Genomic DNA, 60,939 nt, shown 5'->3' with positions numbered 1-60,939 from the left:
AGGTATGTTGTATTGGTCCCAAATATGCTAGATATTCAAATATGGTCACCTTTGGTCTAAATTCTTAAACTGTTTTAGTTACAACCCTTGTTTTTCCCTAACTGGGACAATCAGTTGTCTTGTGTGTTCCTTAACAATTTCTGAGAACAATTTGGAGAGTAACGATCTCCAGGAATGTACTTTTTGAAAACTTTAAAGCCAAAAGTTTTACTAATCTCTGTGCCAAAATACCCCCAAAAAGTATGGACAATTATTGTTATTCTATAGTAGCTGACACTTGGAACCACCACCTGTCAGTCAGTAGTTTGTAGTACTTAGGGTGGAGGTGGAGGGGGGTATCTGACTAAACCTGAGAGGTGTTGCCAATTAGAAGCATTAACACAGTATGTCTTCTGGGAAACAATGTTCTTGATAGGGTTACAAGCAAATCACAAAACAAAGATGAAATGGAAAAATAGAGACTTAATTTACACATGAAGGCAACATATCCATGGATTTCCTCTCCTGACCAACACAGTAGGTACAAGGCACCTCTCAGTATGTGAAATGATCGTGTTTATGTCATGGTTTTAAATTGTTCTTTTCTAATTGACACAGGCCATCCATCATAGCATATGAGTAAGAGCATAAACTTCTAGAAATAATTAAAATCCATTGAATTCAATACTTCATACTCATGGTTTCGTGGGCAAGACTTTGTGTAATACCCTGGACACCTTGAAGCAGGAGTCATGAAAAAGCCAAAACATGAGAAATGATCTCAGAGCATGTGAATGACTTGTGAATGTTCATATGGCTACCCTGTTTTAATTAAATTTCAGGAATATCCAGAACCGTATGGCTGTTCAGGATGATAATCCGGACTACCTACGCGATAACCGAACTGGTTGTTTCAGTCGAATGGACCTAATACCCAATATTCCAGACAGCAACATATTTGCCTGCTGGGTAAGCAATCAGAAGGATGCAGGGGGGGGGGAGGGGGCGGGTATGCCCTTATTGTCATTGATATCACCCACAGTGGTTTCATGGATATTGTAACCATATAATTAACCTATCAATTTCATGAAACAAATTCTGTGGAAAGAAAAAACCAAGGTGAAAAGACGTTTGCAATTTATAACATCAAAGTCAAATAGATTTGTTGAAATCCAGGTCATATGCAATAGTGTGATGACTGGTTTATTTATTAAGTTGGCTAATAAGCAACTAGTAGCATGTACAGTAGTGTCATGGTATCACTTCCTTCAGTGGCTCCATGTGTAATTTGACTGATGAAGAATGCTGGCTGCTTGGTATCACAATCACTTGAAATGTTACCATATGCTTAATACATTGGAAAGAAATGTACATCTTAAACAGTATGAGTTAATGACACCCCCCCCCCTCCCAGAAAACAACCCTTCCTGAGTGACATATTTTGAGGATAGCTTTTTACAATTCAGGTTACTTTTCTATTAGGGTAGAGTACTGTAACTCTATAAAACAGTTTCAGTTATTTTCAATATGATCATTAGTTGACGTGAAATAAAGCACGTTCATCATTGTGAAAAAGAGTGGCGAGATATTACCAAATGTTTCATTTAAGAATTTGTACTGTTTTTAGAACTTGATTAGTTTAGTATAATTTTTTTTCATGAGTAGCACCTTAAAGCCATATGATCATGGATTAACCAACCATGAGGACATCCAGGACAAATTTTAATATTATCCCATCTCGCTCCCATAGATAATATTTCACATAGGCCTACCCACAGCAAGAACACCACTTAAATTCTCAACCTTTAGCCTTTTTACTTACAGTAACTGTTCATATCACGGTCATAGGCGTAGGGGGCGGGGGGGGGGGGGGCTGAGCCCCTCCCAACCAAAATTGTTGGAGAAAATTCAGGCAATATGCTGAGAATTTTTCGGGCACCTACTGAAAGAAGAAAAATTTGCAGTGTGTTTTTATTTTGTTGGTGTAAATTCGGGCAATATGCTGAGAATTTTTCGGGCACCTACTGAAAAAGAAAAATCTGCAGTGTGTTTTTCAATTTTTTTGGTGAAAATTCAGGCAATATGCTGAGAAATTTTCAGCACCTACTGAAAGAAGAATAATTTGTAATGTGTTTTTCAATGGTTATTATCCTTATTATTGTAACGACTTTCCCAATAATTATAACCAATATGGAAGGGTAATAACACGGAAAATATAAGCAAAATTTTTGCGTGCTCCGCGCGCGTACGTTTTAATGTGCATATCATATAGGCATTTATGGGTTATTTGCATGTGATGTAATAACCAATGAATGCTTATATGATATGCACATTAAGATGTTGCGCCTGCGGGGCGTGCGAAAAATTCTGCTTATATTTTACGGGCAAGTCGTTACAGCCCCCCAAATCAAAATGAGACTCCTACTCCTATGATCACTGTGTAGGTTTCTTTGTTGAGAGAGATATTGATTATGTTTTTAAACCCATATCCAATCGCCTTGCTCTGTTGACCATTTATAGAACTTATAATAACAAAGTCCACCCACTACATATTATTAATGCTTATGCCCCTACATCAATAATAACTTATAAGAATCCTGAAGAAACCGAACAATTTTACCAAAATTTTGAAGATCTACTAAATACTGTCAATAAAAAGAAGTAATTATATGTGGTGATTTCAATGCAAAAGTTGGCTCATCAAATCCTTTCTTTCCTAAACATATTGGAAAATACACCACTGGCAATATGAATACTAATGGTGAATTCTTAACAGACCTAATTGTGCGTAACAATCTATACTTATGTAATACATTCTACAAACACAAACTTGAGCATATCAACAACTATACAAGTAATTTTATACCTAATATTCACAGAAACCCTATCAGAAGCCAAATTGACTATATCATAGCCCCATTAAACTTCAAATTTATTAATATCGATGCTCGAGCCTATAATGGCCTTCATGTTAACACTGATCACAAAATCATTGTAAGTAGTTTCACCCTAAATAGCTCAACAAGAAGACAAATTTATCCAGTCAATAAGACTGTTGAAAGTAGTAATTCCTGCCATCTTAAATCAAACAAAATTGACTATAATCAATGTGTAAGTAAGACATTAAACGAAACCAATTTTCCCAATCACCTGCTACTTATTGGAATGCCCAAAACTTCAATCCACCCACAAAAAAAGTATGTTTTAATAATACTAAAATAGCAAGCTTATCCAAGAGACAAGAAGACCTTAGACTCCAAATTGACAACTGTAAAGATATTGATCAAAAGAGAGAATTAAAAACTAAAAGGAACAAAATAATTAAACAACAACATTTTCTAGTCAAAAATGCCCATGAACAAAAATTAATTGATGAAATTGAAAATTGTAAGGTTGACTCCCACCGTTTCTTTAAAGCAATAAGAAAAATACAAAAAAAAGAAAGAAAAGAGAGACACCATTGCAGTTAAAATTGGCGATAAACACATAGGAGATACTGACGCAAAAATTAAAGAAATCAGCAAACATTTTGAAAGGACTTTTAACTGCAATATCCCAGATCCCAAACCAAACGTGTTTCCAGAAAAACTAAACACGCCCTTGTTGAGATATAGATCACCTCATATGTATATAGGAATCTTCTTTTGGAGTTGCACCCTCACTGCTACTCATTTTACTTGTATGCACCCGTGTTCACACTTGGAATTACCCACAATTCCCTGAGAACAACAAACGGAGAAGGCTATAACAAGAGCTTTATTTGTACACTTATCGAGCGTCTATTTCCTTTATTATCATGACAATCGTCGATTATGACGGCGAATTATATCCAGAACTCAACAGGTTATGGGCCCAGCAGGTTCCAGAGGCTCGTATTCAATGGTAATCCGGACGATTATGAACTTTGGGAAACGAAATTCACTGCTTACCTCCGCACACTGAAGTTGAAATGTGTGTTAGTGACTGAGCCGCCTACCGAACCAGTCCAAGCGGTCGAAGAATATAACCGCAAGATTGAGGAAGTATACGCAGAACTAGTGCAATGCCTGGATGATAAAAGCCTAGGCCTCATAATTCGGAAGGCAGACAACGATGGTAAGAAGGCCTTCGGGATTCTCCGTGAGCATTATCAGGGTACCACGAAACCGAGAATCGTGAGTCTCTATATGCAGCTCATAAACATTCAAATGGCTAAGAATGAAAGTGTCACTAGCTATATCATCAGAGCTGAAAAGATCATTGGGGCTCTGGAACGGGCAAAAGAAGTCCCTGGCGAGAAGCTCCTGATATCAGTACTTCTCAAGGGTCTGCCGGCGAGGTATAAACAATTTTCAATCCATGTCACCCAGTCCAACGAGGACATTACTATCAGCAGATTTAAGGTGGCATTGAAGAATTTTGAGGAAACTGAGTGCTTTGAAGTAACGGACAGTGATAAAGAGGGGGATGCAATCCTCAAAATGACTAATCAGCGGACATGTTATGGTTGTGGGTCGACCGCTCATGTGGTAAAAGACTGTGATGAAGTAAACAAACAATGTAAATACCACAAAGGGGCCAAATATCTGGAAAATGACTGCAACCGGCACAAGATGGTCAAGGACAGAGTCAACGTTACTTCGGAAAAACACCCAGGTAACACTGACCACACATTCAATTTCTCAATCAGTGAGGGAAAGAAGGGCAACGGCCTGCTTGTCGATACGGGTGCCACTTCCCATGCATTGAACGTCGACACTTTCGTGAGTGTCGATCCAAATTTCGCACCAGGCAGCCACTGCATCGAACTGGCGGACAGGACAAAACTTTACGGGAGTGCCATCAAGAGGGGGGATGCGAAGGTCTCGCTGGTAAACAGTGACTGTAAAATCATGGAAGTCATCTTACAGAACGTGCTCTACTGTCCGAGCTATCCCAAGAGCATATTCTCTGTGAAGTCTGCGACAGCGAATGGAGTCGAGTTGACGTTCAACAAGGACCGGAGCTGGATGGAGAAAGACGGGATGGTCTTCAACATCGACAAAGAAGATGGGCTGTACTATCTTCAAGTAGGTGAGGAAACAGAACAAATGAACTTGTCCATAGATCATTGGCACAAAGTCATGGGACACTGTAACCACAAGGACATAATCAGACTCAAAGATGTTGTGATCGGAATGAATATTGAGACACAATCACAAGGGGAGGATGTATCATGCAATGTATGTGTTGAAGGGAAGTTTGTAAACACCCGAAACAGGGAGTCAGACAAGAGAGCAAATAGCCCATTGGAATTAGTACACACTGACTTGTGTGGGCCGATAAACCCCATTGCAAAAGATGGCTTCAAGTATGCCATGTCATTTACCGACGATTACTCAGGTTTGGTATTTGCTTATTTTCTCAGATCCAAGAGCGACTCCGTAACTGCCTTCAACCAGTTTCTGGCTGACTGTTCCCCAATTGGGCGGGTTAGGTGCCTCCGTTGTGATAACGGCGGAGAATTCACTGGCAAAGAATTCACGTCACTCCTGAGAGAAAAAGGTATCAAACAAGAATTTTCATCACCAGAATCACCTCATCAAAATGGTACTGCAGAAAGGTACTGGCACACACTTTTTGAGATGGCTAGGTGTCTCCTGCTGGAGGCTGACCTCCCCAAGCACTTATGGACCTATGCTGTCAAAACAGCAGCATACATCAGGAATCGGTGTTTCAACAGTAGGGTACAGAAAACGCCATATGAAGCATTCACAGGAATCAGACCAAATGTGGGAAACATGCATATCTTTGGATCACTTTGCTATGCATACACCCATGACACAAAGAAACTTGACCCGAAAGCCAAACAAGGTGTACTTGTTGGTTATGACACTAAAAGTCCAGCCTACCTAGTGTTCTACCCTGATGCTGATAAAGTACAGAGAGTAAGGCTCATTAAGATTGTCTCCAAACCAACCAGCAATCAGGAAACACAGACACCACAAGATCTTGTCAATGAAGATGAAGTTCTCATCCGGGAACGGGCTGCGGCCACAAATATAGGCCAGTCTGGCCACTCTGGTGGGGCAATTGAAGGAAGGTCAGAGGATCACTGCAATCCTCAGGTCAGAACCAAACTGAACTTGGAGAAGTAGAAGAAAACCAACAGACACCAGATGTTCAGAATGAAACTGATCAATCCAAAAGGTACCCTCAGAGGAAGAGGGCACCACCCAAATACCTAGAAGACTACAAAACTAACTGTGAAGGGGATGATTCATTGTTCAAAATTGGGAATTGTGATAAAGTCCCTACAACTTACACTGAAGCAATAGGTTCAGAGAGCTCTGTAGACTGGAAGACTGCCATGGACAATGAAATGAAGGCTCTGGAGGAAAATGACACCTTCAAATTTGTGAAATTACCAGATGGCAAAAGTGTAGTTGGAGGCAAATGGGTATACACTATCAAAGACTCTGCACAAGGCACCAAGTCCTTTAAAGCCAGGTATGTGGCAAAGGGATATAGCCAGATCGCGGGGGTTGATTATTTTGAGACATTCGCCCCCACCGTGAACATGACTTCTGTTCGCGCACTGATGCAATTAGCAGTTCAGCAAAACCTGACAGTATATCAGATGGATGTCAGTTCGGCCTATTTGAATGCTGATATTGACACAGAAATATTCGTGAGGCAGCCTGAAGGGTATGGGGTGATGTCTGAGGATGGTGAAGAGCTTGTTTGGAAGTTGCAAAAGTCTCTCTATGGTCTCAAACAGTCAGGCAGAAACTGGAATCAACTTCTTCATGAACATTTGACAAGTGAGGGATTCCAAAGAAACCCTGCTGATCATTGCTTGTACCACAGAGGGGTTGGGGATCAGGACATTTATGTCTTAGTTTGGGTCGATGACCTTGTCATTGAGGCCAGTAATGAAACTCTCATGAGTGAATTCAAGGACTGTATGAAAATTAAGTTCAAGATGAAGGACTTGTTGGAGATATCATATTTTCTGGGCATAAATTTCATACAAGGAGAGGGGGAAATTTCAATGGACCAGAGTAAGTACATCATGAAAATTTTGGACAAATTTTCCATGTCAGATTGTAAACCTAGATCCACACCCTGTGAAGTGAAAGTTGGAAATCACAGTGATCAAAATGAGAAGGTCGACCCCAAGAGGTACAGGGAAATTGTGGGTAGCCTGATATACCTAGCAAATTGTACTAGGTCTGATATTGCTTGGGTGGTGGGGAGACTTTCCCAGAATCTTGCAGACCCCCGGGTAGAAGATCTGGTGACAGCCAAACATGTGTTGAGATACTTGAAAGGCACAGTTGAATACAAGGTGAAGTACCGAAAGTCTCATCCAGAGTCAGTCAAACTGACTGCCTATAGTGATTCTGACTGGGGAAATTCAGCAGACAGGAAGAGTACCACAGGGTATTGTTTCTTCCTGAACGACGAGAGTGCCCCTATATCATGGAGGGCAAAGAGGCAAGCCACGGTTGCCCTCTCTACCTGCGAGGCAGAATATATGGCTTTGGGGGCAACTACCCAGGAAGCACTCTATCTTCTTCAGTTGTTGGGGGGGTATGTTTGGGGAAAAACTGCAGTGTGCATACATAAATGGGGACAACCAAGGGGCCATCGCTCTTTGCAAGAACCCAGTATTTTGTCAGAGGTCCAAACATGTAGATATCAAATATCACTTCATTAGGAGTGTGCTGAAGGAGGGCAAAATTGATCTGCAGTACTGTCCCACAGAACAAATGGTTGCTGATCTACTTACAAAACCAGCCACAAAAGCTAAGCTGCAGACATTCAAAAGGTTTATATTTGGAAGTTGAGATGTTTTTCATTATGAGGTGAAGAGGGGGTGTTGAGATATAGATCACCTCATATGTATATAGGAATCTTCTTTTGGAGTTGCACCCTCACTGCTACTCATTTTACTTGTATGCACCCGTGTTCACACTTGGAATTACCCACAATTCCCTGAGAACAACAAACGAGAAGGCTATAACAAGAGCTTTATTTGTACACTTATCGAGCGTCTATTTCCTTTATTATCGTGACAATCGTCGATTATGGCGGCGAATTATATCCAGAACTCAACAGCCCTTTGATGAAGATGAAATTTAACAAGCATAATAGGACCCCAGGGTGTGACAAGGTCACAGCCGAACATCTCAAGTATGCCCCATGTACCCACAAACACATAGCAAATATCTTTAATAGTATAGCCAAATCAGGAGATTTCCCAATTGAAATTAAACAATGAATCCTAACTCCTATCCAAAACCTGGAAAGACTAATGGTCCACCAGAAAACTTAAGACCAGTCATTTTATTATCAACACTAAGGAAAATTCTTGCAGTTTGTATGGCCAGGAGGTTTCGTCCGTCAATTGATGAGCATATCCTCCCCATTACCCAGACTGCCTACACTTCAGGACATTGCACAGCTGAACTCGTCTTCGCTGTTAAAGTGCCAGCAGAAAAAGCTATAACATTCGTAGGTTACACTATAAATCTATTGATGCTAGATATGAGCAAGGCGTTCGACACAATTCAAAGAGGATCCTTGCTTAATGACCTAGAAAAGATTCTTGACAACTACGAACTTCACCTGATATCACTGCTAATCAATAACGTCTCCTACACTGTCAAACTAGAGGGCAAACTCGGACTTTCTTTAAACACTAACATTGGTTCACCACAAGGAGACAGTGCAAGCGCACCATTTTACCCTTATTAACCAAAGAATTGGTATAACCAACGGTGCTTTCAACACACTGTCAAGTATTTTCAAGAGCAAAAAGCCGAAACATTAAGCTTAGGATTTTCAAGGTTTAATTAAAGAGTATTTTTTTGTACAATTGCTAACTGTGGGGCACAACGAAGGATCTTGATCGCAAAATTGACACTTTTCAAAGGAGACTACTTCGTAATATACTCAACATTAGATGGACCAGTAATAATTGGTTATCAAACGATGAGCTCTACAATGAAACCAACCAAACACCTTGTTCATCCATAGTCGCACATAGGAGATTGAGATTTTTCGGTCATGTAGCAAGACTCCAGGAGGATGCTCCAGCAAAGGTTGCTTGAAGAGAAGCACTGAGACATACTGCTAAACCAGTAGGAAGGCCTGTGACTACCTTGCTTGGAAAAATAAAGTCGCAATTTAAGGACGTTAACGTTAACAATTTCGAGGAAGCAATAAACCTTGCACAAGATCTTGATACGTGGCGAAGGTTAATCACTGAGCATGTCGGATAGACGAGACTCAACTTACTACTACTGCTACTAACTGCTGGGAGAGTCCCAAACACCTCAGGTCGATTTTCTTTCAGTAAGGGAACTGAGAGCATCATCACTGCATGACAGCCTTTGACAGGCAATCATTAAAGAATAATTGGAAAGTGAACTTCAACCTCTTTAGTACAAGCTGTCATTCATGCTATTGCCACTATCATTGTATATCTGGTATGCAATGTGAATTCCTTATGAGTTAGATACCACTACTTCAATCAGATAATCCGAGGCAGTTAACAATTTACAGCACCTAGTTATGTCTGCTATGAATCTGTGAACCTTTTCTTTTATCTTTCAGTCACTATTCAAGAATGAGCAATAATTTATAGTTTGCCACCCGCTGAAAACTTCACTTGTAAATAAGACATGTAAGTAGTTATGAATGTTCAATGAGTTCTTAGCTCACGCATTATTTGTGTGTGTGTGTGTGTGTTTCTTTTCTATTGAAGAGGGGTGGGAGTGGGACACATTCAGTAACCTTGTGCGTGGCAGAGTTGTACTTAACCGACAGCATCTATAGTGCAAACCTGCGGGGTGTTGGCTGTTGGACTTGGATTATGAAAAAACATCAAAATGGAAAAGGATAAGTTGTATGATTTTCATATATGTACCATCATTCTTACACTCATGACAATTACTAGTCGCAAACATCAGCATTATTGAAATTCGCCATATTTGAGGCAACAGCCTGCTTTGTGAAAGAAATCACGTCATGGTCGAACCGCCATCTAAAGGGGATATAGGCTCTAGTACCTGTACCAACCTTGTCCAACCTTTTGCAGAGGAGGGCCACAGAGGAGGGCCACAGGAGGCCACATGAGGAGGGCCACATGGAATGATTATGATGAAGGAGGGGCCGCATGAACCCTACGCTCGATTTTTTGCCCGAAGCCCAAGGCTACAAAATGTGAGCACTGCGCGCAGAGCGCACTGATTTATTTTCCTTCCTGATAAAACAGATGAATAAAGTTCAGCCGCCCCCTACCTCCGCTGAGAGAGTGTCACACAAACTGACCTGTATGCAGTTTTTTGGACCCAGAAGGTTCGAATGATTGATTATATAGCTTCAAATTACTATCAATAAATCTGCTCACTAAAATTTCGCACCGTAGAGCATCTCTGGCGGGCTGGACGCAACCCTGCGGCGGGCCGGACTGTGGCCCGCAGGCCGTAGGTTGGAAAACCCTGCTCTAGTACATGTCAACCAAAGTGAAAAAAGTTGTTTTCCATATATCTTAATTATTTTATCATATGAAATTGAATGCAGAAATTATGAACATTTGTTGATTTTCTTGTTTTGTAACTTAGTGAAATGTACAAAGTATATTGTATTGCTTCCTAACTATTTGTTTATTTTATTACATTTTATTCAATGAAGGCACCAATTCAATGCAAAGTGTATTACTTCCAATCCATTTAGCAACTTATGTATAAATGCCTTTTATTATTATTATAATTATGCATCGTCATCATTCTTATTGTTATTAATGTGGTTGTTGTTGTTGTTACTATTATTATCATTATCGTCATTGTCATCATTCTTATTTTTATTATTGTTGTTGTTGTTGTTACTATTATTATTTTTATTATCATTATCATCATCATCATTCTTCTTATTATTATTATTGCTGTTGTTACTATTATCATCATCACGATTATTATTAGTATGATCATTGTCATCTCCGTCATCATCATTATTATTATTATTCTTAAGTCTTCTGATGTGGGTGGAGTGCATAGGCAACTGGGATTTGTAATGACTCTTACAGTTCATTTCAATCAAGCTTCTTTCAAGCTCCTTATCACATTTTTTCTCTTACCCAATATATTCATACTTTGTATACCTCATGTATTTTTACATTTATACTATATTTTTGGTTTGAAATTAAAAGAAAAGAAAAGAGAAAAGTGTGAGTCATTGTATTCCAGTTGCTGTAGTTCTCTGGGGTATTATATCCAGAAACAAGCCTCTTTTTTATTCCTTGCCGAAGGCTGAAGAAATCAATGGGATGATGATTGTGTGGGTTTGTGTGGGTGCGTGTGTGTGTGTGAAACTTTCTTGTAAACACGATATCTCAATAATTGAAGCTTGTATTAAACTCATACTCTACATGTGGGTAACCCATATTGGGAAGTCTCCTATTGCTTTGGTGGAGGTCAACGGTCATTTGAGGACACTAGAGGTCAAACTAAAAACCATGTAAACTGCTTATAGGAAGGGATAACTTGGAGGGATTTCATACTTGGTATGTAGATGGCCCATATTTTGTAGAAGATCCCAATTATATTGGACGCGTTTCAAAGGTCATTTCAGGTGAATGTCTGAAAACCATTTAAAAAAATAAGTGAAATTTTGTTGATGTACAAACTAAGCACTTATATTGCCTTTGGCGAGAACAGAATCATGTGAAGTGGAATTTCATGCGTGTCAAATTTCCTTTGAGGTCAAGAGAGGTAGTTTTCTGAAAACCCATTCTACGGTACCCAACATCGACCTACTGTCACACATATATGTTTTTGCACTCTGATCATGTTGCACAACCCTATATCATTTCATTGTGCAGATCTCAGGCATCCGTACAAAACTGTCGATACGAAACCGGTGTACGTGCTGCATTCCGTGTTGCTGAGTTCCTATAGTTCTCTCAGTTCAGTGCATTTGTAGAAAGCACTAATATTTTGATATGCCAGTACGGTCCTACTAAAAGCCCCCAGAACACGTCAGCAAGATTTTAGCGTTTTGGCGACGAAAATTGATAAATTCATGCAAGCCACTGCCGGCACAGTTGGCAGATCTGTTGAGCTAAGATCGTATAGCTTTAACAGAAATAAGCGATACCCAAAGGAACTGATCGAGCAAGTCCAAAGGTTACAGGAGTCTGCACTACGTGCAATACGTTTGCTCTGTTCTTCTAGATATTGACGGGCGTGGATAATTTTCAGTTAACTTAAAGAGTGCATGAGAATTACACCTGTGACGGTCGGTGTGTATGTATGGGATGATGGTTATTAAAGAATATATAACTTTAAGGAAACTTGTACTTGGTAGGTTGATGATCAATATCAATAACAATACCCTATTGTTTTTGGTGAAGGTCGAAACTGATTTGAGGTCAAAACAGCCCAAACTGTGAATAACCTACAAACATGATATATCCAAAACTCTCAATTTGAAATCAAAGCCCTAACAAAATATCTACTATGGGCAAGGAATCACTAAGTCTTTGACTTTCTGGTTTCTTATTTGCTCATTACTAGGCTGATCATTGCCCTTTTGTAAATGATGTACTCATCCTTTAAGAAAAGTGAATCATAAAGAAAAATACCCAGTAGCACGGCTAATAAATGAGCAGTGATGTAAGATGTTTGATAGCTAATACTACCGGAACAAAGTTCACCAGGCTGATTCGAAATATAACAATAACAGAGAACAATCTGCGGAAGGAAGGAGTGCTTCCGCATCTACTCTCAATGAACCAGAAGTGTTGCATTTCTTAATATGCGATTATGAAGTACTTAATTAACCTGGTTTGCGCTTAAAGGGTGTGAAGACTCGTGCACAAAGAAACGTCTCATGCCGGTAATCTGACCTAGTTTCGACTGAGGTGTAACAGAAGTGTTAGACACCACCATCGATCCCAGAAAATACACACACAGCTTGCTACTGTTGGTATCAAGACAATACAATATAGTCAATACATACAGCTACGGTCAATACCCACAACACAGTGTTCATAGTATCAATGGACAGGTCTAGATAAAAGATAACAAGGTATCACATGTCATTACTGTCTGCATTTTGTAGCGACAAGAAAAATTTTTTCCTTGCAAGCAATGGAAAGTTAACTTTTCCAGACAAAAGCTCGTGAACTCACTGCCAAACTAAGACTGTTTTACACAATTATTTTGCATTGAGATTTGTCATAGTAAAAAATTTAACTAGACGAACTGTTAAGTTTCATAAACGCTGCCTGGTCACAACGAAACTACATACAACCTGAAATAAATACGACGGAAAACGTCCAATGAAACCACTATACTACAAAGTTAATCTTTCTGCACGCAAAATAAGGCTTCGGAGTGGCATGTTGAAGCCAATGCAAATATGCTCGTATTTTCAGTTTTAGATTCTACGGATGCCCATAAGCTCATTCCCAAATGTTCAAAATATTGCACAGCCCTAGCCTGAGCAATGCACCGTTTTGTGTGACTGATGTAAAGCAAGACTAGATCCCATTTGAAAATTCAGTGTTTACTGGTATTTGATTAAAAACAAAACTTTCTGTGCTTTCGAACGAAATGGATTTTTTTTTTTTGGGGTGGGGGTGGGTGGAAGCTGTATGATTCACCTTGAACACATTGTTAATGCACTTATCCCAGAAACTCATTACATTAGTGTCAGTTACTCCCCATTCCCCTAATTGAAAACGACATTGACGATTGAAGTTATAAGAACTCTTTCAACATTATCTTTAGACAGTAAATAACAACTCCCTGAAAATGTCAGCACTTTGTTTACAATTCAAAGGTGACATGTGCTCTGAAGAAAAATTCCTCACTGTCCTCCACCACCTTAAGCAAGTATGTATCTACTATGCTCACAGTGTATCTCTTTGCTGAGATGATAATGCTGGGTAACAGCTTATAAGTTGGCTAACTGTAGGAAATGTCCACCCCCTAAATGAACTAATGCCAAACAATTTGTATCATTTGTTTGTGGCTTTTAGGCTCACTATGAAGATCTATTAAAGATTAATCAAGCTACTGGAAGGAAGAAATTAAGGATAGGGGCTGTACCAACAATTTTCAGGCACAGGCCTAACCCCAAAAGGCAAAGAGCCCCAAAGGAAACTAGCACGATCCTTGATAAGGTTCACTTGGAATCGCGGAAGCAAATGGTGCTCATTGACCACCCGTATGCTTCCCTATCACATAATAAGCCACAGTTAGCAGACTGTGATAAAGATGAACAATAGGAGTAGGAGCCTCATTTGATTTGGGGGGGGGCTGTAACAACTTGCCTGCAAAATATAAGCAAAATTTTTTGCACCACCGCGCATCCAACATCTTAATGTGCATATCATTTAGGCATTCATCTGTTATTACATCACATGCAAATAACCGATAAAAGCCTATATGATATGCGCATTAAGGTGTTGTATGCGCGCGGAGCGCGGAAAAAAATTTGTTCATATTTTCTGTGTTATTACCATTCCATATTGATTATAATTATTGGGAAGTTGTTACAATAATAACAATAAAAATAATATCAGTTTAACCATTGAAAAAAACATTGCATATTATTCTTCTTTCAGAAGGTGCCCAAAAATTTTCAGCATATTGCCTGAATTTTCACCAAAAAGAGTGCAAAACACACTGCAGATTTTTCTTCTTCCAGCAGGTGCTTGAAAAATTCTCAGCACATTGCCCGAATTTTTCCAAAACTTGAAAAACGAACCCCTCCTACGTCTATGAAGATATGTACTGTTTACAGACTGTGATAAAGATGAACATGGTGAGTGACTCTTGTAGTTAACTAAAGGTCCTGCAACCACAGTATTAAAGACTATGTTTTAATCAATGCAATTGTGTGTTTGAGACTTTCTAATGGACACTCTGTGACAGTTGGTAAAGATGAAAGGGTTTAACTTCATCAAGGAAAGGAACTTGCCTCATCATCCTCATCATCTGACAATGGACTCAAGGATAGCATCAAATCATGTTTGTAAAATAATATTGAGCAAATTTTCTTGAAAGTAACCAAGTTATTGTACATACTTCACTGCCATTTTCATCACAGCAACAGATTAAATATCTGGCAATTTAATGTTTGTATCATACATATTATTAAGCTGTTTAGCTCACAAAAGCAAACGATCAAGTGACAACAACTGATGCAATACATTTAAGGAGAAATATTTATTCCCCATTAAAAGAGAAACAAATCTTACAATTGGTAGAATGCAGTCTTCAAATTTGCAAACAATAGATACAATCAAACAAATGACAATGCTCATTTACAAGGTACACTACTGCCCATCTTTAACATTAAAGGCATTGAGGACTCACCCCAAACAGCATGCCGCCATCTTTAAAAAGTTAACTTTCCGCTGCTTGCTTGCAAGTGAAGTTTTTCTCTTGTCGCTACAAAATGCAGACAGTAATGAAAGGTGATACCTTGTTATCTTTAGCTGGACCTGAGATGTCCATCGCTGTATCATTTGTACATTAAATGCCATGAGACTTTGTATCACAATTAAAACTTTCATGTGGTGCAATTGCTAGTCTTACAAAAATAAGAAACCCTGTGTATATACATGCCAAGTTCTTATAAACAACTTCAAGGTGTAGTAGAATTATAGAATAGTAGATAATGTGTGAACTTTTGGCTGGATTTTGGAGAAGGTCAAAAGGTTATTTAAGATCAGCAAATATTCAACCTTTTAAACACAATATCATCAAGGTAGGTAACTACAGCGTATCTTATATTTGGCATTTGACTTCCTCATATGAGTACAAGATATGAGTATAAGAACTCTATTGTGTTTGGTGGAAGTCAAAGGTAATTTGGAGACAATAGGGATCAAAATATGAAAATCTCAACAAGCAACATCTACACAAAACAACAAGAGAGATTGTATGTGGAGAATAGCAAAACATCTCCAATTGATGTTAAGGTTTTTCTAAGAGAAATTTCTCTCAAGGTTGAAGAAGATTTAGTCTGTAATATCTCTGAAATGTGTTTTGTAAGATAATGACTAGAACAACAGGGTAGGCATAGCAACAATTCTGATTACATTTTAAGTATTAAAAAGATTTTTCATCTAAAGACAATCATTGCTGATCATTCTATAAACATTTATCATGGATCAAACTTTCGTTGATGGGATAAATCAGACAAAAGGTGCTACTTAACCATATAGCTGTCACTCCACGGGTCTGGCCCCTGGACCCTCAGGCATGGCTATGTTAACAAAACACCTATGTCTGCAAAGTTATTCCTAGGCCTGTTTTTAAACATGCAATAACGGCTTATGATAATCCAAACAAAACAAGTTATTTTCACCAAATTATCTGTGTATCTTCACCCACATCATATATAGTCTATCAGAATGCCCAATTGTGTTTTCATGTCTAGGTATTAACATTACAAGTATTACCAATGCGTACATATTTTTTTTCTTTTAAATATTGTAAATATCTAACACATGAGATCTCAAAGTAAACAATGTTTAGATGCAACTGACAAAAGGTAGTTTTTTACCCAATTTTTCTTTCTGCGAAACTAAGCCAAAACTATGGTGTCACTCTCCGCATAACAAAACCTTTGCTATGAGCCATTACGGTCTATACAATTGTGTACATAGGGTATTGAAAAATAAATTAAATTTAATATGGTAGCTATATTCGCAATCATTACCCATAAAGAATAGTTTGCTTCTACATAAATGCTATTGTATCTCTATTCATGTAATTTTCAATGCATAAATAGCGAAAGCAAGGCTTTTAAGCAGACAACTGCTTCTCTTTTCCCATAAAGAATAGTTTGCTTCTACATAAATGTTATTGTATCTCTATTCATGTAATTTACAATGCATAAATAGCGAAAGCAAGGCTTTTAAGCAGACAACTGCTTCTCTTTAACCATAAAGAATAGTTTGCTTCTACATAAATGCTGTTGTATCTCTATTCATGTAATTTACAATGCATAAATAGCGAAAGCAAGGCTTTTAAGCAGACAACTGCTTCTCTTTTCCCATAAAGAATAGTTTGCTTCTACATAAATGTTATTGTATCTCTATTCATGTAATTTACAATGCATAAATAGCGAAAGCAAGGCTTTTAAACAGACAACGCTTCTCCTACATGTTGAGTGTACGGTTCGCATACCGTTTTCGCGATTAACAATCTTATCTGAATTCATATATTTCTACTAGCTTTCCTAATGAAATACACAGGCGCATCTGGGCTGTCTGAACGTTATAGGATATGCTCAAACTCCCAGACCTGCTCTGAGAAAGGAAGCGGGGGGGGGGGAGGCAAGTTGCCCGAATTCAAAAATCGGACTAACAATTTTGAGGAAAGGTTCATGGGGTCCAATATTAAACCATTTGCCACAGGCCCTACAAATCCTCTCTGCGGGCCTGGTCATCCGTGATATTTTCATTTTGGGGGTTTATTTTTACAGTAAATAGTCTCTTTCTCAAGCCATCAATCATTGCCAAGTTAATGTTTTGCCCAAATACACTTTATTTTTACACATCAACTCTTAATGGACCTCTCAAAATAGGGCATGCTTTACCCTACTCAGTATCCCCCATATAGCTATCAAAGTCATTCCTTTTCACGGTTGGCAAATCCAAGGCTGATAGGGGAGGGTCTAGTATTGGAAGGTGGGCACAGTGCAAGTATTGGAAGGTGGTGTAATTACCAGGACTCATTATCCTACTAAGCAGGTCATGTGAAGGCGTTTATATTTTCATATCAGACCCCAATAATACGTAGGCAGTTCATGACTAACTGACTTAAGTTACCATACCACTGTTTAGTTTAGTTTAATGAAAGGTGGCTAAAATAAAAAAGTAAACTAAAACATGTGAGGTTTTCATTCCGCTTTCTTTTTTATTAAACATTCATAAATGCCTAAACCAACTTTCTGTATACTGGATCAGTCTCGAATGCGATTCGAGACTGGTCGAGTGTATAGAGAGGAGAATTGCTTCAGGATCGAAATGTTAGACAAACACTGGTTTGTTGCCGTGGCAATAATGAAGTCATAATTAAAAGAAATGAAGACATGCCATGAGTATATGCAAATATGTTCATGGGCAAAGTAATGTTTCAAATTGCAAAAGAATACTGTACAGTATATATAGTCTACTTGCAACTAGTTACAGCAGTAGTACTGTATATGTTTTCACACACACCAAGTCTCAATACACACTGTACGTACTTCTTTAATCATCCAGCTAAATACTTCGAGTAACATGAATAACTTAGGGATTAATTTTGAGCTTAATTTTGAGCTAGAGTCAATGTCAGCAACCTTATCAAGGTGCTTCAACGAAGAACCGAAGCGTAAAGCGTCCAATGTTGACACTATAACAGAAGAAACCTTTATTTTAATTTTTTATTTTATTTCAACTTTATTTTAAGAGGGTAGCTCGTTTAGCAATAGCTAATCTTCCACGAGGCCCTCTGACATATAATAATATAAAAAGTATGAAAATTTAAGAAGTCATAAATACATTAATAATGCTTAATAAAATAGTTTAAAAAAAAAAAGTTTTTAAAAAGACATAATAAAAAATAGTTTTTAAAAAGACATATAATAATATAAAAAGTATGAAGATTTAAGAAGTCGTAAATACATTAATAATGCTTAATAAAATAGTTTAAAAAAAAAAACCCTTGTCGCTAAGCCTAGCAATAACGTAAGCACTAGGCCTACTACTACTTCTAGCAGTAACGACATGACTGACCAGGGACTAGGCCTAGCGATCTTTCAGACTTGCAATAACACTGCGGTTACTACAAGTCCAAACCTGTCGAACAATCATACAATGGGGCTCGGAACCTCTTCAAAAACTGCTCATTCTCAGGCCCAGTAAACGTTTATTTGAACGGTTCATCTACCGACCAGGGATAGACGAGTTCTACTCAAAAGAATGATAGCAATAGGCAACGTTGCTAGCCTAACTGTTGTAGCGTTTACGGACTTTCCAGAACACACACAACTCAGTATCTGTTTATTGCGCAATTTGACCTGGTAGGTCAAAAAAAAGTTTTCAAATGTTATCTTTAGAAATTTGTTCATTTGTTCTTTTTTAATTGTCATTTCCCTCCATTTTTTAGTGCTTGAATTGATTTAAGTACCAAAATTTAAGACCAAACGATACTGCTTCATTCGTAATTTTTCACTCTTAATGTTCGTCGGAAGAAAATGCTGTTTTACATGAGGTGACTATTACGTCATTCAGGAAAAAGATCAAGGGAGGCATAAGGAGAATTAAATACAGATCAGCAAAAATTAGCGAAAAAATGCCGTTTTCTAACATTTGTGAGGGTCATTTATGAATGGGGATAAAAACGAGGGTACCCGGTCTTAAATTTGATTTGAGACCTCTGATGACGTCATCGAGAAGGGCAGCGGACCTCGGCTATCGCCTTGGTCCGCTCAGCCTCCTCGATGACGTCATCATCGGTCTCAAATCAAATTTAAGACCGGTTCCCCTCGTATTTATCCCCTCATTAAAAAGTCAAGCAATCATATTCACATAATCGTTAAAACATGAACAACTATAAACTAAATAACAAAAGGCAGTTCTTTATGTGCCAATTGGACAGAATCAAAGTTGTATAAGGTCAGAACATAACCGATAAATAGAAAGGTATTTAAATACAATTTTTGATAAAACTTAAAAACATGTTTTCAATGTCAACAAGGCAAGCATTGACATAATCAATACATATCGTGTTTGAACTTTAAGGGGCAATCTCAGAGTAATAGGTTTTCATGTCTTTAAGTTGACACGTCTCATTTGTTGATCAATATTAACTAATTATCAATTTGCAGGCCCAATAGGCCTATGTGTGAACGTACATGGGTTGTCGCACTCACTGTTACTTACGTTGTGTTACTGCATAGCCCTATGTCAGTGTGTGTTCCATTAGTCTCAAAAATAGTTCAAAAACCAAGTTACAAATGAAATCTAATTGTTGAATTTTGCACCTTAAATTTAGTTATAAATAAAAAAAGCACAATTGATTTGGTGTGAAAGACAGAAAATTGGATAAAATTAACAGTGGATTCAAACCATAATACGATGTTGACCTGAATTGTTTTAAATATATACAATAATATTACATCAAGACTGCACATATTCCCACGTTGCATATCTTAGCCAATCAGCAAGACGAGATCCCCTCTTTAATAACAAAGGCAGTCATTTATGTGCCATTTGGACAGAATCAAGTTTGTAAAATGTAACAAAAACATTGTTAACCTGTTATGTAAATCTACTGAATACAACTTTAAACTATTAATACAGCAAGCCTGCATACTTACACAATGTGTACAATGTGCATACATTGCTTAGTAGAGATAACAAATGCAGTAATTTATGTGCCATTTGGACGGAATCAACCTGATATGTAAAGTCACTTGAATACAACTTTCAATATTTATACTTATACTTATATATACTTACAATATTTACATACATTGTGACATTTGGACAGAAACAAGTTTTTAAAATGTAAGAAAACATTGTTAACCTGATATGTGAATACATTGAAAATTGAACACAAAGATAAAAGTATATATTTTCATCATAATTAATATATTGTACCTGAAAAATTTTGCTCAACAGTTATATAATTCAGACAGACCTGATCAGTTTTGTTTGATGGATGCAGGTGCAGTATATCTTATAATAAGTTAGTGTATAAATATTGTTTTGATCCCTCGTTTTGAAATTTAAACATGGGTGGCATTCCACTCTTACAATTTGTATTTTAACACAATTTTAAACTATAGTACAGAGCAGAAATGAAACAATTGCTATAAAAGTATCACCATAAATTAAAGCCATGTAACAGATTGTTAGTGTGTTTTCTATGGTTTCAGTCACTGTGGTCCCGTCTTGCTCATCTGGCAGGTTCTTTTGTTATGATCATGTTGTTTGCACAACGAACAAGCAACTGTAACTTTCATTCTTTGACAGGAAGATGCCAATAGATGAATTCTATTCTGCTTTTGCATTACTTGGCGAAATGCATGTTTTAATATGTGATGAAGAACAGAAAAACCAAACTGTTACCATATCATTCAAGTTTCCCAGACCGTTCGAAAATTGGAAATATTTCCAGGTAATCATAAAGCATCGGGCACATGATTCATAGGTAAGCATGTAAGGGGTCACATCCTTACTCAAATAGACTCTGTGAACAACTCTACCCATGCACATGCTTTTCGTTCAAACTTGTCTACATCTTGAAATGATAAGTTCCCTTAAATGCAATCCATTAATGGTAAAAGACTTTCCAAAGCACTTCAAGTTTTTTTCAGTTTGGAGTGATTTGGAATGAACTCCGCCAACTTTATATTTTGTAAAATTTGCAAGTGCTCTGGTCCTGTGAAATCTTTTGAAGTAATGAGCTTAGTTGACTTTTCAACATAAAATTGCCATGATATTCCTAAAGAATGTATGTTTCAAACTAGTGCACGAGAAATTTGATATCGAACAGTTAGAACTGCACTTTATTAAATTATCTAGTGATTTCAGTTCGACTAAAAGGTGATTGATTAATTGGTCGGCTATTCTCAAGGAGAGATGCAGAGAATCTGGTACCACATTAATAACAGGTATATTTGAAAAAGGGGAAAAGCAATTTAAGTCTACTGATGCCCTTTTTAGAGGAATTTTCAATTATACTCCTTATAGTTCTAGCACCCAAATCAACATTATGCATAGACAAAACGTTTTGAAAATCCCAACATAGTTCACTTGGACATCTGCACCGCAAACAGCAATGCTTTGCACTAAATCCTTCTAAAACCATTATTTGATTAAAGAAGTTCAGGTCACCACCTAGATATAATTTACTTTAACATTTTCTCTGTGAACACAAACACTATGTATCTCTTTAATTTCAGATATTACTGATTTCATCGGCAAGGGTGGCTTGTTTTTCAGGGACTCTAACAATGGCAAGGAGATAACTACCATTACTACCTGCCGACAATCTTCTCCTATAATACTGAATGCAATATAAGTTACATAGACACTTGCCTATAGTTGTCCCATCTCCTGTAATCTTTACCTTGACAGCATCATCTTGAAGTATGATACTCCTACTAGAGGTTTTGGAGAGCAACACTGACAACCTAGAGCATAAAGTTTCCTTTAAATGATTGCCAAACTCTGATAAACTTATCTACATCATGAATATTAAATTTTGCACCGAGTTGTTTCTTCCAAATCTTTAATCGGTACTCTTTAGAAAGGATTGGGCACTGCATAGTTAGCTTGTGGTAAACTCTTCTGGAGATGTTTTGGGTGTCTCTGATGCGTATAAGTTTTGCGTTCTGCTTTCCTGTCATGGTTCATTTGCGTCTATCATAAGGGTACTGCCACTCCTATCTCTGACTGACAGAGAGACTTCAGTGAAATGTCCTCGTGATAACTCTTGGATGCCTTTTTATTATAGATATCATTCGTTTTTGCTTCATTTTTCATGTATACGATTTTGAGTAAATCAATTTACGTTTAACCTTTCCTTCTTTACCTCCTTTTTTCCAAGATGCTGAATTCTTTTAATTTGCTTTTCCAATTCTTCTTTTTCATTCGTCAGGATTTCTATTTTGTGTTGTGTATTTTTCACCTTTTCTACAGACCTTTTTCTTTTTATCCGTTCCCTTTCAACATCTTCTGTCAGTTTTTGTTTTGTTGGTGAGTCTGTTTTGTAAGGAATCTTAACCATGTACTTAGTTTTTTCCCACTCTTCAATCGTCTTCTTCCTAGCATAGCCGCCTTTACGTAGCATGTTCTTGAGCTTCTGAATTACTGTTCTAACAACTGAAGAAATGTCCATTTTGTTAATGTCCACTTTACGTGTTTTGCATGTCTTTAACAAAAGAGACTGAACAACGTTTTCTTCAATAACATTTCCTTGTGAAATTCCCAATTGATACAACATGTAATTGTCGATTGGAATTTCAACAGTATTGTCATAGTTTTGGTTGGGCATAGCGGTGGAAACATAAAAAACAATAAGCAAAAAACACAACTTAAAACACGGACCATGGTAAATTGGCTTAAAACAGATTCCATGGTTCTCTTAAAGCAAGTTGGCTCATGAGCTACAAGCTGGAAATGTGGCTTCTACTTTTTGCATAAAGGAAATAAAGTCAAATTTGTTGCCGAGTCCCTTTACAAATTTAACTTCAACTACAAAACCTCTGTGAAAATACATCGAAGTAAGACCTTTGTCACAAACAGTGAATTCTTGAAGTGGTGTTCTTTCTGTTAGCCAGTACTGAAATGACCCTTCTCTTATGTAGCTAAAATCGCCAAATCGGTTGACAATTTGGAAATACCAGTTCTTATCAAGAACTTGGTCCAAGTATACATGTCTCTGCAGCGTCCACTGACTGGGCTCCCCCAAAATACACGCTCCACATTCTGTAAGCACTTTGAAAGTATTCTTGGGCAACGGTACCCCTCAGCTCCACTAGTGAATCACACTTTCTATTACAATTGAGTGATTCTTTTATTGCAATTTGAATTTCAGTTTTAAATCTGTTTTCCGCTTCCACTGATGAATCAATCATATGCTGAGGGATATTTACAACATCAGATAAGCTCCGCCACTCATTGTATTTTGAATTCCAGCCTATGTTGTGCACTTTGAGAAGCGACTCTCCGTTTTCAACTTTGTGATCGATTTCTTCTAATTCATAAAGTTTCTTTGTTGACCAAACGTCTTTGCTATTCACCGGGTTCTTGGGTAATGTACGACCATTGGCAATTGCAGCATAGTTTACCCTCTCAAGTTTTCTTAAATCTCTGCATGGATTCATAGTCATCTATAGATGAAAAATAGGTAACAAATTTGCAAAGAGTGGAATTTAAATGAGGCCATACTTAAAAAAAGTTTGGGTTTGGTGCAACCTTACCTACCAAAAAAAAAACTGCCTACTCTATTTGGACATTTTCAAAAATAAAATTGTATTTGTGTGCAAAGGTCACAATAAATTTAAAGCTTTGTTTAAAAAATATTTTTCCTACATACCAAAAATTGTTTCAATCAAATATGTTACCCCAAACCAACAATAATAATAACTAAGGATGTCCTGAACACCAATTGAAACATTAATTACAATATCTCTTTAGTATGTATTAAACATTCCTTTCTTAAAATTTATCTGGGCTAACTGTAATTTTAAAAATATGAATTTGACATTTTTAGCTGATGATCAAAAAGTATGCTTCTATTTTGAAAACTTTTGGACACAACACACCCTTTGATAAATATTTTATACATATAAAGGTAAAGCCTAAAAGAACATTTAAGTTTGTAGAAATAAAGGGAAATAAAACAATTAAACAAATGTTGTTTTCACTGCCACAAGCTTATAATTGAATTTATAATTTGTGGAACATATTACAACTGAAAAAACTGTTCTTGTTCTAAATCATAATTTCTGCTTATTTTTGCACACGCAAGACGAAAATAGTTGCCTACAGAAATTGCACTGAAAAAATAAAATTAAAGTCACTAGGGCCTATTATTTATTTCAAATTTAACTCGTCGGATGAGCATACGGTACTGTGAATAACATTGCTTTATTGGTACGCATATTCCTTGTGTGATTTACCATGACCACTTCTCTAACCTGTCCCCTAAAAATTAAAAGCTGGCTAGGAGCCCGAACATAGGCCTACTACTGGGCCCCAATGGACTGGGCCTACACTACAGTAACGCAGTATCACTCAGTTGGGCTTTTAATCCTGTTTCCTAACCCTTCCTATTCTTAGGCTGCACTATCTTATGTAATATAACGTATCATCAATTAGATATCTTGTAGCTGATGTAACATTTAGCTAGTTTAACTTCGGTATTTAATAAGATACAGGGATTCCTCAGACACAGAGTGGCAGACATCACTCAAAATAGCCTAACGTCAGCTAGCCTATGATGACAGTATGCCTGTATGATAAGTAACAAAAGCGAACCCTGCTAATTGTAGAAACTCCCGTATACGTACGCTAAACAAATATGCATTAGCAGAGGGAAAAGTCAGTTTCTCGCCTTTTTTAATTAGGATTGACGAATATTGTTCCGAAAAGGGAACATAAACATTTCATTAATACCTACCGGAGGTAGCCTTCTTTCATTTTAATCTTGATTGATGTTATTCTCTTCCGCGAATTTGATCCTAATTTTGTGGAACTGCTGCAACTGTACAAGATCGTGGAAACAGCTATGCAATAGTGCGTTTGAGAGCCCTCTGATGATTGGTCTATGTAAATCAAATTGTACTACGCATAAGGTTGCCCCCAACCAATCACAACAAGTTTAATATCAATAGAATGGACTCTATTGTGTTTATAATATTCCGCTGAAACTGAGTGTCGTAGCATACAGAGTTTTTGAATGATCGCAAAATTACCGGTTAATTTTTTGTTTGGGTAATTTTTGCTATATTTTGCAATCCGCCATTGAAAAGTTGATAAAGAGAATTATTTAACCTCAAAAAGGCCACATCCCACATTATAATGAAAATATATTTTATACGATAGAAAAGAGAATACATTTTGTTGAATAAACTGGATAAATAGATAATAGTGATCTGAAGTTATAATCACTTGAAGAAGATATTTGACGTTTACGAAAAGTGTAATTACACACTAAGGGAGTCATTCAAGACCGTCAAATAGCAAAAGAGCACATGGCTCTGTTATGCTTAGTTTCCTAGTAGTCTCTTTTAAAAAATACACATTGAAGAAGGTCCTGATAAGCTCCCCCCCTCTTTTTTAAAGGGTCTATAGAATGAATCCGAGAGAAGCATCGCTTGATGGGAGCGAAATGCCGTGTGCAAATCATCCCTATGGCAAAACACTGAAACTCGACTCCCAGTAGCGTAAACAGTAGACAGATACTGATCTACATGATACAGTAGTATACACGCAGCATGTACACTATATATACACACTGATCTACAGTACTGTATGTAGCCGATTACACTGTTCACATATACAGCGCTAGGTAGATTGCCGAGTCGTAACGCTCGTACGTACTATACTAGGGAATTGTGTGTAACAACTCGCTCGTACGTACACGGCCGTAATTAGCTTCACTATTATACTTATACACAAATATCTTGGTCTAGGTGCATATACAGGGCCGGGACACGGTCTACTCGAAATACACATCGAAATTGTGTCTAGCTCTACAAAGCAACGTAGGACTAGGAGAATGAATTGAAACAAGACGACAAAATCTCTCTGGTAGATTCTTTTGAAAACTGGAAAATGCTGAAGGAGGTCGGTGTTTGCTATACCGCAGTTGAACTAGCTTAGGCCAGGTAAGTCAAATAACTTTCATTACCGATTCAACTACGGTAAGGATGTTGATGGCCTAGCTACAAGCACTGTGGGCTAGGCCTGTAACGTTAGTTAGGCCTTACAAGTAACATTCAGGTAATCTTAGTTAGTGTCACTGTCAGGACACATGGTAAAAGTATCTGTAATACTGTGACTAGGCCTATAGCCAAAGGCTTGGCCTGAATATTTGAAATGGGCCTAATGTAGTTGTATCTAGTCTAGACGATCGTGTTTTGCAGCCACCACGGTCAGCTAGGGTATTCAACAAGGACTCGGAGTTGGATAGGAATATATTATTACTAGGCTACTCCTTACTAACCTAACTTTGTGCAGCTATGGAATCAATTTAACTGTTACTGCGCGAATCTTTTATCTAGCCTAGTTTCAAATGACTTTTGTGTCTCCAACTTCTTACCTGCCAAAATTTCTTACAAAATATTACCTGTGTTTATTAGTGCAGTTAACATCACTGTTAGCCTTACATTTCTACAAATGGCAAAGATACCTGATTTCGTTCATGGTATTTTGCGTCCTCCAAAAATCCACAAGAAGATAAATAAATTGATGTCGACCTACACATTATACGAACATTTGATAGGTCTTCCCAATATCACAGATCTATGACAGACAGCATATCACAGATCAAAGTACTAGGTAGCAATCTTTAATTTCTGTTGGTTTTGCTTACTTTGAAAAAAAAGTGAATGCCTGGCCCACATGCTTTATTGAAGCGTAAAGAAAGTGGATAATTTTCAAGTTTTACAAAATAAAATTTACATCAGGAGTCATCATTTTGAAGGAAAAGGATGCAGGTACATGTGGTTAAATATATATGCCTTCCTAGCTAGGAGCAAACATTTGGGTGCATGTAGTTAGGGAACATAGACTAACTAGTAGTCTGTATAGGTGACTAAAGACAGGCCTTACTTTATTACTAACGTGACTTCTTTTTTTCCCTTTCTGATTGATCATTGATGTATAATTGACTCATGGCCCACTGAAAATTCAGAAATTATGATTGTTATATAATTGACACATTGCTTGCTGAAAATGCAGGAAGTATGACCAAACTCAATGCAGCACTACTACTCACCCTTAGTTATAAGCACCTTCTGCACAAAACTAATGGAAAGTAGATGGTGTTTTCTTGCCTACTCCTACTCCCAGGCGACTAACACTCTAAAATCAGCAAAAAGACCTCCCAACAAAACAATGTTCCAAAGAATGGACATTTTGTGGTTAACTCCCAGCATATGATTCTGCCTATAAGTATAAGTGTAGCTTATGAAATAATAAGTAAGCAACAAGAAAGTTTTTAACAGAATTTTTGCAAAAGCAAACTTTAAAAGTGTTCATAATGGTGGAGAATATGTATCAGATTGCAAAAATGGTTAGGCTAGTATATTGCAATGGACATAGAATAATTTAACATACATGTGCATGAACTTCTAGGATAGTTGACTGTACTATTAACTTGGTTGAAAGGCCAACTGAACTAATTTCCTGTTTGTCCTATGCATGCATAGCAAGGTAGGTATAGGCTGTACTTCCACCACATTCACTTTGCTAGTTTCCTTTATTGATCTAGTTATTTTGCTTGGTATGTAGCTAGGCTAAGCTTCATTCTAAGGTCAGTGAAACCCAACATACTGTAGAAAGTCACATTCTGTTTTGGTACTACTGAATTTAGTCTGCACTATATAGCCTATGGTATGCAACATTGTTTGTGCCATGTTTTCGCCAGCATTTGTTTTTTGTATTTGTTTTTAGTAGATCTATGCTTCAGAGATGCAAACTTCTCATAAAATCTATCAATGCTACTAAATGCTACATGCATACTTTCCAATGGAACAAATTATATATACTTGGCCAAATTTGAATCCACCAAGTTCTGTACTATTCAGTGTTTACTGTTTACCAAGGCATGCACTGTTACAACAAGAAGTGAAGGAGGATTAGATTTGGTCTATTTGCATGGAAAACCCTTCTGTCATTGTTGTAATATTTGCAAGTAATACATAGTGTATTCAAATTCAGTTTTGCCCTTCATCTCTACTTCACCTTCTACAACATCTGCGTTGAGAGCATTGACAGGAAGTCATCCTACATATAAACTACCTTCAGTACATAGAGTTACAATAGTCTCTTGTTAGCAGTATCAAGTCATGTTAGCTCATTAGCTGATAACAATGAATAGCCATGTTGACACCTGGAAGTCCTCCCTCTCCTTAAGGAGAAATATATATTATATGGGATGGTGAGTAACTTCCTGGACATCCAGCCTATGTGGCCCTTTGTCAGAGTGAATTTAGAGAGTCAGGACAATACATGCAGAAGTAGCATTGCATCATGGTTCCTTAATGCCCCATGCCAAAACCTAAAAGCCCTGTCATGGCAACAGTGGGTTGCATAGACATCCTTCAACTACCCTGCCAGCTGACATAATTTTTTTTAGAAAAATGGCTCATGACAGTCTGTGAATAATTGTTGAATTCTTGCCAAACGGCCAAGAATTTGATGGAAATGTTGTGTGTGTGTGTGTGTGTGTGTATTTGTGTACATGGTAAGACAACTGCTTGCAAACACGATTACTGAAAAGGTAAATATTACTATAAAATATATTCTGGCAAAGAAACTCTGATAAAAGTTTGCATAATCAAACTTCATAATTAACATATGACCCCAACTTTTTCATTCTTTATCACAGCTACGTTGGATACTGTATGTTAGGAGAAAGTACTTGGCAGCCATCGATTTCAACTTTCACAGAAACCGTTCCAAAGAAAGATGGAGATGGGAATGATGAGTAAGTGTTTCTGTCTATTCCCTCATTATATGCTTATTTATATGTGTAGTGAATTGCATTAGATGTACAACCCATTTCAAATGATACCTTTTAGGCACACTTCTGACTCACTTCACAACAGAATATTTACATTATTACCATAGATGCAATTGGTGGTTTGTGGATTCGTTTATGTCTTAAACCAGAGGTTAAATGCATAACTAAATTGAAACACTTTCAAGGTATTTACCTAGTACATGAACATACAGTTCTACACTCCTTTTGATGATGTTAATTGTTTCTAGGTAATATTTCATAGTGAAAACAATCAAGATTTAATTGCCAGCAGCCTTATAGCTACATATGAAGATATTTGTTAAAATACCCTGTGAGTTGATTATATGGAGGTGCACAAAGGAATATGCAAATCACAACAACCTCTTATGATTTCTTTTCAGGGTCAAGGTGAAGTACTCCACAGCCACCAAACAATGGCATCCGGTACCTGTGAAAGAGCCTAAAACCTATGGATACATTCTGCATTTCTGGAGAACATTGTGAAAGTTCTGGTAGTTAATCTATGTTCATCCAAACAGGCTTGAAAAACCCTACTTGATGAACCAAAAAATTATACCAAGAGTGTCCACCGTCCATCAGCCAACAGTTGAAGACTTTACAGAGCCAATATAAGTGTGGGTTTACACATATTCAATGGTTGTAGATTCTTAAGCACATTTCCACAAATATATGATATGATTAATCAAACATTAAACAGTGGAAGTAAAATTATTATTGGCAGTTAAAAGATGGTAGAATGTTTGACAAAAGAACATTCAAAACCGTACTATAATTTGCTATTTTTTTTATCCCATTCGTTATTACAGCTTGCATTAGACCAAATGTTATGGATGTAAGCTCTTTAATTTCACAGGAGATAAAATACTGCAAGCAAACATCAAACTTTGTTATTGATGCACATTAAATTTAATCTCACCAACTGAAGTTACCAAAATGGTATAACACTTCTGAAATTGTGCGTATAGTACATTTCTGGTGAAAGTGAGTCACGTGAGGCAGTTTTTGTGGACATATCGGCGAGGTATGGATAGTTGCTTTGGAAGAAAAACTACCCTATTTTCCACAACTACCTATCCTTTGTTTTTCAAAATTGTTCATGCATATGACATTGAGAAGTGTAGTCCCTATAGGTCAATATATTAAGGCCTACATATGTCAAAATAAACATGTCTAGCATGTATTGTCTTTTCCTTAAACAATACCTGGTTCTTTCCGTACCCTCAAAGAAAGTTATCTTAAAATCCCAGTGTTCTCCACTACCGGTTTTGTCCAGGCGCGCCGCCCGGACAAAATTTTAAAAGGCTGTCTAGCGCCGGGACATAAAGCTACCGCCCCGACGAAAAACTCGGCCGCCCGGACAAAAAAAAATACACTGGCACCTCGTCAAACATTTTCTAAAAGTCACTTACGGAGAGCCAAACGTTCCATAAATGTCAAAAAAGAAAGTGAAGTGTCCAAAACGATATCAACATGTTACAATTCGATATCAACATGTTACAATTCCATATCAACATGTTACAATTCCATATCAACATGTCGAAACGAAATACAATATGTCATTGCCTCTATCAACATGTCAAATTCAACATCAGCATGTCAAAAACTTGTAACAGCATGACACGTACTACACTGGTCATGTCAACATTGCTTGCTAGATACAATATTGATGTCGTTCTATAATTTTGGAACATCGGCGCGCGCCAACGTTTCGTTAATGCCCAAAACTGTATCAGTATGTCGAGATTTATATGAGAATGTCCAAAACTTGTGTCAGCATGTTGAGAGAAGGAAATAAGTTATTCAAGCCAAAGGGATCACGTTGATGCCTTAGTGCAATTTTTAGGCCCTTTGTCTATTTTCACATGATTAATTCCTGTGTGGGCAATTGGGCCTTTGAGGTTGCTGCATGGGCCCCGTTACAGTTAAAAAATGAATTCATTGGTATTTTTGAATAGCGCAATGTCCAATAGAGCCAACACCTCTAAAAGAGTTATCCTGCTTTTTGTTAACATAGTCAAATCATGTGTGGGCCATGGGCACTTTATGGCTGTTGTCTGGGGCCCGGTACAGATAAAAGTCGTTGATGGTATTTTTTGGTTTCTCCAATGTATAAAGGGTCCAATGCAACTACAGGAATTATCCTTGTGTCTTTGCACATGATTAAATCACGTGTGGGCCAGGGGCCCTTGAGGTTGTCTGGGCCATGGTAGAGGATAAATTTGTAGTCATAGGTTTTTCTTTTTTTTAATACCCGATAACCATAGGGTCCAGCGCCAATAAAATGAAATCATCCTGCTCTCTTTTCACATGATTAAATCATGTGTGGGCAACGGGCCCTTTGTGGCTGCTGTCTGGGTCCTGGTACATCATAAAATTGTTGTAATTGGTATTTTTGGATACCCCAATGTACAAAGGGTCCAATGCCACTTTAAGAATCATCCTGCTCTCATTTCACATAAATGAATCATGTGTTGGCCACAGGCCTTTTTTGGTTGCTGCCTGCATGGGCCCCGGTACATCATAAAGTTGCTGTTATAAGTATTTTGGGACACCCCAATGTCTAACTGGTTTCCGCAAAATGAATTTTCCTTGTCTGTTTTCGCATGATTAATACCATTTTGATGGGCCCTCCTGCAGGGCCCGTCACAAGGTACAAATACTATCATTGCTATGGTTTCTAAAATTATCTTACTTTGAGTTTTATCCAGCGCTATTGCCTTGCCTCTTTCACATGATTAAATCAAAATTTGAGCCCCCTATTTTAATTGAAGGCACCTTTAGACTACATACACGCACATTGTGTGGCACGGCAGCAGTACATAACCTTGAATCCTGGTCATAAACGGACATAACCTGCCCATCAAACCCTCTGTCTCTTTTCAAATCTTCTGGGTTTCCGGTCCAGTTGAGTATCGCATCCATGCAGACTGGGTTGAAAGTAAACGCAGGCCAAGTGCAGTGCAATGCAATAAACTAGGCTCACATCACTGCAAGATACGAGCCATCATAATGACGTCACAGGTCGATTTACTGCAAATTTATCCTCTACCATGGCCCAGACAACCTCAAGGGCCCATGGCCCAAGTGATTTATTCATTTGCAAAGACACAAGGATAATTCCTGTAGTTGCATTGGACCCTTTATACATTGGATAAACCAAAAAATACCATCGACAACTTTTATCTGTACCGGGCCCCACACAACAGCCATAAAGGGCCCATGGCCCACACATGATTTGATTATGTTAACAAAAAGCAGGATAACTCTTTTAGAGGTGTTGGCTCTATTGGACATTGCGCTATTCAAAAATACCAATGAATGCAGTTTTTAACTGTAACGGGGCCCATGGAGCAACCTCAAATGCCCAATTGCCCACACAGGAATTAATCATGTGAAAATAGACAAAGGGCCTAAAAATTGCACTAAGGCATCAACGTGATCCCTTTGGCTTGAATATTTTATTTCCTTTTCTCAACATGCTGACACAAGTTTTGGACATTCTCATATAAATCTCGACATACTGATACAGTTTTGGGCATTAACGAAACGTTGGCGCGCGCCGATGTTCCAAAATTATAGAACGACGTCAATATTGTATCTAGCAAGCAATGTTGACATGACCAGTGTAGTACGTGTCATGCTGTTACAAGTTTTTGACATGCTGATGTTGAATTTGACATGTTGATAGAGGCAATGACATATTGTATTTCGTTTCGACATGTTGATATGGAATTGTAAACATGTTGATATGGAATTGTAACATGTTGATATCGATTTGGACATATATATATTAACTTGGACACTTCACTTTCTTTTTCGACATTTATGGAACGTTTGGCTCTCTGTAGTCACTCATATTCTTTAAGAGTGACGAATTTGATCGAAACTACATGTTTTGTTTCTGCCGCGGCTGCGACGATTTACAAAACTGTCGATATTATGAAACAAACTACGTTCGGCAAAGCCCCGTTTCTAGAATGCCTAACAATGAACAGCGTGCACGATACGTACATCAGTTTACAACTGCAGTGTTTAACCCTACTTAAATATCACGGTAGGCTGGCTTCATGTGTTTCGAATTTTCCCAGGTACTTTGCCAAACAACCCCCTCTCTAACACCTGTTTTTTAACATTTTTGACATGTTTCCAAAAAAACTTTTCATGGAGTAAACTATTTTGGCTCCACTCTAGAATTAATTAGGTCAGTCAGTAAAGGATCGGTAAAGTTATGCGAAATATTATCTTATACGTTCAAGAAAAGTAGGTAAATATCCCTGTAACATTAGGGTAAGTAAAACACACCTTAAGCCAACTGACTCCTTCGCATGAACAAAACAATCTATTCCCCATGATACACCAGGCACAGTCTATACCATACAGACATAGCACGATATCAAGGCCTCCATAGCTACAGTTTGGCCATCTTTGTGAAAGTAAAACGTGCAATCCCATGTTTTAGGCCACTTGGCATGATTAACTAAATGCTAAATATTGTTTCCATGTCCTTGTAGAGAACGTCAACTTCGCAAAATACAATTTAAGTTGTGTTTTTGTTGTTACGTGAGATCCGTAACCGACGAAGTGGTTAGGCTATTTACTATACACTTAACTATGGTAGGATATTAATTTTCCTTTTTTTGTGAAAATTCTAGAAAATACTTTCTTTTTCTGCCGCTCAACACCAGATGTGGTCTTATGGTTAATTCATAAATGGGTGTACTAGAGCCTTGTTTACATGAAATTAGTTGCATTTAGCACGAAATGCCAGTTTCGCGTGAATTTTTCGAAAGGATTTTGCTCAAGCTTTCGTAAAATTTGAAAGGTGTACCAACTTACTTTTCGTACACAATTGGTAATTTCTCTACTGATTTTCAGAGTTTTGTTCTCTATACAGTGAATGTTGTAAAGGACGGGTTTTTACGAACTTCAAAGTCATGAAGTTGATAAACTTTATTTCTTTTCAACTTTCTCTCTGCAATTGTTATCCTGTTGGTGTTGAAATAAATAAAGACTAATTTGTTATTTGATCATCTATTTATCATTCTTTCATTCATTGTGTGCATCTGTGTAATGAGGACTGATAATTGGTTGATATGCCTGAACTTGGCAGTTATCCCAGTCAAGCACAGGCTGTGTTGGGTTAGCCTTGCACAGTGTAGAATAATCTTTCATTGGACTTAGGGCCTTTTCATTACTACTCATATTTCAGCAACAATTTTGAAGTGTTCTTATTTTTTTTCATTTGGCAAACGTAAGAGAAAATTTAAAACACTGCCTAAAAAATAGCAATTCCTGGAGATACATGCAAGGCAAATATAGCACCAAATATTGCACCATTTGGCGTCTAGCCCACCTTCGGAGGGCAAAAATTTTCCACACCAGAACACTGAATCCATGATATGCATTGAAAAACATGTTTTTTAATTTGAATGTTTTTATAAAATATGCCAACTTTAATTTCTGTGTAGTGACAACCCTCTGATGGAAACATGTTCCTTATGCACCAAACTGCACAGAATGGGATGACTACACTATTGTAACGTCCAGTTCTGACGGCTTTCCAGTACATAAAAGACCTATGTGCAGTGTACCTGTAGGTACTATTACATGTCCTGTGTCCCAGTATCAGTAGGTCATATCTTTGGACCATAGCCAGATTCAAAGCTTCAGGTCCATTATTAATGACCGAAAATGAACGTTTGTTTAATGTAGGAAGCAAATGTCTTGACATACGATCTGCTTGGTTCTCGAGTTCTAAATGAATGTTATGAAGGGGCTCTTGCAACCCTAATCTCAAATATAAATTAGCATGTAAAACTAGCAAAATTATTGCAACCACTATAATATTATTTAGCAATTATTGTCAGCCAATACTCATAGCTAGTACAGTAACTAGGTACAGTACCTCTTGATTACAGTTACACCTCTCTTTAAATGACTCCAATTCGTCATGAAGATAACGAAGAAAGGCCATGTTCGGGTATATCAGTAGACCTGCTTATAGCAAAAATTACTAGATACGACTTCATTTTACAATCACGTATTAAAAACCTGCACTCAATGATTGGATACAGCAACTACTCTCCCACAACCGTGCAACAGTAATAACTACTTTGTATTCCTAACATGTGTATCAGGACATGAACAGTAGTTACTTACGAGCCATGAGTACCGGTTGTTTTTGTGTACAATTAAGGTCTCTGCTGTGACACTGTTTTAATGAATACTCCAGAGGCATGCTATGTACAGGAATACTCTAAAATTAGACTATATAAAATGAAATGTTTTGTAAAATGATGTCCACTCTATAAAATTGTCATAAATAATAGGAGGGAGTTATTTTCTGTATGGCTGATGTGATGAATTTGCTCACAAAGACTCACATTGGTGTTGCCATATATATACATTCTTAAAAGTTCACTAAATTATAAGATCACTTCTCCAAAATAATATATGATTTATGGATATTGTTTGCAACATATGCCTACAAAAATATGTATGGCAAGTTGGCAAGTCAATCACACCCTAATATCAGCCTCGTCATTATTGTAAAATGTTCACAGAATTGGATTAATAAGGGGATTAGGGGAGGCATTAAACCCAGTTCCCTCTCCCACAATGGATCCATCGCAAGGTTTCACAATAGAAAGAAAGTTTGTCAGATCTGGCCAGTCAATCTCATTACACTGCTCCTGCAGTAGGCTTTACTCTGACAAAATATGGTAGGAAAATTGTACCAATTATTAGTGCCGGACTGGTTGCCGGGGGTACTTGGTAAGCACCCCAGCCTTGGCCCCTGAATCATCAATTTGAAATTAAAAAGTAAAGTTTTGAACCACTTGTTAGATCTCCTTTGTTTCTTTTTCACCTTTTTGTTTTTCTAAATTTTTCCATTTTGTAGCTAATATGGGCCTGCCCCATCCCCACCAACCCCCTCCCCTCCCATACCCTAATCTGAAAAATCTGCTTCAGTGTCACACTTTTGTCAAAAGCGGAATTGTTGATCTTTGGAGGGGAACGCATGTCCCAACAAAATATGTATCTTCAAGGTGAAAAATATTACACCCATACATATGTCAGTGTTGGATTCTCAGGAATTTGAGAAGGTTGTCCGAAGGACTACCAGTTTCAAGGATTTTCAAATATTTGGTAGTCCTGCAAAAAACTTGGTAGTCCTTCCAAATTTTCCACCAAAATTGAAAATGAACACAAATAATACAAAACAAAACATTTTGGTGCTCAATCTGATTGTGTCAACCAAAGCTTTATTAGTTTAGCATATAACCATGTTGTGTACTGTTTTCAAAAAGTGTTTGCACGGGGTATCTGGGTACCGGGATACCCGCCCGACGCGATACTACCCGGTTCCTTATTTATTACCCAAATACTACGCAGTGTGATTTTTTTGGGGGGCAAACCTATGGTTAGGCAAGATATTCCCATTGAGTTATGCTACCATGTGGTCTAAGATAACAGCAATAACGAAAGTATTCCAGCATTGTTACGAACACAGGATTCTGGGTACGGGACGCAATGTTTTGGCCAGGGACGCAAAATCTTCAAATTGCTTGCAATCCCCAAGTACACACTCACAACTAGGTCAACGGAAAACATAACAAAACATATTTTTGAATGAACATCTTTCATTATTTCTTCTTCTGACAAGAATCAAAAGTTCTCCTACTCCTACAGATCATTGAATTTGCTTGAAAATAAATATATCACAACAATCAACCGCAAGGTACAGGGCTACCAAAACTTCATTACAGAGATTTTCATGCTAAAAATAGACAATGACGCTTTACCAAGATTCCCGTGATTTGATTGGCTAATAGTCGCTACCGATTGTCTGCAAACATTATTGCATTTTTAGTGCTCAATGAACACAAGTAACTTGTTTGACAACAATTACTTGCAACGTTAACTTTTTCCCTGTGTAGAGATAACGAAGCTTGTGGTACAGACTATCGTATGTCTGCACTCAAATATCATACCGTTAGGCCTTGTCTCATATTTGTTACATACATTTTGACAACAATCACTGGTGGTACGAAGATGCATTTGAATTGTATCTGAGACTATCACGTAGGGTTGGGCGATATATCGAAAATTATTATTATCGCGATAATTTTTTTTTTAAAAACGTTATTTTTTGAGGATTGAACAAATGACGATAATTTCAATTTCATTTACTGACTTTTGAACTTCGAAAAAACCCGTCCTTTACAACATTGACTGTATAGAGAAAAACTCTGAAAATCAGTAGAGAAATTACCAATTGTGTACGAACAGTAAGTTGGTACATCTTTCAAACTTTACGAAAGATCGAGCAAAATACTTTTGAAAAATTCACGCGAAACTGGCATATCGTGCTAAATGCAACTAATGTCATGTAAACAAGGCTCTAGTTCACCCATTTATGAACAAACTATCAGACCACATCTGGTGTTAAGCAAGGGGAAAAGAAAGTATTTTCTAGAATTTCCACACAAAAAAAGGAAAAATTAATATCCTACCATAGTTAAGTGTATAGTATATAGCCTAACCACTTCGTCGGTTACGGATCTCACGTAACAACAAAAACACAACTAATTGTATTTTTCGAAGTTGACGTTTTCCACAAGGACATGGGAACAATATTTAGAATTTAGTTAATCATGCCAAGTGGCCTAAAACATGGGATTAAAAGGTTTACTTTCATAAAGATGGCCATACTTTAGCCATTGGGCCTTGATATCGTGCAATGTCTGTATGTTATAGACTGTGCCTCGTGTATCATGGGGAATAGATTGTTTTGATCATGCGGAGGAGTTGGTTGGCTTGAGGTGTGTTTTATGGGGATATTTACCTACTTTTCTTGAACGTCTATGATAATATTTCGCATAACTTTACCGATCCTTTACTGACTGACCTTATTAATTCTAGAGTGGGGCCAAAATAGTTTACTACATGAAAAGGTTTTTGGAAACGTGCCAAAAATGTTAGGGGTAAACACTGCAGTTGTAAACTGATGTACGTATAGTGCACGCTGTTCATTGTAAGGCAGTCTAGAAACGGGGCTTTGCCGAACGTAGTTTGTTTCATAATATCGACAGTTTTGTTGTAACTTTTTAAACAGATTTAATCTCTTTTCATTTTATCACGTAATATAGCTACTCTAACTTGTCATTTTAAAATTTTCATCAGTTTCCGTTTCTTGACAATTTAAATTAAAAATTTGTCAGTATTTTTTTCGCTAATAACATTACTGTACTCCATGGATACCTTATAACTGTGTCACAAATTCAGCGGTATAGGCTAGATTTCCCCAATTGACTTAGTGTGCTGTTAGGCAACCATGTGGTCGAAGATAACAGCAATACTGAAAGTATGCCATGGATATCTTATAACTGTGTCACAAATTCAGCATTATAGGCTAGATTTCCCCCATTGTCCAGCAATGCATTTTCACTCGGCCTATAGACTGTCAGTGTCTGATCGACTGTTGTTACAACACCGTACAAAATGCATTGCACTGACATTTAGCCACAAGTCTCATTTGTTTTCTGGGTACATCATTAGAGACTATTAACGTTAGGCGACTTTATTACAATATTAGTGAACAGATTTTTTTCTAACGATGTTGTAAAGTTAATATTTCGCGCATGTTTTTAAATAATTCATGTTTGGTTTGGGTGGTATTCAGCAACTATTTAATTAAATTGACTTTCGTTTTTAATGAAATATAATTAGGCTCAATAATTCTTCAAAGCCTTCATTTTTTTTGGTCGTCCGAAAGGACTACCAAGCACACAACATTTTGAAAGATTTGGTAGTCCGACGTAATTTCTAGTCGTCACGGACGACCGTGAAAGTCCTACACTGTATGTCATATTGAAATACCTCCATGTATTACATCAGTGAAAATAACTAAAAATATAAATCAGCATCACATCATGCACTTGGCCAACCCAAAAATTTATGAATTTGTTTGCTCAAAATGCAGACAAATTCAATGTGTGTTAAAATTACCCACATGTCCGACACTACAAATTGTAACAGGTCATTCCAAGTAGAACATATAGCAACTCCCTCGACATTCTCCAATAACATAAACATCTAGGGCTATACAGCATTCTACTGTCATTCTACTATGATTGAGGTGAAACAGTACTTTTCACTGCCTTAGTTCTCCCCCCCCCCCCCCCACACAATGGTACAACCCTTAATCGGACAGAATCAGAAGTTGGAGAAAAATAGAGGGCGCCTGACATTAATTGCTTGGCTGGATTCATTGTATAGCCCCTTTAACAAAAGCTTGTCCTAGGCGGTCCACCCCGGATACCATACTCAGGGGGGTTGCCATTACACACCCCCCCCCCAAAATGAAGAAACATTCACTAAAGAATGATTATTCCTATTAACAATAAACAATTTAAAGTTGTACCAAATGCTAACAACAATTTCTCCAAGGGGAGTGGCATCCTGTTTTTGGAAATTTTACTTTGCTGAATTTCACTTCCCTGGTTCCCTTTGGGAATTATCCATAAACTTGCAGCTATGTTTGTTCTGTTTGACTCCTTTGCTTTTCAGTTTAAAAAGAAATATGTTTTCTATTTTTTTGTGAAAGTGATATAAAAGTTCCCAACAAACTTAAGAATATTTGAAACATTCCATTTTCAACAAGAGATCTTGCAGGAAGCATAATTAGCTGGCTTTAATTACTTTAAAGGATACGTTCAGTTGTCATACATGTTTACGTTATATGAAAGAAGACAATAAAAGAAACACAATGGTGAAAAAACTGTTCAAATATCTTTTTTGGTTAAAGAGATATTCAAGTGTTAAGTTTTATCAGATTGTGTAGAAACTGCTGAAAACTATCTAGCTGTGATGTCACATCCTCACATTCCTGAAAAGTCTTTGTTTTTTTCTAAATCTTTTGTGAGATTTCATGACTTTCAACCAAAAGATATGTCAGGAGATCTCATATTTGTCAAAGGAAGTATTTGAGATTAAACATCTGAAGAATCTTTGATTATATTATATTCAAATGTGTTAAAAAATGTAAATAATTTTTAAAGAAATATATTCACACATGTTAAGGAAGTGAAGATGTGACATCACACCCTTACAGTTAGTCTTTCTAAACCAGTCATTTTCAAAGAAATTTGATATCTTCAAAGTGTCATATCTCCTTAACAGAGCATATGCTATCATGGTAGTTTCTTCACTGTTCATTTTGTGCTCTTTCATACAAAATAGACATGTCAAACACCTGAACCAATCTTTTAATAGGCCTTTGATGCTTTGCTCAACTATAGAGGAGCCAACGATATTTGTTCAAACTACTGTACATCTTTTTTCTTTACATTTGATTAAATTCACTTTATATGGTCTATATATCAGAAGTGATGGTTAGTGTTAATTGAAAATTGCCATGTTCTTTGTCATCGTTATCATCTTGTAAGTTGCATCTAAGCATTTTCTATTTTGAAATTACTAGCGATATCATAAAAAAAAAAAATGCTTTTTTAGCCTAAAAAACAAACAAACTATGCCACCAAATATTGGGGGGATATTAGATACTTTATGCGCCCACCTAAAATATTGGGGGGGACATGTCCCCCCCGTCCCCCCGCCCATGTGCATACTTAACCATAACCTGCCAAGACACTTACTCCATCATGTGTCCTGACTCTAGCTATCCCAGGGGAATAATTACCTAAATATTGCACAGTATGTACATATGGTGACTACACTGTATAACTAGACACAGCATGAGAATATAACATTGTAAGTATACATGGTGCTGTGGCCGAGTGGATAAAGGCGGTGGCATTTGAAGCAATGAGGCTTAGTAATTGGGAGGTTCGGGGTTCGATTCCCGACCAGGTCATAGTAAGGTGGGTTTTTCATCCAAGAGCAATCTATGGTGTTCCCATCTGAAATGACTTTCTAAATTGAAAAGATTTGAGTTAAAATGTTGAATTGGAAGCCACCCGATGTGTAAGTTGTAATCCATAAGCCCTTGCGGGTTTCTCCCACATTTGTGGTCGCTTTAGCGTCGTAAAAATAACTGCTGATTATTATGATGCCCCTTACTGATAGACCTCTGGAAACACTTTACCCCCCTCTGCACTTTAGTTTTGCAGTAGGTTCTTAGTTTGCAGTTGGTGGGATCTAAGTTTTGCAGTTGGTCTTAATTTTGAAGTCGGTGGGGTCTTAGTTTTGCAGTAGGGTCTTAGTTTTGCAGTTGGTGGGGTTTTAGTTTTGCAGTAGGGTTTTAGTTTTGCAGTAGGGTTTTAGTTTTGCAGTAGGGCCTTAGATTTGCAGTTAGTAGGGTCTTAGTTTTGCAGGTATTAGGTCTTTGTTTTGTAGACGCCCAAATGTGGAGAAGCTTTGGGATAATCTGTGGAAAAAAACTGACACATTATCTACAAGATTCCACATCCATGCACAGTGGCGTAGCTATGGGTGTCAAGGGATTGCACATGCCCCGGGCGCCGGGTTTAGGGGGCGCTGAAATGGGAGAATGAGAGTAAACAAAATAAGCACTTTCTAGAAAAACATGACGAAATTTATGTATGTCGTCAGGCATGAATATTTCCATAACTAATAAGAGTCTGGACTGAATGTAGTTGTTTTTATTAGCAAATTTATAGATTGTGATTTCTTTTCAGTCCATTTCAACCGTTTTCTCTCTTTTTTTTTCATTCTGTTCTGTGTTCTGTAATTACTACATGTCACAGAAATTTTGGGTATTTCAGTATACAGTTCCAAGGCAGTAGATTTTGAAAGGTGGAAACATCATAGGCGTAGGAGAAAATTTGATTTGGGGGGGGGGGGCTGTAACGACTTGCCTGAAAAATATTACCAAAATTTTTGGGGGGTGGGAAATTTTCTACTCTTGCACCTGGGTGCCAAAACCTCTAGCTACACCACTGTCCATGCAGCTCCAACCGCTTCCTGCACCTCCTTGCAGATGTATCACATGTCAAAAAAAAACAAAGTCAGCATCTGGGTTCCTTCTGAGCTGGCAAATACACAAGTACAGAGGTCAGTGTGAAACCACTGAAAGATCTTGTCAGCTTTCAAGAAAACAAAGACTTGAAACTTTCTCCCAACTTGACAGAGGCCACACACACACCATCCCACTTTGAGAAAATGAAGGTATCACACTCACTTCATTTTGCCTCTGCTTTACGGTACCTGGTAGAGTGTGAGGCTCACCCAAAGGATGTTTTAACAACTGCCTAAAAGAATACAAAGAGGGTTATTGAACTCACCCAACAGAGCTTGCATTCCAGTACCTTTGGGAAGCTGAAAAGATATTCAGAAATGGTTATATGGGTGTGGTGGTGTGCATGCATGTGTGATTTTCTTGCTTTACAGAACAGCTCCCTTTTGATAAGCTATTTAAAGGCATTGAAGTCTCGCCCCAAACCGCCCTCCAAAAAAAGTTAACTTTCTGTTGCTTTGCAAGTTTTCTTCTTGTCGCTACAATATGCAGACAGTAATGGAATGTGATACCTTGTTATCTTTTACTGTATCTGGACCTGAGATCAGGGAGTTCCATAACAACTCCCTGCTAAGATGTCCATTGCTGCTATGCACACTGTGCTGTGGGTATTGACCTTAGCTGTATGTACTGACTGTACACTAGCTAGTGTCTCATTACCGACGGTAGCAAGCTATGTGTGTATTTTCTGGGATCGATGGTGGTGTCTAACACTTCTGTTACACCTCATTCGAAACTAGGTCAGATTACCGTCATCTGACGTTTCTTTGTGTGCGATTCTTCACACCCTTTAAATCGGAAACCTGCCAATCATATGTTCGAAATGGGACAGGCTGAAACAATTCTTAAATGAAAAGCTTAAAAGGATTGTCTGGTGGCTCAAAGAAGTTACCTTAAAAAATTATAAATAATTTTCCAAACATGTCAAAGTATGAGAACGCAAATGTTGCGTTTGACAGAGAAATGATTTTTTAATCCTTAAGGATGGACATTTCCAATATGATTTGAACAGTACAGAACGTGACTTCATCTACACTAATGCATATTGTGACATAACCCACGCTCCGTACAGAACCTACAGTAATCACAACAAAAACAGCATTTGTATACAGATTAATTCTTCCTTAATTTTTTGGTGAAATTTCTTATAAATTAAATGTTTTCAAAAACAATTTAAGCCGCCATATATGTAGTAGATCGGTGGTTTCGTGGTCTTTGAGTAACACAATATAAGTTTTAACAGCAGACTCTTCGTTGTTTATACATCGCGGTATCCAGGTCCAACGCGAAGAATGTTCGCATGTAGGCTACTCTAACATTTACAATCGGACAGTTCTGTGAAGCCTAAGCTTCTCGGTACTACATTCTGCTCTGACATCGATTCCGCAAAGTTTCATCTTTCAGTGTTCCGAATACTTTTCAAGCTTCCTTTAACTGTAAATTTGATCCGTGAATTTTATTTCAGCAATTTCGAAGATCAGTTTATGAACTGTGGTTTGTGTGTGAGAGTATATTATGTGCAACGCTATACATATACCAACTGGGCATGGTACAGTCGGCTATATACGTTCGCGATATGTACGTTATATATAATAGGCAATCCCCTGTGCGTGTACACGTGAGAGTGTATTGCTGCGGAAATGAGAGTGCTAACTTCAAGTCGCCTGTTTAGCCTATTTGCCAGCACTATGTCAATCACCATATTGAAGAGTTCAAACAAACGGTACTTTTGGTGAGAAACTAGTGAATTTGACAACCAGATTTCTACAATAAGAAAATGTCGAATGGGACAATTTTTACATGGTTAGAACTTAACTATAAGGACAATGTATCAAAATCTTCCACCAGACAATTCCTTTGAAGGCTTGTTGCATTTGAATACATCACTGTTCAGGTTAGGCCAGTAATGGCAGTATGAGGAGTAGGTAACAATTTAATAATTATCATTATGGCCATTTGGTGTCAACATAATAAAAAACTGAATGTCAATAGCCCTGTACTCAGTTGACAGAACTGACAAGTAGGCATACTGTGTCAGTGCGATCCATGTAGTCTTATTAAACACATGACCGTATGGTATATGTTAATGGAAAATACATAAGCTACAACATACACGAGCATCCAGTTGTTGCAGGTATTTTTTCTCGACAGACGCATTTCACCTACCATAGCCTAGTACTACATTCCTGAGAAATTCACACTGGTCACAATTTCAGTCTTAGGTTTGCCCACAGACTCCCAATTATTGCTAAATCCTACAATAAACTATATATCTTAGTTTAGTAGAAAAAAGGATCAGGAGGGACAATCCAGTCCCCATCAAGGACTACTTTGCTGCGTCCATTCCTAAATCCTGCTTTTTCCTCTGGTATTATTCTTTCTGCTTGTGGCTGAAGTCTATTTAGAATCACTGGTAGGAGTATCATGCTTGGGTGACTGATCAGGCTGATGGCTCAGATGCTAACATATGGTGACACCGTCACCCAGTAGTCTCTAACCGCTACTAAATTAGAAAGATGGCCTATACACAATTTGTGTGCCGAAGTATGCAAACATAACAAATACTTTGACCCAATGAGAAAACGCAAAAAATTCACCTGCATAACTAAATAATGTTAACAAAATTTAAATGTTCAAAATCTTCTTTGAAATTGATGACATAGTAGAGGAATATGTGAAGATGAGTTTTGCAAATGGCCGAAATGCTGAGTGTCATTACTAAAAATACTAAAAAGAGGAGACTTGACTTACAGTTGAGAACGGAAGACTTAAATTCGGAAAAGATCGATGAGGTGCTTCTGTTAATGCGCTAAAGCTTGGCTACCTAGACTTTTTCTCTATGCTAGGCCAAGCTGCCAATAATTTAAACCTATTGTTAACTTTTGGCATAAATTATATTCCACAACTGCTATTTGTTTCATTTATTCACAGATTTAGTACCTCGTGCATTATATTTATTTAGAATAGAAGTTCTTTACTGTAATTTGAAAATTTGCTACCTCTGGCAACCAATTTGGGCGCTTTAACATGAAAAGATATCACATTTAAGTTCTGTACTCCACAAGCTACAATGGCACTCAAATAATATTTTTTAGCTCCTACACTGTGAATAATAAATTTACTGTACAGATTACCACTGTAAATTCCATGAATTCAAATCGAGGAATTTCAATTGATTGCTAGGTAGAATGTTTTATTTCTTGAGAGACAAATTGAAATTTGATTTCACTGTCTGTACCTCACAAGGTTTTCTGGCACTCATACAAGATGACCAGATTACAGCATGAATATGTGAATTTTCATATTCCAGTATAAAACCACTGTCAAAGTTATTGATTGGCTGGTAATAGCAATGAAGGCATCTTCTTTAGGCTGCAACTTAGATGCACTATGGTGCATTATTATCACATTCAAGTTCGGTACCCCAAAAGCTACACATATAGTATTTTTCAGCTCCTACACTGTGAATGATAAATTTACTGTACAGATTGTGGCTGTCAATTGATGAATTCATATCAAAGAATTTCCATTGTTTGCTAGCTGGAAAGCTTAAGTTCTTGAGAGACAAATTGAAATTTAATATTTAGTTTATTTTTTAAATAAATTAATATTTTATAGCTCCGATGATACGAATAATAAATTTACTGTACATATTAATGCTGTTAAATCAATGAATTTGATCAAAGAATTTCCATAGTTTGCTAGATAGAAAGCTTACGTTCTTGAGAGACAAATTGAAATTTATTTCACTGTCTGCATCCCACAAGGTATCCTGGCACTCAAACAAGATGACCAGAATACAGAATCAATAGGTGAATTTTCATATTCAAGTATAAAACTTACTGTCAAAGTTATTGTTTGTCTTCTAATAGCAATGCCATCTACTTTAGGCAACTTAGATGAATTCAGGTATTTTGATATCAAATTAAAGTTTTGTACCCCACAAGCTATGATCTGGTTCTCATACAATATTAGCTAACTCCTACAATGCGAATAATTGATTTACTGTACAGATTAACGCTTTAGATTCTGTGAATTCATATTAAGGAACTTCCATTGTTTACTAGGTAGGTTTTAGTTCTTGAAATACAATTCCCCAAAACTTACTTGTTTGGGGATTTACGAGCGAAGATAAACAATCTGTCTCCCACTCCACATTCTTATCTACCTAACTACACACTGGAACAATTTAGCACTACGCCCTGGCTCTCTGGGCACACCTTCTTCGGGATCTACCTTACGGCAAGAAAAAAACCCAGGCTCGCATGTCCCGAGGATTGGGTAGTGAGGGCAGGGAACGCACCTACTCTGGGAGCTGAGGGCAAAAAGTCAAATGAAGTAAGTGCGAGCTACTGAGATCCTTGTGAAGTGACACAAGGTGAGGTGAGTGTGGTATTATGTTAAGGTGACCAGACATCCCCGATTTTCGGGGACAGTTCCCGATTTACAGTGTGCCGTCCCCGATGAACAAGTGTCCCCGAAAATGTCCTGATTCGTCAAAATGTTCAGGAATTTCAAAAATATCCCACATTATTAGTAAAATCATTGTAAAAACAAAATTTAGTCAAGTGTGCAGTCGCAGAACAGAACTAACCAGTATTTCAGGTGGGCCAGTGTAAAGTGGAATATGCTACATCGATTTAGCCTAGCACTATTTCGTAAAGTAAGTAAATTTCATCTAAGAAAAAGCTACATTTTTGATATAAAATTGATTTAAAAAGTGCTTCTAAGTATCACCATTTTACATCTAAGCACCTTAGGCACTTGAAAATTTTCCACCCCTCCCCTTAGACCCCTCCCCCATATCAGTCACGCAATAAATGTCCCTGAATCCAGTCAGGCAAATACGCCCCCCCTCCTGACTGTATGGATGCTCCACCACTGGTGGGGGCTTAATGAACAAGACGTAATGGCTAATCAACAGGGAAGGCCATGCCTACTAAGAAGGTGTCGCACAACAAGTACCGGTACAAAAAGCTTGTACAACAGAGAAACGGACAAAACAAAGAAGGAGAGTAAACCATGTGATAAAAATGCATGAAAACAAAAGGATACTTATATAGTGCTTCTTGGAAACAACTGTAAAGGTGTTCCAACGGTAGCAGATCCAAGATGGATTTCTTAAACTCTGGAGAAAATAATGAAAATTGCTATGTAGGATCCCTAGCAAAAACGTGTAATTTCTTCTTACATGGTAGATTTGGAAGGAGGTGTACATGTGGGTGGTGCCCAGGGAGTGAGGGGGCGGTGCTAAAACGTTTCCAGAGTGTAGTTAGGTAGACAGAAAGTGCAAATGTTGAGTGGGAGACAGGTAGGAGAGAAGCTTAAGATCTGGAGAGACAAATTGAAATTTTATTTCACTGTCTGTACTAGGGATGCACCGGATATCCGGTCGGGCCGGACTATCCGGCCGGATAGTGAGCAATTATCCGGTTCCGGCTGGATATTTTTCAAAATCCGGCTGGATCTTTTTCAAAATCTGGCCTGAATTATTCCTGAAAAAGGTGTTGGTATTAACTTAAATCAATGTAAACTATTTCCAAAAATGAATAAAAACATTCAAAGTAAGGAAAAATTAGGTTTAACATGTTTAATTTAATTTTCTCAATGGTCTGACCCACTGTTTCTAAAGATCAACCAAAATAATACAACTACTGTAATAATATGAAGCTACAACAAATACAGTTTGCAGTGAAATCATTTCATGCAGCCTTCATCAGTTTAATATTGTGCAGTTAAAATAGACCATTTATATACTTACAGTATCAGTCAAAATACTGTTCCATTGAATCTTTACTTTCCCATTAAATGTTGGCATTCATGTTTTCTCTGAATTTTCATGTGTGAAACAATCTCTTATATGGTTAAATACGTCTTTTTTTTTTTTTAATTCCACGAAAGCACTTCATCTTAAAGTTCATTCTTAAACCCTAGAATAACTTTAATTCTCATCAAAAAAGATTAATTCCAGAGCTGACAATGAAAACAATTTCAAAAGTAACCTTTCTACAGTTATCACATACAGAGACAATTATCTTCATAGGTAGTATGCAGTATTTATCCAGCAAACAAATTTACATAATGTATCAAGCTTGTCAACAATTATATTGTAGTTATTTTATTAAAGATTGTAGATTACACCACTTCAAGTCATATTTAATCTCATAAATGGGGTCTTAAATTTCACCTTCTTTATAATATGCATATACCTCACCTAAGATTTGCTCCTTGTTTCATACTTCTACTTCTTATTAATGATTTTCTTTTGTAAAATGAAAAAATCCGGTTCCGGTCGGATTTCATGTACTATCCGGCAAAATCCGGTTCCGGCCGGATCCAAAAATTTGGATCCGGTGCATCCCTAGTCTGTACCCCACAAGACATCCTGGCACACATACAACATGACCAGACTAGTTACAGCATCAATAGGTGAAGTTCATATTCCAGTATCAAATCTCTGTGATAGTTATTGTTTGACTTCTTATAGCAATGAAGGCATCCACTTTAGGCCGCAAGTTTGATGCATTACAGTATATTTATATCACATTTAATTTCTGTTACCCACAAGATACAATGGTACAAATAAAATATTTAGCCTAAAACTCACTTGTTTGAAGGGATCAATATGTCCTAACTAAATTTGTAGCCCCTAACTTTTAGACCTTTATTATACTTGATCCTAAGTTATCTTTCTCTCTCCCTGATCTGTAATTCAACGCAAGGTATTTAGTTTAACCTTCCCTTACCGATATCCCCGATCTGGGCCAGATATAAGAATCCAGATCTGGGCCAGATCTGGAATATCAATCTGAGCCAGATCTGTTGCAGATCTGGAATTTATATTTGGCCAGATATAAAATTGGCCAGGATATAACTTGATATTAAATGTTTTTTATGGCCCATATAAAATTTTATCTGGTAAAAATGTATTGCATCCATATCTGGGCCAGATCAAACTTTATTGACTTCATATCCAGTTATATCTGGCTTTATATGGCCAGATAAATCTTTATCTGGATTGACTGTTTATCCAGTTATATATGGCTTTATATGGCCACATAAATCTTTATCTGCATATCTGGAATAACTGCATGTAAGCAGGTTATGTCCTTTAAATAGGAAATAAGTAGCCAAAACTGGACTAGCATTGAGAGTAACTTTCCAGCTTGATCAGTTATCTCTGTTCTGGTACAGAGGGACCCATACAGAGAGCAAGACACATGCAAAATATAAACACAGAACTCAACTGCATTGGAATTTAGTAAAGATGTGTAATGTGCATGCATATTACACGTGTAATGTACATTTTTACTATACCTTACCGAAACATTTGCAAACTGATATTTAATGCATGTGCATTCAAATTTTGGGCCCGTGTAAATCATATTACTTACTTGAATAAACTGGCATCGCGCAGTACCACTAATACACTTAAAAATAATACTTGAAGGTTGTCTTAAACCAGAGGTTAAATGCATAATTGAATTGAAACACTTTCAAGGTATTAACCTAGTACATGAACATACAGTTCTACACTCCTTTTGATAATGTTAATTGTTTCTAGGGAGTATACCATAGTGAAAACAACCAAGATTTAATTGAGAGAAGCCTTATAGAGCTTTATATGTAGATATTTGCTAAAATACCCTGTGTGTTGATTATCTGGAGGTGCACAAAGGAATATGCAAATCACCACCACCTGTTACGATTTCTTTTCAGGGTGAAGGTGAAGTACTCCAAAGCCACCGCCGGGCCAAACAATGGCATCCGGTACCTGTGAAAGGGCCCAAAACCTATGGATACATTGTGCATTTCAGGAGAACATCGTGAAATTTCTGGTAGTTAATCTATGTTCATTCAAACAGGCTGGAAAACTCCTACTTGATGAACAAAAAAATATATACCAAGAGTGTCCACCGTCCATAAGCCAACAATGGAAGACTTACAGAGCCAATATAAGAGTGGGTTTACACATAGGCATAGGAGCCTAATTTGATTTGGGGTGCTGTAACAACTTGCCCGAAAAATAAAACCAATTTTTTTGCCTGCTCCGCGCACGTTCAACATCTTAATGTGCATATCATATAGGCATTCATCGTTTATTACATCACATGCCTTTAACCGATGAATGCCTATTTGATATGCACACTAAGATGTTGAACGCGCGCGTAAAATTTTGGTTATATTTTCCGTGTTATTACCCTTCCATATTGGTTATAATTATTGGGGAAGTCGTTACAATAATAACGATAATAATAATAATATCAGTTTAACCATTAAAAAACACATTGCAAATTATTCTTCTTTCAATAGGTGCCCAAAAAATTCTCAGCATATTGCCCGAATTTTCACAAACAAACTTGAAAAACACACTGCAAATTTTTCTTCTTTCAGTAGGTGCCCGTAAAATTCTCAGCATATTTCACAAAAAAATTTGGTTGGGGGGGCTGCAGCCCCCCGCCTCCTACCCATATGGGTTTACAGATAATCAATGGTTGTAGATTCTTAAGCTCATTTCTACAAATATGTGATATGAATAATCAAACATTGAACAGTAGAAGTAAAATTATTATTAGCAGTTAAAAGATGGTAGAATGTTTGACAAAACTCTTGACAAAAGAACATTAAAAACCGTACCATCATATGATTATAATTATTATTATTATTATTTGGTCCCCTTCGTTATCACAGCTTGCATTAGACCAAATGTTATGGATGTAAGCTCTTTAATTCACTGGAGATAAAATACTGCAAGCAAACAGCATTATGAAAGTTATGCCCATATAATTTAACCTCACCAAATTTTTTCACCAAATTGGTATAAGAACTACTGAAATTGTGCGTATAGTACATTTCTGGTGAAAGTGAGACAAGTGAGGCAGTTTTTGTGGCCATATCTGCGAGGTATGGATAGTTGCTTTGGAAAAAAAACCCACCCATTTTCCACAACTACCTATCCTATATTTTTCAGCTGTTCATGCATATGACATCGAGAAGTGTAGCCTCTATAGGTCAATATATTAAGGCCTACATATGTCAAAATAAACATGTCTAGCATGTATTGGCTTTTTCTTAAACAATATCTGGTCCTTTCCGTACCCTCAAAGAAAGTTATCTCATAATCCATGATATGCATTGAAAAACATATATGTTTCTTAATGTAAATATGATTTACTAAAATATGCCAACTTTAAATCCTGTGTAGTGACAATCCTCTGATGGAAACCTGTTCCTTATGCACCAAAACTGCACAGGATGGGATGACTACAAGATTGTAATGTCCAGTTCTGCCGGCTTTCCAGTAAATAAAAGACCTATATGCAGTGTACCTGTAGGTACTATTACATGACCTGTGTCCCAGTATCAGTAGGTCATATCTTTGGACCATTGCTAGATCCAAAGCTTCAGGTCCATTATTAATGACCAAAAACAGACTTTCCAACATTGAGGAAAATTTATGAGTGTGATCAGCGGCAGCGGGGGAGGGGTCTAAGGGGAGGGTGGAATTTTTTTTTGTATTTTTAACTGCCTAGATGTAAAATGGTGCATTCTTTTTCAGTTTCTCTGAGTAATTTTATATTGAGAATTTCATCATCATATATGTTATTGAACTCTACAAGCATGACAATTCTCAACAAAGACTTTTCATGAATCGATGAAAGTAATCACTTGCTAACGTAATTGAACATTTATATCGGAAATTGAAGCGCACTTTTCAATCTCTAGTACCAACACCTCTCCCACCCGGCGTTTTCCACCACCACCATGGCAAATGCAATACTCTTGTTAGTGTAAGTACTCAAAGTTGCTTTGTGTTGTAGAGGTATGTAGCCTTTTTAGCATCTTTCAGGACGGTTTTTTCGGAGATTGTTTGTGGATTGCGTGTGATAAAGTGCACATAGCGTGTGAGCGTGTGAAGGGCTGGAAATGCGTGTGTCACACGCCAAATGCGTGTGAGTCGGAATGTCTGCGAAAATGTATGTTTGTTTAATGTTTAGGCAGAAAACGTCTTGACATATGATCTGCTTGGATCTTGGGTTCTAAATGAAAGTTATGACGGGGCTCTTGCAACCCTAATCCCAAATATAAATTATCATGTAAAACTAGCCAAAATAAAGCAACCAGTATCATATTATTTAGCAAATATTGTCAGTCGGTACTATATAGCTAGTACAGTAACTAGGTTACAGTAGCTCTTGATTACAGTTCACAACTCTCTTTATATGACTCCATTTCGTCATGAAGATAACGAAGAAAGGCCATGTTCGGGTCTATCCGTAGACCTGCTTATAGCAAAAATTACTAGATAGGACTTCATTTTACAATAGCGTATTAAAGAACTAGCACTCAATGATTGGTACAGCAACTACTCTCCCACAACCGTGCATCAGTAATTACTACTTTGTGTTCATCACATGTGTTACAGAACATGAACAGTACTTACTGTACAAGCCATGAGTATCGGTTGTTTTTGTATACAATTACGGTATTTGCTGTGACACTGTTTTAATGAATACTCCAGAGGCAACCTATTTACAGTAATACTCTGAACTTAGACTTCATAAAATTCAATGTTTTTGTAAAATGATGTGATCTGCCTTAAATTGTCATAAATAACAGAAGGAAGTTATTTTTATGGCTGATGTGATGAATTTGCTCACAAAGACTCACATTGGGTGTTGCCATATATATATATATATATATATACATTCTTAATAGTTAACTAAGTTATAAGATCACTTCTCCAAAATAAAACATGATTTATGGATGTTGTTTGCTGCATATGCCTACAAAAAATGTCTGGCTAGTTGTTAATTCAATCACACCCTAATATCAGCCTCGTCGTTATTGTAAAATGTTCACAAAATAAAATAAATAAGGGGATTGGGGGAGGCATTAAACCCATGCAGTTCCCTCTCCCACAATGGATCCATCACAAGGTTTCACAGTAAAAATAAACTTTCAGTCAGATCTGGTCAATAAAGCTCATTACAATGTTCCTGCAGTAGGCTATACTCTGACAAAAAAGATGGTATGAAAAATTGTACCAATTATTAGTGCCAGAATGGTAGCCGGGGGTGGTTGGTAAGCACCCCAGCCTTGGCTCCTGAATCATCAATTTGAAATTAAATAGGTAAAAATTTGGAACCACTAGTCAGATCTCCTTTGTTTCTTTTTCACCTTTTTTTTTCTTATATTTTTCCATTTTGAAGCTAATATGGGCCTGCCCCGTCCCCACCAACCCCCATCCCCACCCCATCTGAATCATCTGCTACTGTGTCAAACTTTTGTCAAAAGCAGAATTATTGTTGATCTTTGGAGGGGAAGGCATGTCCCAACAAAATATGTCCCTCCAAGGTGAAGAGAATTACACCCAAACATATGTTATATTGAATTACCACTATGCATTACATAAGTGAAAATAACTAACGAAATAAATAAGCATCACATCCTTTGCACTTGGCCGAGCCGAAGATTTATGAATTTGTTTGCCCACAGTGCAGAGGTGAACCTTCAATGTGTGTAAAAATTACCCACATGTCCGACACTACAAATTATAACAGGTCATTCCAAGTAGTACATTTAACAGCTCCTTTGGCGTTCTCCAATTACATAAACATCTATGCCTATACAGCATTCCAGTCACTCTACTATGGTTGAGGTGAAAAAGTACCTTTCACTATCTGAACCCCACACACACAATGACACAACCCTCATAGCCTGTTCCCACGAACGCGGGCTTGCTTCACTCTCGATCGACCGATCGAGGCTAGGGCAAGTCGATCCACCCTTTAACTCCGTGGGAACGGGGCAAGCCCCTCATGAAAGGTGGGGTTAGGACAGCTAAGCCCGGGTAAACGTTGACCAATGTAAATAAACTATTGCCTTGGGGGTGTAAAAGATACGATGGATTTTATCAGTTGTGGTTTCCGCCGCTTGCTTATTTCTGTATCAACATAAACTGTGTCTATTTTCAAATTGGTTGTGCATGTGTACAATGGACTGATGCAGTGAGAATGAAGGAATTACGTAAGGCATTGCTGAGTAGTAGGCCTACACAGTGTAGCTGCCCGTGTATATTCGCATAAATAATGTATAACGTGTGAGTATAACGTGTGAGTTGCTTTCTTGAAGACGTCCAGATAACCGGAAAGGCCATTATTATTATTATTACTATTATTATTTTCCTGTACAATTTGTCGCACAAGTAGACAGAGCGAAGTATGTGGTCAGACGATGAAGTATTCGCATAGCTTGGCATTTGGTGCGACGAAAATAATATGTCGAAACTTGATGGGACATGCCGCAATAATCAGGAACATAATATGTAGTATCCCAACTAACACGTAGCCTAGTTACTAACTCATCAGGCCCGTAATATTCTACAATCTAATAGGCCCTATAAAAGAAAAATTTGTAATTCACATACCAAAGTAAAAATAAAAGGATAACTAGAATGAATGCATTCTGGATTCAGTCAAACAAGAGCCACAGCACACATGTTTGCTAACTTAAAAAGACAAGACTTAAAATTGACCGTAAAGAATTGCTGTGTACACATCCCGATGCGGGAACATGTTTATAGACATGAAACCGATGTGCTGAACTTTTTCCTGCCGTTTAGACTGGGTGTCTCCAAGTCAAAATCATGGTCAATGAAACTCGTAGTAAACGTCCATATAAGGGAATATGGGTGGAGTTTACATTCGCTATCTACAGCATTGATGAATGACGTTTACCAGTTGAAATATGTGATTGGTTAATTGCTATCATCTTAAAACATAAAACACAAGTCAATTAGCGACCCAGATACTGATGCAGGACCAGCTGTTTAATAGTGTAGAGCTCGAACTGCAATCGTGGCATGGTGCCAAATATCGGACTTTGAACGAAGATGGATTTAAGTTGCGCATAAACTTAGTAACGTTTGTTTAAAAAATTTGTGAAAGCATATGAATTCAAACTGAGTAGAGGGGAAATATGTGGATACATTTATTAGTCATAGAATAGTTGTAACCGCAGTAATCGTTATCAATGGAATATATTTAAGATAAATGTTATAACTAAAACATATAAATTAGAAAATATTGCTGAGATAAAATTCACGGATCAACTTTACAGCAAAAGGATAAACAACGAAGAGTCTTCTGTTCAAACTTTCGTTGTGTTACACAAAAACCACGAAAACACTGATGCACAACATATATGACGGCTCAACGATTGTTTTAAAACATATATAATTTATATTGAATTTCACCGAAAATTAACAAAGAAATTAATCTGTATTCAAACGCGGTATTTGTCATGGTTACTGCAGGAACTGTTTGGATCGTGGGTTATGTCGCAATCTGCATTTGCGAAGATGACGTCACGTTCTCTACTGTTCAAGTATATTTGAAATATCCACCCTAAACGATTAAAAAATTGTTTCTCTGTCAAATGCACATTTGGAAAATTATTTATTAGTTTTTAAGGTAACGTCTAAGGGCTACCAGACAATTCAGATAGCATAGGTACTGTTGTTTAACTGGGGGGGGGGGGGGATTATCGAGATTTTGGCAGGCCAGCAAGTTTTTGTTTCACGTCATTCAGAGTATGGTCCGAAATAAGCAACAACAAAAAACAACAAAAAATAACAGGGAGATATGACGTGATATGACGTGATACACTTGTAAGATTTCCCGCGACCATCGTTTGGGTTAGCACTAATTTCCCGCAAATTTTTAAAGTGTAAGAAATGAATTATGAACGCTGCTTTGGAGTCATTATTGTACCACATTATCTTACATCTGATCATAAGGGGATGTACAACATACTTTTTCTTCAAATAGTTATGCGTAGGCCTACCATGTGAGATGAATGTATATTAAGCCAGCATGAATTGATCTAGTAACAAAGGAGGAGTGTTCTAGACCTACAAAGACTAGTCAATGAGGCGAATGTTCGTAAAAGCACACCAAAACCAATACGTTCACTTCGAATACTGCGAACTCTGTATTAGAAAGTAATAACAGGAAATGTGCCACTGTAAAGCGTTTAGTCGACACGCCATAACTTCTTTGATGCAATACTAGCAAATTACACTGGAGTGGAATTTCTTGTTGGCAACTTGCCAAGAAAAGTTTTTACATCTATGTCAAGTCCAATGGTACAGTATAAAACAGGTGCGGACATCGAGCCCAACCCAACCATTTTGTGTTAGGGGTTAAATATTTCTTTTGGGTAAAGTGTGCAAACAGATTTTTTCCAGAGTTGTTGGAACAATTGTAGGCACACAAAGTCGGCAAATCTGCTAGATATAATTGATATGATTATATTTAGGTTTTCCATTTTATTTGTTTTTTATTTTGGAAACTATGAAAGATTTTTATTACTTAACCCCCGCAAAAAGTCGTACCACTCAAAATATTGCGCTTCAGATACGAACAATGATTTCCCTGCCCAGTGCATTGACTTTTTCAAAGGTGGTAAACATTGGCCGTATCGGGAAAGCCCCGATGGAAATTAGCATGTGTGTGCTGCTTGGATGATATCTACACGTGTCGAAAAGACTCACTGCATAGCTGTCGATCACTGCTCGTATTCTCTATTGCAATAACCTGGTTCGGACGTTTTCCAAGGTTTTCCAAGCGTGCCGCTATGCCTGGAGTTAACTTGTTGATACGCGGGTTCAAATTGCAGGGCTTATCTGCGGTTACAGTTTTAGCTCCACCTATGCTTGCTTGAAGTAAGACCACGTTCGTGGGAACGGGGTATCAGTTCATGGTCACCAAACAGTCAGTCTGCAGTTGGAATATTCTCAGATGCAGGTAGATCAATTACAGTGAAGTTGCAGAACAGTGGGTTCATTGTTATGACCTAACGAAGCGAAAGTGCCAACAAGTTCCCAAAAGAATAGAAGTGGTAGAACTACTGATGGATTCTGTACAATGCAACTTACTGCACATAGGAATGTGGTCGATCATAAATTTGATAAAAAAAAAATGTTTTCAAAGAAGTCTTCCAAATTACGACCATGTTGCACGGACAATAATAAGGGTTTTACGATGGGCCAGAGTTGTTACCTGTGTCTTCGCAAACTCAATTGTTAGGCCTTATGATCACTAAATGGTGTATGACTGAATCAGAAGTTTGAGAAAAATAGAGGGCATCTGACATTAATTGCTTGGCTGGATTAATTGTGTAGCCCCTTTAATCTGTTTATCTGGAATAACTGTATATAAAGTTATATTTGGCTTTATATGGCCAGATAAAACTTTATCTGTATATCTGGAATAGCTATATCTGGCTTTATGTGGCCAGATTAAACCTGACATAAATCCAGATCTGGGATTTCGGTAAGGGTTGAACTTTATAAGTTTTTCTTTTCTGTACACCACAATGATCTTATTTTGTGTACATGGAACAGCTTAAAACCCTTTCAAGTATACTCAGTTGAGCTACAGCAAATCACAACACCACACAATACAACCGGATCATGAAAAGTGTCATTCATTTAATTAACTGTCCAATTGGTTAACTAATGAATAATTAAAACACCAATGTGAATGCTATCCACCATTGTTCTTCACAAGGTATCTTCATCCTCATTGTTACCCCTAAGTTGGGGTTCCTCACAAGGTGTTCCCCAGGTATTAACTGTGGGTATGCATGTGTGAATGTGAGTGTGTGAGCAAAAAAGTGTCACAAACTCCTTGGGAGACCGCAATTGTTCAAACTTGTTGGGTAGGTGCGTGATCATGAGAACTTGTGCAATGTGCATATAGCCTGTGACTGAATGCATGAAAGTTAATCGTTATATATATCTTACATTAGTTACAAAGTTACATGTCAGTATGCAAGAAAAAGTCATCCAACCGTGCTTGACCATGTAAGCTTGTTCTAGCATGAACAATGTCAAAGATCAGGTTACACAAAACTTTGCGGCAGCCGTTTGCTTTTGTAATTGATCAAAATAGGACATGGGAGATGAGAATTGCAAAGCCATGGATTGCCTTCTTGTTCGGTGTTGTGTTATAGAGCTAGCCTAGGCCTAGCTTTATTTTAAACAACAATGCCGTCATGGATTTATGTGTTCATAAGGGATTAGTCATATTGTGTTCCTATAGTCACCAGATATGGAGTGATGATGATATAGGGACGTAATACTGAGTTCTGTTTAGGTGCTAATTGGTGATCTGAGAGCATGTAATTTCATTATCACTGTTTTATTAGCGTAGTGTTATTAGCAGTTATCATTATACTGATAGCCTGTGACTAGGCCTACTTACAGTTACAGTATACGATGACATGCTGCTGCGATCCTAAGTCTAAGTCGAGTGCCTCTAGGCTATGCCCTAAGTTACCTAGGCCTAGCTCAACAGCACCACATCATCAAAGGCCGATCAATGTTTAACAATCTGGCAACGGTCAATCGTCATACTTAGGTAAAATTATGTTAATGCACATTTAGGCCTACCTGTAATCTTGGAAATGCAGCTAGGCTATCCTCGGTACACGCACGATGGTTTTACACACCGTACGTACATGTTTGTGTACACACTACGAATAATGCGCATGTATATGCGGCGTCAAATCTTGCCGCCGAAAAAAAAGTTAAGTACACGCTTTGGGTACGGTAGGTGAAATATCTTTGGTACCACGACGGTTTGCAGTAGATACGCCCCTTTATGATAATTGCACCGAACTTTACTGACATTATACTTTATAGGTGTGAAAAAGTTTTAATTTATCGCAATGTGTATTTGCATTCTGCTGTAAAAAGTATACTGTACTCAGTGAATTAAGCCGAAGGCGCCATCGCGTGTACGTCGTTAAATGTAAGGCGCAGGCACAAAAAAATCCTCAGCAGTTGCATATTTGCACGCACGGTTTTAGCCTTAGCTTGAGCATTAAGAATTACTTAGCCCGATCTTAATTCTGATATTACAAGATGACTGCTACTGAGCTGGATCCTGACGAAGAGTACTGTATCATTGTAAAATATTTGTCGTCAGCAGTATACCCAGTAAAGCCTACGTTAACTCTAAAAAGATCGAAGAATTTAAGACTAACGGAAGATTCCAACGAAGATCCTAATCACGAGTGAACAGCCAAAGCCCCAATAATAAACGCTTACAAGTTGCAGTTACACGGAGGATTTGGGAGTAAGTGACAGAAATTTGCCAATGGGGGGTCGAAGTTTGTAGGCCAACTATCTAAGCGTAGCGCCACAATGTGTTGGCGCGAACGTGCAAGAAAATTTTGGCCGAAAATGCCTCCCAGATCGCTGGAAATGGCACTTCCCAGTTGCATCTAAGCATTTTTTATTTTGAAATTACTAGTGATATCATGAATACAAAATATATGCTCAAAGGTGGGGGCCGCGATCGCCCTTTCACCCCCCCCCCCCTGGCTACGCGCCTGGTAAGTGATTTAATTGTTTATTTGTAGGAATTATTTCCAATGAAAAAATTGATTCCACAGATATGAATATATATATATATATATATATATATATATATATATATATATATATATATATATATATATATATATATATATATATATATATATATATATATATATATATATAATATAACTGCATAGTCCAGTTGGGCCTCTCAGCCTAGGGCTAGGCTAGGTACATTTTCTTATTTGTTATCACTAAACTAAAGTAAAACTGAAAAGTCATAACTATAACTGTTGGAAGTGTTACTGTAAGAATCTGAGCATAATTAGGCAAGACACAAGTGTATTACTAGTATTACCAAAATTTGATGCGGGCAGGCATAAATTTTGATAAGGGTCATGTTTCTAGTGGAGGTGCTTATTCTTATAAGCGTTTTGAAAGCACGGAAAGTGAAAGTAATAGTTCTAACAGTGGTGACAGCCCGATATTCATAATATTCTATATTCATAAGGTTCATTGTTCCTAAGGGTCATCATCCATAAGGTTCATTGTTTATAAGGTTCGCTATTCATAATGAGCAAAAATGTTCATTGTTCATGAGGTTCGTTATTCATAATGGGAAAAAAGGTTCGTTGTTCATAATTGGTAAATGGGTTCCATATTCATAATGGTGAAAAAGGCTCGTTATTCATAATAGGACGAAGGGTTGGATATTCATAATAGGGCAAAGGGTTCGTAATCAATAACTGACAAAAAGATTCGTTATTCACAATGGAACAATGGAACGGGCGGAGTGTATAGCCTAATGGTTAACGCCGGCGTCTCCCAGTCATGAGATCCCCGGTTCGATTCCCCGCCGACAGCAATGTGTGTCGTCTGGCAAGGGTGTTGTTCAATGACAACTTCCCGACATGGACGTTAAATGGATGTGTGCCGAGAGATTGGCTACGGTCAGCTTGCGAGTCTATAAGCCTCCATGGCTTCTTTCGCGAGTTCCTGCTTGCGGGAAGATCACTATACATACATACATACATACATACAAACAAAGGGTTTGTTATTCGTAATAGGCTTGGCAAAAAAGGTTCGGTATCATTCACAATGAAGAAAAAGACCCCTTTAGGAAACGTACAAGTTTATGCAGTTTCCGTACAATTTGGTAGGAAAATGGAGGACGTCTTTTGTCTTCTCTCCTATTATGAATAACGAACCTTTTTCCTATTGTGAATAACGGAGCCTACGCTCCGTTATGAATATCGAACCCTTTGTCCCATTACGAATAACGAAACTTTTAGTCCATTATGGATATCGAA

At 37.5% G+C, this 60,939-nt stretch overlaps 2 long non-coding RNA genes across 3 annotated transcripts; one reads left to right on the top strand and one right to left on the bottom strand.

The window, feature by feature from the left end:
• Positions 1 to 18,051: 18,051 nt before the first annotated feature.
• LOC139975101 (uncharacterized) lies at positions 18,052 to 58,814 on the bottom strand. Of its 2 annotated transcripts, XR_011795660.1 has the most exons (4): positions 58,697 to 58,814; positions 42,506 to 42,539; positions 25,146 to 25,290; positions 18,052 to 23,853 (listed from the first exon to the last, which is right to left on the bottom strand). It is a non-coding gene; the product is annotated as an uncharacterized lncRNA (long non-coding RNA). The 2 variants fall into 2 exon arrangements; XR_011795659.1 differs by lacking the exons at positions 42,506 to 42,539; positions 58,697 to 58,814 and having other exon boundaries at positions 25,146 to 25,758.
• On the top strand, positions 25,978 to 30,596 carry LOC139975236 (uncharacterized). The gene is made up of 3 exons (XR_011795701.1): positions 25,978 to 26,355; positions 29,082 to 29,180; positions 29,618 to 30,596. It is a non-coding gene; the product is annotated as an uncharacterized lncRNA (long non-coding RNA).
• Positions 58,815 to 60,939: the final 2,125 nt, after the last annotated feature.

The sequence above is a fragment of the Apostichopus japonicus genome, chromosome 10, assembly GCF_037975245.1.
Source record: "Apostichopus japonicus isolate 1M-3 chromosome 10, ASM3797524v1, whole genome shotgun sequence".
Classification (NCBI taxonomy): domain Eukaryota; kingdom Metazoa; phylum Echinodermata; class Holothuroidea; order Aspidochirotida; family Stichopodidae; genus Apostichopus; species Apostichopus japonicus.
Note: the sequence above shows the minus strand (reverse complement) of the source record. Positions and strands in the feature narration are given on the sequence as shown.